A 72089-nucleotide genomic window follows, 5' to 3' on the forward strand; every position below is an offset into this window, starting at 1 on the left:
ACAGATTTTACTATCATTAATATGCCTTTTATCAAATGAGAAAAGAGAGAAGGAGGTAACAACTTGTGGCTGACATATATAAATATGAATATAAAACAGGGGAAATATGCAAAACTATCCCAGACCCTATCACAGTAGTTGTCCTAACCTGAGTAATACACATGAAGACAACTAAATGCAATAGGTCTGAGCCTATTGCATTATTTCTTCTATTATAAAATAATTTTTTGTATATCAAACAATGTTCTGTGAAATACTATCACTAACCAAACCATTCAGTGAGTTCACAAATGGATGATGTTGCCAAAAAATCCATACCAGAATGAGCGTTCTGGTAAGAATGAATCTGATGCACTCTCCTATGATGGAAGCCACCAAGTGGTTGTTATTTCAAGTGTGGGTCTTATATCACAAGGTCAGCACTTGACTCTGCAGTGGGCAGGAGAGGTGCTAGTCAGATCAGCCTTGCTAAGAAATCCATTCTGTTTGAGACCATAAATAGCTTCCCTCCTTGTATATATTGTTTTTCTGTGGCTGCTGTAACAAATCATTACAAACCTGGTGACTTAAAACAAGAAAAATTTGTTCTCTCACAGTCCTGGAGTCCATAAGTCTGAAATAAGAAGTATTGGTCTGGATGCTTTCTGGATGCTCTAGCAGAGAACTCCTTCGTCCCTCCTCTCCCAGCTTCTGATGGCTGCCAACATTCCTGAGCTGCACCACTGCATTGCTGCCTGTCTTTTCACCACCTCCTCCTCCTCTCTGGTTTTATAAAAACGCTTGGAATGGCATGCAGGGCTCACCCAGATAATTCAGAGTTGTCACATTTCAGGACCCTTCACTTAATACATCTGTAAGTCCCTCCTTTCAAATAGGGTGATGTTCACAGGTTTTATTTTTATTATTATTTTTTTAATTTAATTTTATTTTTTTGTTGGTTGTTCACAACATTACAAAGCTCTTGACATATCATATTTCATACATTAGATTCAAGTGGGTTGTGAACTCCCAATTTTTACCCCAAATGCAGATTGCAGAATCACGTCGGTTACACATCCACAATTTTACATAATGCCCTATTAGTAACTGTTGTATTCTGCTACCTTTCCTATCCTCTACTATCCCCCTCCCCTCCCCTCCCATCTTCTCTCTCTACCCCATCTACTGTAAATTCATTTCTCTCCTTGTTTATTTTCTCATTCCCCTCACAACCTCTTATATGTAATTTTGTATAGCAATGAGGGTCTCCCTTCATTTCCATGCAATTTCCCTTTTCTCTCCCTTTCCCTCCCATCTCATGTCTCTGTTTAATGTTAATCTTTTCTTCCTGCTCTTCCTCCCTGTTCACAGGTTTTAGAAATAAGGCCTTGATCTCTTTGGAGCCACCATCCAGTCCACTGCACTGTACCTTGCCTTTTTTTTTTTTTTTAAATGAACCATTAATCAATCATGGTACATTCAGGGAAAGAGACTAATTTCCATAGAATGGATCATCCTGGCCTTTTTGGCAGGGGTGTCTTTGGTGGGAATTTACATGAACACAACAAATGTCACTCAGAACTTTTCAGAATTCTTTGTCGCCACTCTTTAATATTATCCCAACTCTTTGATCATTTGGCCAAATCATTACCAAATCCATAACTTTGTTAGTTTTCCTTCTAGGAAAAGTCAGCCATCAGATGTACTGCCTAAAGTCCTCTCATAGGGACTATTTTTCCTTCCACACATCTTTTGGGGCCACTCTTAAGTGAAGCTGTAAAGCTGCCCCAGTAACTTCCAGCTGGTGTCTGCATATTATATGGAAAAAGTTATAAACCAAGTTAAATTGTTTCCTTTTTCAGTTTCTCATGAGAGGCCCAGCATACATTAGAAGTTGTCCAAGACTTTAAAGACGCTTTGATGGAGGGACTGAAAATAAAGTGCAGATAGTGATCAATACAAACAAGGGGTGGTGAAGAAACTGGCAAGAGTATGCTGCTGTTATCATCCTTAGGGTCAAGGAACCAGGAAAGAAAACTCTTTGTGAGCTCAATGACAATTAGAACCATGAAGTGGCTTCCCAGCTGAGGCTGTGGTTGTTGAGGGAGCGAGCTAGATTTGGCAATGCAACACCAAGGCTGGGAAAGAGCATGGAAACATCCTAACCATTCTGGAAGCTTTTGATCTCTTATTGCTATCTCTTAATGGTTAGATCAATTACAAGCCAGTTAAAGGGAGCTGGTTTAGTCCACTTTCTGTTGCTACAACTAAATAGTACTACTGGTATTTTATAAAGAAAAGATTCTGGAAGTCCAAGAGCATGGGATCGGCATCTACTTGGCATCTGGTGAGGTCAAGATATGGCAGAGGGCATTACAGGGTGAGACAGAGCAAGCCAGGTGGAGAGCTCCTTTGTATAATGAAGCCACTCTTGAGATACTTCACTAATTCACAGATAGATGAATTTGTTCATTAGGGATACCCCGCATACAATTCACCTCTTAAGGTCCCACCTGCAAACACAATTAACACATGACTTTGGGGATTAAGTTTCCAACACATGAATTTTGGGAACACATTCAAACTATAGAAGGAGCCAGGACAATTTTGTCCAGATGGTTCAGCATTTCAGGTCGAAAAACAAGGCAAAATAGGTCAGCGGTGTGCAAACAGTCACCAACATACAACATTCATGAAGTTAAATATGTGAGCTGAGAGTAAAGTGGCAATGCACCAAGAGCAGATGTGACGGTCATCCGAGAGCTGCTCTTGCCATTTACCTGTGTCTTCATAACTCCACCTGAGGAGGGATCACTGTTGTTTATGCCCTAGTTTGTCACACAGGGTCAGGTAACACCCAGGCCGTGATGGGCAGCTCAGTTTACAAGATTATTTTTTATTCTGAGGTCAGATATACAATCTCTAGCATGGCCCACAGACAATCTGGCCCACAGGATCTGTTTCTTAATGGCTATTTGGGGACAATGTCATAACTTTTCTCTAAAACCCTAAAGGATTTCACTGTACTTCTAAATAAAACGTTGTCAGATGCTGCCTACATAATCGCTTTGTGCCAAACACTTCAAGAACCATTCCATCTGATGGATTTTATATCTCAAATAGCAGAATAGCTTGCATTGTGATTCATAGTAGTCACAAATAATTCTCTTACTCTGGACCTAATTCTAAACCAGTAGTTTGATGGGTTACTTGATAAATGAGTCAAAGCAACACCCTCAAATGTGCATATGTTGTTTTGAAAGTCAACAAGATGGTAGCAATCACTGAGTCTGATTAATAATGCTAGGTAGTAAACTCTTTAACAATTTTCTTTCACTAAGGAGGAAATATGTCAACCTACTATAGACCACTGGACTGTCATAAATTTTATTGATGTCATGGCATTGAATTACACCATTTATTTTCCTAACACCTCTTGCACATAATTTCCTTTATTAAGGAATTCATTATACTTGCTACCTTCTGCTCCCATCAAATCACTTTGATGTTATCCATATAGAGGACCAAAGTAATGTCTTAGAGCATTAAGACAAACGAGAATACCATGAACTAGAATCTTACAGAAAACTGTGTGATTGACATGGTTCTAAAGTTAGATGGCAAAGATAGTAAGGATTACACTGAGCATTGAAAACAACTTACTTATCTCTACTTAAAAGGAGAAAAAAACCCATTTAATGGATTTTAGCTAAATATTCAGCTCCAAAATTTTGTTGATTTGCATCAATTAGCTGACTACATGTGGAACAGCTATTGAGCTTGGAGTTACATGGTTAGGTTAATAATGATAATAAATATTATACTCCAAGTCTCTCCAATTTCTGTTCAGGTTAAATGGGAGAGTTACAAGAAAGTATAACAAAATGTCATCATCCCTGAATCTTTTAGGCCTTGAAAGGTGGCATTCACTCAGAAATGTGGCATTACCTTTGGTCATTGGTTTAATGAAGAAGAGACATTTTAGGAGCTTTAACTTTGTCCTTGATATCATAATAGCCCTCATTTAATGAGACCGCGAGGGGGGGGGGCAATGTCAGCCACAGGGTGTCTGATTTACCTATAATTACAGGAACTGGGAAGTGTATATTTGCGGACTCACTGTGTCATTGTAAGCCCCCATTTTGACTGATGACCAAAGTAGTAATTTTGGTGCCTGATAATCATCAGCAGCTGAATCAATGTCTTACTAATGACCCCCACACTGTTTCTCTTTTCTTTTGGTAAAAGTTAGGAAGAAGATTTATATTTATATTTCTTGTAACATCGTTGCAGGAAACTTCCTTAAATGAAATTTTCTTAAGGGAACCTGATGTTTCCTTTACACTGGGTCTATACACTGGATCTCATATGGGAATTTGTTAGGGGCTGTGTCTTTCCATTGTGACAAATCAAGTCAAGCCTGTGTTCACCAGATTCAGAGTTATTTACTTATTACATAGGACTTTCCTAGGTTGCCCATCTATTTCAGACTTAGGTATAATCATAATATGATGCCATCTACCATAGATATCCACAGGCTAAGCCATTCTAATAATCACTGTGGCTCTGCTAAGCATGACTAAAATCATGGCCACATTGTCTCTGACATTTAATTACTGCAGTTATCTTCTCCAATCTGTGATGCTACCATTTCTGCTGAAGTTAGGTACCATTTCAGAGACAACCTCCTTCCTTTCTCTATTAGGAAACAGTCATTACAGAATTTCTCAAAGATGTTGGTCCTTACCAATATATTTCTCAGACATAGTGAGGGAATAGTCAAATGGATAATACACAATAAGTCTCCAGTATTACTAGCTCCATAAACCTTTGATTCCTTCCACATTTTTCCAATTCTGAATCTTTTTTTTCCCAAGTCTGAATTTCTAACATACATCTCATTTTCATATAGGCTATCCTTGAGAGTCCAAGTTTTAATTAAATAACTGACAAACCATTAAAACCATTCTTCACTGTTGAGCTCTGGCCCAAAATTAAGAATTTCTAGTAAGTGCGCCTATGTCAATAATTTTGGTGCACTCCAAAGATGTTTCTTCTTCTTTTTTTTTTTTTTTTTTTTTTTTTAGTACTCTTGAGAATCTATTCCTATGCATTTCTGCAGATGAGAATTAGCCAAATCCTATCATTCTAAAATCTCCTTCCAGGATAGAGTTATGTATTTGTCCATCTCTGGGGCAGGTTATGAGATATTTCTCCTTATAGAAACTGACTGCAATGGCATGTACCTGTAGTCCCAGCAGTATACTCTGGTGACTAAGACAGGACAATCATTTGAACCCAGGAGTTTGGGTCCAGTCTGGGCATCATAGTGAAAACTGGTCCCCAAATAAATAATTTAAAAAAGAAATAATTCTCCATATGGATCCTACGACATTGAAAGAGGAGAAAGCAGGTTTAGGAAAGACCAGAAATTCCTTGGAAGGGAACTACTTTGGTTGAGGTCATTACAGGATCTTAAGCAACACAGGACTAATATCACCTGAAATCGAGGATGTTCAAAGGGATCCATGTTCTCAGAGTCATTGGAATCTACCTGAATATCTCTATTCCAACTCTTTGGGTCCCAATCCTTCCATAGTCAATGCCACACATTCTCAACAAACAACTGGACTGAGGCTGTGAACTAAAGTTTCAGTTTTGAAACCCACAGGTCAAGCTTTAGATCTTAGTTTTAAGACATTTTAGGTCTGCAGCTATGAGATACATGGGGTTTCATAGGGTAGTCACAGAAGCTCCCTTCTCTTAGGGAAGGCCTCTTATAGTCAGTCATAGAAGGACACAAACACCTCCTTGCCCTGAGTCAAGAATTTAAAACATGAACAAATTTTCTTTCTGTAGGCTCTGCAGTGCAATCAGAAGTAGCCTTGCCACTCCAGTCTTTACATTCCTCATTTGCATCATAATAGTGTCACTTGTCTGCCAAAGGCTTGCCTTTCACAGCCATTCCATTCCAGGTGACTATAGGTGATAATTTAGCTATTTGCTTCATAGAAAACAGAATTCCATTTTCCACTGAACATGAAGTTCTGTCCATAAACTCAATTAAGTCAGACAGCCAATCCCATATTATTTTAGGAATCTGTTTTATCAAACTTCAGTGCTAAATGCTGCATTAAGCAAGGTTTAAGGAATGGAATAGTTTGCCACTCAAGGTATTTCAAGCAGTAAAATTTCTAGTTCTCAGGATTAGATGCTTATAAAATTATTGGTCACTTGAAAAAATAAAAGTCAAAAAGTACACTTAGACTTCAAATGCTATTCCCACATGTGGCACAACTGGTATCACTGAATGCATTCACAAAATTGGTGAAATGACAGTAGTACATGCAGTCCAGCTGTTGCCAACATTTTTACCTGTAGGAACATATTTATTGATTGCACTACTACAGAAGACGACAACCACCTATTCTGCCTTCTTCAAATTTTATTTATGATTACCTCATGTTGACAAAAACTGGATTTGCAAGAGAATCACAAGCATGCAAGGAAATCTGAGAAATGTAATTTTTAGTTCTCCAGATTCTAATGCTGAAGGAGAAAAGAGAGAGAAAACATACTAGAAGAATGGTAAGTAATTCTTCACACCTATAAACTTCTAGCACATTAGCTTGAAGATGGTGCTGGATTTTTTAAGTAGTAAACATTCAGGGTAGACCTCTAGAATGTATACTTCAAATCTCAACTAAAATTATGTATTAAAAATGTGTTCTCCAAATTCATCTGACTGCTCTTTTGCCTCACAGGTTCATACACTACTTTGCTTTATGGAAGAAATATTAGATACCACTTTTACTAGGGCTGACCATAATAATTCTAACAAAATGAAGACACTTAAATGTTATTGACTAACATATAGCTTTGAAGAGCAGTCATTTGTTCTTTTGTAACCATGTAATGTCTTTATTAAATTTTTCTGACAAGAATTGAAATTTGAATACATTTGAAATTCAACTATATGTAAAGAGCTGGCACTTTATCATATTCTTATAAAAATGCAAATGTTGCATAGGATTCCCAGGTTAAGGAGATTAGAACATAAACTGTGCTCAAAAGTGAGGCAAGACTGTTGGTAACATAATGTTACCTAGACTCATAATCTACCCACTCGCTCATTGCCACACAGCTTGGTAGTCATTATTCTTGAAAGACTGGTTCTTAAGTTATCCTCCTCACAGGGAGGAGAAACTCAGTTTAAACATAATGGGTGATAAGGAATTTCAACTGGATACTTTCCTTTTCCCAAAATTAAAAAAAAAAAATGTTTTTTGTAAACTTAGAAAAGAAGCACCCCCTTACTTGGCTAACATTGCCAATAACAACAACAACAACAACAACAAAATGGATTCAAGGATACCCGAGACTGACAAAGTACCTGAAATATGCTTATGGACTAACGATATACTTATTATTTATGAGTCATAGCATTGTATTTAAATTGAGAAATAATAATGTTGAGATCCTACCTTTTCAGAAATGTCTTTATTATTTAAACCTTCCAGGGATTTTTTAAATTTAGGATGCCTTTTAATTTGGATACATTCTCTGTGTAGATGTTTAGATATAATGGTACCTTCTGATAGCTGTACCACATAGTGTGCATTTAATCTCAACAGAGATACTAGTTTAAGACACACTCCCAGGGAAAACCTTGCACCTGAGAATGGGGAAAAAAATCAATAACTCCAAAGTGAGTTTCTATTTAAGATCAAATAGGACTCCAAGGAATAAAGGTAAGAAGGAAAATTTGTTCACGTGTGGATGTGTTACCATGCCTTTACATGGTAAAATGAAAAAGACAATAAACAAACCCCCTAAGGTCTACTATTTAAACAGAAAAAAACTTTCCCAAAGGACACAATAAAATCTATATCTGGAAGTTGGAAAGAACACCAAGGGTAACTCAATCACCTCTTGCCCACCTAAAAATTCTGTCACTTCATCATTTGAAGTCAGCTATGGGCCACCTTCTTCAGTCACAAGGTTCTTCTGGTGATATATTCTAGAATCTGAATGATCATCAAATGGAAGTGGTTCTATATATTAATTAATTTTAATTATTTTAATCTCCTTCAGGATTCAAAACATGCTATCAAATACAAAGTTTTTAAAACATGTGCCTTTCTTTTCACAGCTGTGCCTTCCCTCTGCCAACTGATATTCAGAAAGCCAACTTCTAACACTTATATGATTCATAATGTTTTGAAACAAGAAATCTGTTTCTTCTGCTTTTCTTTTCCACAATGACTCTTGCCATTCAGAAGTTATCTGCCTAGAATACCAAAGACAAAGCATGGATTCTACAATGTAGTGCTTAAACAATTGCTTTCCAAGTTCGCTTGCCAAAATTACTTACATGATGAGTAGCAGGTGAGGGATGTCCTTCAGATGGTCTATGGTTATTGCTCAGGTGTAGACAGCTCAGCCTCGTGGTGCCTCTCAACTCTGCAATTCCATTTACCACCCTGTGGGATGCTTTAATCTAACTCACCCAGGTCTAAGCTGAGCATGCCAGCTTATATCTGGTTATCTGTTGTCATCTTTTCCTCAATATGGATAGTGTTGTGAATACAGCTGGCTGGGATTATGGCTATAACAAGGAAAGAGTTGAGACAGTGTGAACAACTCAGTCTGGTGTCGCATCCTAATGAGGATGAGATTCAAAAATTCTGCCCCAGTAGTCACTACACAGTGCCTAAATTGTTGTATTAACAGATAACACACTGAAAAAGCACTTCTACCTCAGGAAGGCAGAGGGCAACTGAGTTGAATATATGAAACAAACCTGTACATTAAGATATTCCTAATAAACTAAACACTACTTGACTTCATATTCTAACATGAACATCATAATGCATAGTAAAATATATGAATGCCTAGAGTGTAGAATGAAGAAAAAAGAATAAATAAACTAATAATGTCAAAATCGAAACCAGTCGTCAGTCAGTATCCATCAGCAAAACAGAGTCAAGATAACACAGAGAAGAGAAAGAAGAGCTGTAGTCACTGATATTATTGGGAAACTTGCTGTTCCAGATCACAGCTATTTCTAGCCTAAAGGTACATATGAAAATATTTAATAAATTCCTGATTTCTGTTTAATAAAATGTTTAGCTAGTAACCAAGTTTTACTGCAAAGGAAATGCAATCTTTATCACTGAATCTTAGATACAAGTCCTAGATATAAGTCTTAGAGATATTATGAAAGGTATTGAAAAAGGCTGTACTTATCGCATTTTAATATCAACTTTGATAAAGAAATTTAAGGGCTGGGGATGTGGCTCAAGCGGTGGGGCGCTCGCCTGGCATGCGTGCGGCCCGGGTTCGATCCTCAGCACCACATACCAACAGGGATGTTGTGTCCGCCGAGAACTAAGAAAAAATAAATAAATATTGAAATTCTCTCTCTCTCTGTCCCCCTCTCTCTCTCACTCTCTCTTTAAAACAAAAAAAAAAAAAAAAAAAAGAAATTTAAGAGTAAGGACTGAATGATGTAAACAGAAGAACACAAGAGCTCTCTATTTATGTAAAAATAATTTAGAAGAAAATACTATTCAAAGCTACTGATATTAAGTAAAAATATGCTGCCATTTTTACTAGAAACTACAATCAAGTTCTAGTTTTATTTCCTATGTAAGACATTAGTAGCAGAAAATAATTAAGAATATTAACCAATATTAATTGATATTAGTCATATAAATAAACATCTAACAGATAATTTAATTATAATAAACTAACAAAAAATCACTTTTCCCATAGCAGTAGTATATTTATTGTGCTGAAATCAGGAGGCAGGGAATGGATAGCTCTGGGGAACCAGTACAGAATGTTCACAAAGATTTACAAATCTCTAGTCATTACACACTGAGGAGCAAAAACAAAGGTGTTGAATCCTCGTAGACCAAACTATGTGTGCTGCATATTTTCTGTAATTTTCATAACTGCATGCCTTTAGGGGAAGGTATATAATTTTAATGCACAATAAATATTTTATAGTTTACAAAATATTCTGAAATCGTTTGTACAAACAGCATACATCCTACACATGCAGTTTTGACATGTTGAAATACTTAGAAATATTCATGCTATATTTGTCACATTTTCTCTTTTCTATAACGATCCCTCTGTGACATCCTCTAACATATTTAACCTATGTAATGAAACATGGTACAAGTTTTCTTTCCCACTTTATTTCTAGTTTTTTTTTTCATTTCTACTGTATGAAATACTTCATTTGTAAACAGCAAATTTAACTCGATAGCTCTGACAACTCTCACTGTTACTCATTTTGTGTTTTAACAATTAATACTTTATAACATCACGCACTGAATTTAACCACTGAATTTAACGATCTTTAGCACCAAGGAGTCAAGGATATTGCACCAAAATGGGTTTACACTTCATATTTTTGTTAATAAATAAGATTTTGCAACTTAGTCACAAGGGAAATATCACTCCAAAATTAAACACATTGAGAGAGAAGGAGAGTTTCACAGAAATGTCGGTGTATGCAATTTGTTAAAAAACAAACAATACTAGTGGATTCAAAAGTTAAAATTAAAATTTACATTAGAGGACTCCTTGATTTGTTAATTAAAATTTATTTAAGTGTTCTTTCCAACAGAAGAGGTAGGTATATTTCCACATATGAAAAATCAGTTAACAGCTACAAATCAAAACAAGGAAAGCCTGATAAAAATCAATATACTCTCAGCTAACAGCACACAAATGAACTATCTTGTGATGTTACTAAGGACACGAGTTGCTTCATGTTTCAATCATACAATAATATTAGTTTTTATAATATGCTTCTGCTAGTAATCGGAGTACTCAAAGGCTGCCTTTTCATTACAAAAATTGTTTCCCACAGTGATTTGTGCTGAGAGTCATGGAGACTTTTGGGTCACTAGACAGGATTTTTCTGTAATTCTTTCTTATTTTCACCAACACCATCATCATCAAGCCTCTAAGATTCTACAGAGATCAGCAGATTTTTTTTTTAATTTAATTACAACCAAAAGGTATATTCTGACTAGAGGTGGAGAGATTTGACCATTCTGGTCGACCAATGAATTCAAATGCACAAATTTAAATGTATCCAGATTTCCAGCTTTGGACAAGAAAATGTAAGGTAACTGATTTTAATCAATTGGTAACTGGTAATTGAGACAAATAAAAATTTTATAAAAACTCTGTGATTGTCTAAAATTCAGACTGAAGGACGAATGAATGTCGGATACAAGAAAATTTCCCTCCTTAGACAAGTGGATGTGAACAGAGGGAGAGTGTCCAAAGTCACATTAGGACTGCTTTGGTCTGGACAACATCAAGGCTAATAAAAAAGGAGGTTTAAAATAAAAACTTCATAAATAAAACATCCGGGTATTGTATTTAACACTTTACTCAGTCTAAAGATTACTAGTACATAAAGTACATTTGCCTTTTCTCCCCACCCCCGACTCTCCTTTGCTTCTGTTTTCCCTGAAATTTTATATGACATTAGATTCTCCTCACTGTCAACAACAGTTAAGGCCCAGTTCAATTTACTCTCCTTTTGCTTTTCCATTTTTCTGATTTTTTCCATTTTCTGTCACTAGCTGCTTTTCTGATTTGTTCACACCATTTGCTGAAATACCATTCATGGTTGTTTTTCCAGCTTTTTGTTTCTTAGGTTCATTGTATGTCCGAACGTAGAAGTTGAGAAAGAGAAATATGAAGCTGATTGCATAGGCAATTAGAGCCCAGTGCATCCATTTGGGGAAGGGGCAGTCAGTGTAAAGAGACAGAGCTGTGTGCCCAATGGTCACATGGAACTGAACCTGAAAAGCAAAAACAGTGAGCGATGTATTTAATCTGAATGGTAAACAACTTTTAACAACAACATCAGAATTTTCTACGTAGCTACTATTGGCCCAAATATTCCACACTTCTCAAAATGTTTAATAGTACTGTAGTTCCATCTCATTCAAATTATAGTTCAAATACCATCTCCTCAGCCTAAGGTCTCTAAATCCTGTTACCCACAGGGTGTGTGTGTGTGTGTGTGTGTGTGTGTGTGTGTGTGTGTTTAGAGAAGAATGGTAACCATCTGAAGCTGTCTTCTGTCTCTGCTGACTTCTTTACTGTCTACCTTTCCATCGGAATATAATTCCAGAAGGTGGGGTTCTGCCTTGTTCAAGGATGATTCCTGAGTTCTTGCCAAAGACTGCAGTGTTTGGATTATTTGAATATTTGTTGAATAATGTTATCTTATAAGAGGAAATCAATGGCCTAAAAGAGTGAAGCTGTAGTATCAGAGGCTCTTTGTTCCCCCCACATTTCAGACTGACTTTTGTCTGCCAAAGCATCAGCAAGCAGGAACGTCTATTTGAAAAATGAACTTATCAAATGGCTCATCATTTATCTCTTACAGAGTAGAAAGAAAAAATTTCTATCTATATGAACACTATTCTTTTTTATTTTTATTTTTTTTTAAGAATGAAGACTTTTTTGAGAGAGAGAGAGAGAGAGTGTGTGTGTGAGAGAGAGAGAGAGAATTTCAATATTTATTTTTCAGTTTTCGGCGGACACAACATCTTTGTTGGTATGTGGTGCTGAGGATCGAACCCGGGCCGCACGCATGCCAGGCGAGCGCGCTACCGCTTGAGCCACATCCCCAGCCCCATGAACACTATTCTTTAAAATCGAATGTTCTGATAAAATTTGGTATTACCTGAAGTAAACATGAAAAGAATTAACTTCATTTTAATAGTTCTTCAAAAGAGAAAAGCCAAAACTTAGATCCTTAAAATAATTTTGATTTCTGGTATATTAATAGGTGAGTGGTTTGTGACGTAAGAGTTAGAAATTCTATGGTATTAACTTTTTATAAGATTAACTTAATTAACTGTTATGAGAACTTCTGGCTTGGAAATACAAATTGAACATTCTAGTTGGAATGGGCTGGTATGGCTTCTTAAGAACAGCATGACCAATACTGTTATGTTAAATATTATTAAAATAATTTATTCCACATAAGCCAGAAATTTGTATCAATCAAACAACCTTTTCTAGTTTCCCATGGCAAAAATCCAAATTTTACAAACTTTTGGTTTCATAATGATTCTTAGAACCTGCACTACAGAAAAAGGGTGTGTAAAAGGGCGTGAACTGAGTCTGGCATTACTCAAGGAGAGCAGGGCCAGGCTCCAGCCAAATAGATAAAATACTTCACATGATTTTGGTCATCTCTTCATTTTCTCAAGACAATTTACAAATTGCTGAGAAAAATGAACTATACAAACTGTATAAACAGCTTACACAAAAACTCGAGGAAGCTTCCTGTAGCGTTTTGGTTACACATGAATTCTTTACACCCAGCATTCCCCAAAGGTTGCGCTTCCTGTTTGGTTAGGTAGCCGTTTAGCAACTTAAAGTAGAGATGGTAATGTTTCCAAAATGTGATTCCACTGATAAAATTATGTACACTCTATGATTAAAGCAAATTATAATAAATTCTAAAGCTTGGAGATTAACTACCACTTTGGTTTGGGTTCTTAGTTTGATTATAGGCCAGTGCGAAGCTCTGGATGATGCTCTATGCGTGTACTCAGATGCTATAAGAAGTCCTACTGGGAAAGTGCTGAAAACTCTTCTGAAGACTAGCATTTGAAATGCCTGTCTCTGTTCTCTAAAGATAGGATTTTAAGAGAATTAAGAGGTGTTCCCTGGTTCTTATTCCATTCCTTGGCTCTGTGTCTTCCTTACAATTTTACATTCAAAGTATAAGAGATTTGTTAACAAGAACTAAAAAGTGGTATAAAAATAAGACAATTTGGAGTTGGGATTGTAGCTCAGTGGTAGAGCTATTGCCTTGCATGTGTGAGGCACTAAGTTAAATCCCCAACACCATGTAGAACTAAAACAAAATAAAAGTATTGTGTCATCTACAACTAAATATATATATATATATATATATATATATATATATATATATATATATATATATTTAAAATATGAAAATTTAAGCAGGACAAGATGAAGTGAGATAATAAATTTTTAAATTAAAAAGTCATTCAAGGGCTGGGATTGTGGCTTAGTGGTACAACGCACGTGCAAGACGCTGAGTTCGATCCTCAGTACCACATAAAAATAAATAAATAAAATAAAGGTATTGTGTCCAACCAGAACTAAAAAAAAAAAAAAAAAAATTAAAAAATAAAAAGTCACTTAAGAGCAAGGTGTGGTGGTGCATGTCTATAACCCCAGCGGCTTGGGAGGCTGAGGCAGGAAGTTTGCAAGTTTAAAGCCAACCTCAGCAACTTACTGAGGCCCTAAGAAACTTAGATCCTGTCTCTACATAAAATATAAAAAAGGATGGGTATGTTGCTCAGTGGTTAGGTGCCTGGGTTCAATCCTCCAAACCAAAAAAATAAAAATAAAAATTACTCAAGGAAAAAAAATACTATAACTTTTCTAGTCATACATGAATTTATGTACATTGTGGTATACTAAGATCTTTAACCATCCATTTCACAGGTATTTTTAAAGAATGTTTCTCTTAGAGGATAAGTGCTAGATGGAGCCTTTGAGGACTCTATAAAATAGGCAAGTAGTAGCCATGGCCAATAAACCTATGAATAGGTAGGTTAGAAACAAGCAGTCTCAATACTACAGCTAGAGGATGAAGTTAATTTTACAATAGCAAATTGCCTAAGATGACTTAGCACTTTACAATGAATAATATTCAAACTCAGTTAAGTATTTCAGCAGAAGAAACTGTAAAAGTATTTAACTCACCAGCTGCAACATGGTTAGGTATCGTTTCCACCAAAGATACTTCTGAATCCACGGGCCAAAGGCGGTTAACCCATAGTATGAGTACATAATCACATGGATGAAGGAATTCATCTGGGCTCCGAAAAACGCTATAGGAAATAAAAGGTAATTCCAAGATACAGAAAATGTTACTAGACAATAAACCATTGAGATAAAAAAATAAATGATTCCACGTTATTTTCTAACATTTAATTTTTGGGGACAGCCAAGGATTAAAAGACAAAGTAATACTAACAAAAAGTCCTTATCTCAAATTAAGGTAGACATTTTTAAAGTTTAGATTTAAGTTTTTATCATATAAAGGAAAATATGTGCTGCTCAGATGCAAAGGACTTTTAAAGAGGTACTCCAGTTAAAACTTACCTCTTTTGAAAGTCCTGACACAACACTATTGCCTTTAGTCCTTTTAATTCTAATATTCTCAGTTAAATAAAAGGTTATGGTACATATAAAAGTTTATGTGGGCTTATAACTGTTCCATTTTGTTGTCTTTAGATGTGCCAATTTACATCTCAACAACAAAATAGTATGTCTTAGGTTTCTATATAATTTTAAACATGACAGCACTACACACATTGAATAAACTGTTTAGTTTATTTAACTCTACAAAGATATTCCAGTTGGTCTAAATCAATGGCATTCTTTCTTTTCAAAATATTAACTATATCAGTGACTTATGGGCTCAGTGCAGTTACTAATTTTCTTTTTAAATAACAAAGCTGGACTTAAACTGTATTATTTTATTAAATGGGCCCCCCCAACAATAAATTATAAGTATGAACTTCTAAGTTGCCAATCTCCATGCGGTCATGGAAAGAGAGCTGCAAGGTGAACTGTACTACAGCGACTTGTACCATGGTCCTCATTAGAGAAATGCTCTCTTTCCAGTTTAAAGATGTGAATTATCTTTACATTCCAGGCATTTGCAAAGACTGGAAACAGATCTCCACCAAACTAAATTCATATCCTCTTTAGCATTAAGGAGGCCATATTAAAATTTCACTTAAATAATAACCAAAAAGGTCATTTAAGGCCTACATTAGAGCAAGAATGAGTGATGGGCTTGTTTTGCAGATGAAATCGTCAGACTAAGAATTCTGTTTTGGTGTCTTTAGGATCAGAACTACTAGAACTGTTCCACATCAAAATATTATTTTCTGAATTCAGGCTTGTTTTAGGCTCATCCCTAGGATAAATCTTTAGGTGTCAAATAGTCACAGATAAGAAACTATAGCTTTACTTTCTTCCATTTAAAAAAAAAATGAACACAGAGATGACTAACGATTCAAGGTAGTGAAATGATATGCCAGATAAAATCACCAGTTCTTGGTACTTTCCACCCAACATATTTATACATCACTTAACACATGAAGATCTACTCCTGAAAATGCTCACCTTGTCCCCCTGCCACCCATTTAATTCCAATCCACCACAAGGTAAACATGGTACAGTGGTGATACACATGAAGGAAAGAAACCTGATTGTTTTTCTTCCTTAGGATAAAAAACACTGTGTCCAAATACTCAACTCCTTTAGATACAAAGTACCACCACAAAGCAGCAGCTATCTGTAAAAAGAAAGGAAAAGCATGTTGTAAACAACAAATGACACTATTGTGTGGGTTTCAATTCAATGCAAATAAACTTCAAATATATTACACCACATGTACAAGGCATGAAATAATTTATACAACTAGGTATCATCACACAGTGTTAAACTGCTGAATATAGAGCTGTAAACATATTCACACTGCTATGCTTTTCAACTTGGTAGAGAAACTGAGATGTTTACTTTGTAAAGACCCTTAGGTATTTTACATAGCATCTGCTACACTCCCAATAAACCTGCAGTAAGTTTATGCACCAATTGGTCTCTGTCAGTGTCTGGCTCTCTCATTTTTTTTTTAATTTTTTATTAGTTGCTCAAAACATTACAATAATCTTGACATATCATACATTTGATTCAAATGGGGTACGTAATCTTAATCTTATTTTTCCACGTGTATAGATTGCAGGATCACATTGGTTGTATAGTCACGTTTATACATAGGGCCATACTAGTGTCTATTGTATTGTGGCTCTCTCATTTTAATATGTACAACAAAGAAAGTATCCAATCATGGCGGCTTCTTATAAGATAGTAAAATCTTAAAAATGATAAAGTGAAGTGAAAAACCAAAACCAAATATTTCCTAGGTTATAAATATAACCCTGCTTGCATGTTTTTTCCTAGGCTCTAATTAAGACACCAGATGGTGTGGAAAGATTACATTATGGGCTGAGATTAAAGATCCGGTAAGAGGTGACCTCTGTATACAAGTTTTAAAACATTTTAGAAAAATTCTATAATGATAACCACAATGACCTTTTTGTAGAACATAACTAAAATTGATAAACTTTTGTGTTAGAGGCTTGACAGATTGATTCATAAATAGGCTTAGAAATTTTAGAATTGTATCTAGTGGATGTCATGGTGTTTGTTGTTTTTTTTTTTTTTTTTTTGCTTTTGTATGTGTATATGTGTGGGTTCTGTTTTAGTTTTTTCCTTTTTCTGGTGCTAAGGATCAAACCTAGGGCCTGGCACATACAAGCACACTGCTTTACCACTGAATTATAACCACGGCCCCAAAATAACAACTTTAAAATGTAGGGAAAGAGGAAAGAGAAAGGTCCATTAAAAATATCTTGTGATTATAGACTGAGAATTTATTGAATTGGCTTGAACATATTGTGGAAAATGATAAAATTGGTTAAAATAGGCTTGACATGCTCTGCTCATAGCAATGCTACATTTACTATTCATGATTATGGTAGTACTTTAAAGTAACTATAATCATTATGACATAGTGAACTTCAGGAGGAAATAATGTCTTATTTTTCCTTGATATGGGTCTCTAAATTTGCCACAAAATAATAAATAATTATTTTCCTTAGTTTATAAACTGCATTAGGTATCTCTGATTACACCAAAGTGAAAAGTAATACTTCTTGGCTACATAACAAGGTATATAAAAATGAGTAAAATATTCATTATACTGTACCCAAACACTAGAGGAGAGCAGTAGGGGAAAGATTCACAATGCAATCTGTGCAAATCTCAGGTTCTTTCTCCCATATTACAATTCTCACAATGGCCATTTTATTTTTAAGAACTGAAGTTAATGCATGTCAGGAGGGCAGGTTCACAATTAAGAGTGGTAATTTTGAAACTCTATCCTAAAAATATTTATAAGTCATGCCACTTAAAGGGTTTTGCCAAGTGTACTTCCAGGAAAAAGCCAGACATTGCCACCTCAATGGTAGCTGTCTACTGAGGACAGCATCTGGTAATGTGGTTATCAGAAGGAATTTTTTCCTGGCCAGGAAATTCTCAGCTACATCACAAGTCTTCTTTTCTTTTAACCACTTATTTACATGCTGACTGTCAGCTTCCCTACCCTCACTAGACTGCCAGCTCCACTAAGGGAGAGACCTCACCTGTCTCCACATGTGGTCCCAGTGCCCCCCACAGAATCTGCATACAGGGGATGCTTAGCATGTATTTTCTGAATGAGTAAAACCACATGACAACCAAAGGGGTGATTTTTTATTAATCCATAAGCCTTTTACTAAGGAAATGAATATATGGACTAAAATGGTAATATATGAACATAAATTGCACATTAAAGCAATTTGGTCTTGAGTCTTCGTGAATATTGAGGTTTATGTTGTCCAAACTCCCATGACAGAAAGCTGCTTTTCTTAAAGGAAGCTACTATAGGTTATATACTATTTCTATATATATTACATATAAGGTAAAACAGAAAACAGATGCTATATACATTTTATGTTATATGTAATTTTTCATATAAGCCACAGTATATAAAACAGTTCATTAAATACTTAATAATTTGTTGTTTCTCCCACTTAAGTTAAATAGTAATTTGATTAATGTAGATTATTGAAAAATAAAATATAACATATTACTAGTGGTTTATTTTTCTACAGATGTAATAAAAAATGAATTCACATCTGTATAAATTGTGTTGTGCTTGTTTTCCTAAATACTATATAGTTCATAAAACATTTTCTTTTCCTCAGACTTTTTAACAAATGAATCAGGCTCTCTTTATGAGTTTCTAATTCTTAATCAAAAATAACTAAAATCTAAAATATCTTTACATAAAATGGTACCTTTTTTCCTTTTTTAATACTGCAGTCTAGTAATCCAATTCTTATTCACTCTCATGCAACCAAATTAAAAAAAAAAAAAAACATACTAGAGGTATGAAAACCAATTTTCAATTATGTGCTTGTAAGTAAAAGCATAGCATTATTGACTTAGCACCCAGTCTAATTTCTCTACCAAGCCACAGTACATTTTTCACTGATGAGGGCCTATGAAACTAAGCCACTTTTATTAATTTTAAGTATTTTTAATGTACTTACCCTGACTTCATTAACGTTATTAGAATAATCCACAGTCTGGCAAATATAGCTATATCCTGCATTATATGATCCCATGAATAACTGGAAAAAATGAAATAATATTTGAAGGAAAGTTTTAGTGGATTCAGCAACAAAAATAAAAAATTTGAGGAACAGATGAACTCTAGATAGGGCAAAGGGGTTGGAGGGAAAGGGAGAGGGCATGGGGTTATTAATGATGGTAGAATGTGATGATCATTATAGTACAGGTATGAAGTACATTATAGTACAGGTATGAAGACACAAATTGGTGTGAATATACTGTGTATACAACCAGAGATATGAACAAGTGTGTTCTATATGTGTAATAAGAATTGTAATACATTCTGCTGTCATATATAAATAAAAAATAAGTTTTAAAAAATACTAAAAAATTTAACTACAAATAAAAAAATTAAAAATCTGATATATAACTTATCAAATTAATTTAAAAGCAACATTTTCTTTAAAAATCTAAATTATATTAAATACTGCAGTTTAAGTTAAAAAAAGAAATGTAACCTGAATGTAGACTGAAACATCAACTCTATCTACTTTGTAATATTAAGAAGTTTTAAAGCCAACACTTGGATCCAAGCGTGGTCCTGTCTTAATGGGTTTCTATCCTGGATCTGTTTGTTTGCAGCTAACAAATTAGGTAAAAGTATCCAAGTAAACCAAATGAAAGTGTTTATGAAGCTGAGACTCTGTAGGCTAAACTGACAATGAAGAAAGATTCTTTTTTTGTAGAAGAATTACTGTTTGTTGTTGTAGCATCACTAGTCAGTTCTCCGGGATAACAGAGTTTCATGAGTCTTTTAGGAAACAAATTCCTTACACTCTTGCAACTTTATAAAAAAACAAACGTGTCAATCAGTTTTCAGGATTTCCTTTCAAAAGTTCATGGAGAATTTGCTGATGCCCACAAATGTACAAAATGATTAGTAGGAACAGTTGTATTCCAGGTAACACATTTCAGTTCTAACCCAAAATACATTATATGATAGGACTGAACTTCAAGTTGGTACTTATATCTATTTTGATCAGTTACAAAACCTGAAACTAATGAATAATAATTTAAGTAAATATTTACTGAGTACCTAACATGTATCAAACACTATGAAAAGGTATCTCACTTAACTCTGATACTAACCCCAAAAGGGAAGTATTTTGTTCATGTTAGAAACAGAGGAGCCAAAAGAAGGGGGTTAAACAACTTCCAGTGTCAGAACTGTTAATAACAAACAGAAAGCTTAGAATTAATTCTCTGGTTCGAAGTTCCATTTTAAACCACTGTCCTGTACTTCATGTTTAATATTTTATTGTCCAACATTTTTCTAAGTGTAAAAAAATTTACTTGTAGAGTAGCTACCTTGAGGTACAAGATTTCAATGATGGCTTTATGCAGTCTCATTTCTTAATTCTCTATAATTCTGAAGAATTATTATAGAATGATCTTAATAAACCTACCTCTCTGAAGATGAAAAGGTTAAGCAAAACCATCCCAAAATTATAGAGAATGAGCACTAAGCGCATCTGAAATGGCTCCCGGTCCTTCATCCACTTTGGACCCAACCACACGAACAGGAGATAAAGAGTGCTTATGCTTAGTGTAGGCCATGGGGACTGCATCAGAGGCCAATCTTCCACACGTTTATCTACAGAGAGAACACATAACAGAATCCACTAAACCATACGTGCTTTACAAAATAAAACTTTTAGGAATTAAAATGTTTCACCTTAATTTCCTAGTTTGACCAAAAAACATGTCCCTGTCTTTTGAGTCCCAGTGAAAATACCTGGTATAAAAACCCAAGAAACAAGACTGATTTCTGCAGTAGCTTTTGAAAATCATTGATTGCTTTATGTTATACATTAAGTTTTATAGAGAACTTGAATAACAAAGTTCATTAAAATACAGGAGAAGAGCCTGAGCTGAAAAGATGATGAAAGACAAAGTTCACGAAGGAGTCTACTACCCAGGGAGTCTTGGCTGTATCACTCACATCAAACCCACTCCAGAGTTCAAAATGAACTGAAGTCTCTGAAAGACAGGAGAGAGAACACACCTCACAAGGAGAAAATGACTTAAAAGGTGGTGTAGTGGCTTCTGTCAAAAGGCCACTATGACCCTTCTGTGATTATTCACTTTTTAAATACTATTTTATCCTTCTATGCTAATTATCCTTCTATGGCCATATGTTCCCATGCCTAAGCCCCCCCATAAAACACAGACTGTCTATCTGCATAGGTCTCTGTTGAATTAGACAAACTCATAATGTCTAAATGCCCTGGTTTGGGTCCCTAGAGCAGGAACTGCTGTGGTGTCTTTTCCACAAACACTAAGGCAAGTACTGCTTTCAAACAGACTGATGCGAACAGCAAAAGTACTACTAATGGTATAATGTGGGTAACAAAGGAAGGGAGATAAATTAATCTGTAAGGAGATATTACTTTCTAACATCATGGATTATTTCTCACCTTTACTACACAGAGGAGTCCTATTGACAAAGAAAGTTCTGAGCAGCAAGTAGGAAAAAAAAATAGAGAAACAGGTTTAAAATTTTTCCAGGAATTAAGGGTAGATAAAAATATTCTACCTTTTTTATATTGGTGCCGCACACTGTATCATCCTCTCATTCATCAGAGAAATAGAGAGAGAACTTCCAAAGAGAAGGATAGAGCATGAGTGAGAAGCTGAAGATCTTACAATAAGAAATGTTAAGGGAGGCCAACAGAAGAGTAGAAAGGTGAGACGTGGCGGGCGGGGAATAGACAGGAAAAGGCACTACCAGTGGGCAGACTGGCTGGGTTCTAACACTGGCCCTGCTACTGAGTGTAGGTAGGACCTTAGGGATGCAATCGCTCTTCCTCTCCTTCATCTACAAACACTGAAGCGGTTAGACTGGTGCTTCTCTAGCTTAAATGAGACAAAGAATCATCTACAAAGAAGAGTTGAAATGCAGGTTCTGATACAGTAGGTCTGGGAGGCAGCACATTTCTAAGAGAGTATATTTTCTGGGAAGCTCTAACTGAGGCTATGCCACTATCCATGGACCACAATTTAAACAGTAACAAACTAGATCTTCCTTTCAGTTCCATTTAACTCTAAAAACAGTAAGTAGGAAGAAAAATGACTTTAAGGTGAGAAAAATTATAGAAAGTAAATTTTCCTTAGTTAGGGATCCATTCTACACTGACAAGGAACCCACACGTGCTTCTGTTCCATTATGGCACTCACCACGTTACCCTGAGACCCTCCTTCAAGCTGTAACCTCTCTAAAGACAGGGGCTGGGACCTTTGTTCTGTGTTGCAAGGCCTATCAAGGAGCCTAAACATTTACTGGATTTAAAAAAATAAAGAATGGATAATTTTTTCACAGTAGTCCTTTAGGTTCTATCCCTCCTGTCAAATCCAGCAGTATATACACTGAATTCTTACAGTTTCTTCAGTGTCCAGCAACCCTTTCCTGTAACACCTCTCTGACCCTCTTCTGTGGCAGCACAACTTGAACCTCAAACACTGCATCCCAGTATTTGGTGAGTATGTCACGCTATATGGCTCAGTGCCCTTTACACCATTGCTTACTCCATGGAGAAAAAGCAATGCCTGGACTGCTTTGCTCATCAACGCAAGCCATTTATTCATTCAGCAACCACTTAACAAATCCGTTTTCAGCCTATAAAATGCTACATGTGACACCATACCCTTCTTCAAGTAGCCCTTCAGTTCACAAGAGTCAGAGAACTCTCAAAAATTCCACCTCCTACAATTACTATGGACATGGGAGTAATTCTCAGCACGAAACCACAAATGTAACAATGCCCATCCAAATATTTGCATGAATTTTCCCCAAGTCTTTACATGTTATTATACAAGTCATACGTGTTTTTCTGTGCTTACTCGAATATTTCCTTTAGTGTTTCTGATGAGATTCACATGTCCTACATGACTGCTATGTATTTTTGGGTTAAAAAGGCAATGCCTGGGCTGGGGTTGTGGCTCAATGGTAGAGTGCATGTCTAAAATGTGTGGGGCATCAGGTTTGATTCCCAGCACCACATGTAAATAAATAAATAAGTATATAAATAAAATAAAGATCCATCAATAATAAAAATATTTTTTTAAAAAAGCAAAAAACAACAACAACAAAAGGACAGTGCCATACAATGACAGGTCCCCTAAGCCTTGAAACAAACAAAAATTATAATCTACTTTCAGAGGACAGAACTGGTACCAGTGAGAATCATACAGTAATAAATTTCAAATCACTGGATCTTTCCTTTCATATGTAGAAGGAATTGTCTTCTTTGGTAGTAGGTTCCCCATCCTAACTGTAAATTAAATTTAAGTAAACAAAAGCCAAATATTACAACATATCAACTTCCAAAATAAAAGACATAATAAAAATAATAAAAATAATGAAAATTACTAAGAAATATTGTCTTTTACTCTTCCAAATCCTTAAGGGTTAACTCTCTCTCAGGAAATAGTTTCCACTGAGAATAATTTGACTGTTTCATAAAAAGCATACGACACACATGTTAAACTGATCTGTTTACAAACATTCATTTGGTCAGCAATCATAATTTTATCTATATTAAAAGGTCACATAATAGTTACACAACTGTATTTGTCAGAAATGGCAAAGTGTCTCCTAAAAGGAGTTAATTTACTCTATGAATATTATAATGTTTATAAAAGATGTGGACAAACTGGTCCACCTGAAATGGGACTTTCCTTCAATGCCCTCCACCAACACATTTCTATTTCTAATCTGATTTGTATCTTAAGATCACAGAGCAGTGAAGTCAGACAGCTCTATCCCTTCAGAGCTAAGTGGTTTGGGGCAAGTTACTTTGTTCTTGGCCTTTTAAAGTTCATTATCCATCATAGGAAGAGACAGATGTGATAACTCAACAGCGATGCAACAGAATGACTATCTGAGGAATGTTTTAAGTACATGGTAGCACAGGAAAGAGGACAAGACAGGCTTCAAGAGCAGATATTTGAACTTTTTCTCAAGAGACATTTGCCACCAGATAGGAAGAAAGGTCTTTTTTTCAGTGGGCAAAATTAGAGAAAATTACACAAGTTCCATCAGTAGAATGACAAGGGATTCTCAAATGGAATATCTGAATACCACAGAGAACAGAATGTATAAAAGCAGCCCAGAAACAAAAAATAAAACATTTATTTTGGAACAGAAGGTATCCACAAGGGAAGTAGCGTCAGTGATCCTTTTGAAGGTCTCACAACCTACAGGTTGTAAGAATTCCAGGAGGCTGGATTTCATCACATGGATCATAGAGAGATATGTGCTTTGTTTTGGCTTTTAAAAGATCATGTAGAGGCAGTGAGAGACTGGAGGGAAAGGGGATGTGTCAAGAGGCAGGGAGACCAATCAGATGTATGGTTCCCAAATGCTTGTCTTTGCTAGATTGCACACATAAAATGTGCATGCTTGTTAAAATATAGGTTCCCAGGCCCCACCCCAGATTAAATGAATCAATATCTCTGCAGGCGGGGCCCAACACCATGATCTACTATGGTGATTGCGATAGGCAGGGCAGATACAGAGACCACTATTATGCAGGAGATGACACAGGGACTGCAGTGGTGATGGACAGGGCAGGCAGGTATGGATATTACAAGGGTCAAATCTAGAGTCTCGCTATTACAGGTGTGACAGGTGAAAGTAAAAGTTTAGGATTACTCTCAGATTTCCGACCTAGCACAGATGGGGAAGTCATGATTCAGGACAAGAGTACAACAGAAGAGAAGCAGATCTTGGAGGAAATGACCAGGTGAATGTTACACATGTCTTGTTTAAGGTACTCCTGGGACACCTAGGAGGAGGTGGTATCATCAGGCTCTGGAGCTGCAAAGGAACTGCCAGGGCAGCACACCTAGAAAGGAGTTATTGGCCACGAAACTGTACCAGAGTTTGAGGTCACAGGTAAAGAGCACACAGAGGGAAAGAATAAAAATGGAAAAGATTAAACATGGGGACCCTTGATGGGGAGAGGGGGTGAAAACGACAGCAAATCAGCCAGAGAGGCAGGAAGAGGGGAAAGGATGTTTCAGAGACCAGGTCAGCAAGAAGCTTCCAAAAGGACAGGGCAGGCAATGGGATCTACAGGGAGGGAATCAACTGTTCTCCACTTTTTCCATTTTAATGAGGGTTGATATGTGAAGATTAAATGAAATAAAGTATGTAGAGTTCCCAGCCCATCATGGACACCCCTCCCTCCCTCCTTCCCTCCTTCTGCACCTTACCTTTTCTCTCCCTCACACTGGGTGCTCAAGTCAGGAATAATGTGAACCTTGCCCCTTCAAGGGCACACCCCCTATATCTCCTGCACCACTTCCTCCTGATCTATAGACTTTTCTAGGTCTTTGAACATGAACTCTCAAATTGGACTACCAGCATTAGAATCTTGACCTATCAGCTGAATAAACCTCAGGAGCGAGTCAATGTGAAGAGCTAAACCAAATTAAACAACTAAATCAGTATTTGAACTTTGAAGAGTTTACACTGAGAAGACAGAACACTTCATAATTTATACACTAAAATGACAAAAAATTTATGACTTGGTCATAAAACACAAAAATTCTCACAAATTGAATTTTTAATTATGTACAATGACTGTTTTTAATACTTCTCTTTAAAAGATAATATAAAATGTTATATTTTAATAAAGAATCAAATACTTGTAATCAAATGGTTTTTAAGTAGTCCTAGTAACTTCTACTTATATACAAGCAACTGTAATTCATACAATAAATTACCTTTGTATATTAAAGCAACTTCCTTAAAAGTGACAAATAGGCCTACTTTTTTGGGAAAAACTGGTATCTTTTCAAGCTTTTGGTAATCTAGGATTTTCACTGTCAAAATGCGCTTTTCTCTCAAAGAAGTCTAATCTAGTAAAATTTACTATCATGGCCCAAAAGAAAAATTCACTAATTTAATTTTAATAAATTTTAAAAAATTAGAATATACAAGAAGAGTTATAATATAGAATTAAAATACTAGAAAAATTAAAAAGAAGGAACACATGTTGCAGTAGGAAATAATCTTACATGATAGCTCAGGAAGTCACTAGGAGCAAAAGCAGCTTGGTACAAGGGCAAGGGACAAGAATTGAATTAAGAACTAGATTCTAGCTCTGCATCTAGTCCTGTGGCTATGAACCTGAACTCTCTGGGCCACCATTTTGTCTTATGTAAATGGGGGTGACCACAGGTTTATCCAAATCACTGCCCTTCTGATTCAGGTAAAATGGTCCACAGTTACTGATCAATATAACATGGTTCTAGGCATTATACAAAGTCCCTGCTAAGTACAATTAAATATTCAATAAAAATACATCACATCTTTTGTTTTTTAAATTAACAACTTCAGCACATTTAAATTTTTTCTTTTTTCCTAATAGCACATAAAACTAGATGGCAAAAGAAACTAAGAATACTCCATTCTCTTGCTAATGAAAGTGTAGTTCTTGTATCAGTAGTTAAATTATCACTTGGAAGCTTCAAATAAATACAGAATTCCAGGCCTCATCCCAGAACTACTCAGCCAGAATCCTTATTTTAATCAGACTGCAAGATAATTTACATATCAAAATCTAAGAAGAACTGCTCTAGCCGATTCAAGAATATGAGCCTACATTATATATCATGTAATCAGATTCTACCTGAATAAATCAGCCACCTTTTTTTCCTAACAGCATTTATATCTGTTTAATCTACCAGTAACAAAAGAAAAAAACAAGTCTAATACTCACTAGGTACTAAGCAGCTTCAGAAGTATATTCGGGCATCAAGAAGTATGTACTATATAGTACTCTCCAAAACTCTCCATTCTTCTTTAATAAGTTAAAGCCAATAGTTATGAATCAACTCCTTTTTTTAAAAAAAATATTTTTTATTCTAATTTGTTATATATGACAGCAGAATGCATTATAATTCATATTACACATATAGAACACAACTTTTCATATCTCTGGTTGTACACAAAGTAGAGTCACACCATTTGTGTCTTCATACATATACTTAGGCTAATGATGTCAACTTCATTCCACCATATTTTTTTACCCCCATGCTTTCTCCCTTTCTCTCTAAATCAACTCCTTTTAAAGGGGTACTATTAAAAGTTCATTTGATTTTACTGATTACACAAAAATAAAGTTGACCCATTAGTAGTAAAATGTCGCATTGTATATCAAAGGTGCCTCACAGGAAAGCTGTCTTTTTCTTAAGGAACCAGTCAATCCCTTTCTCTATGCATTACAAATGTTATGATGGTCAAGGCCACAGTCTTCATTCCCTGTTGTATCTTTATAACAATGCCTGGTATATAAGAGTACTCCTCTTTTTTGTCAAAAAATAAAAAATAAAAATAAATAAATAATAAGAAGAATTTAATGAAAAATACAGACAACTGTTGTAAACAAGAGTCTGAGAAAGATCTTATTTCTATGACAGGGAGTAAACTATATACCACCTAAGACTTCTTCTGGGTTTTGATCTAAAATGTGATGCTAGACATATTCCTCAGGCCAAGGAAGAACATGTATACCAGTGAGTTGAAAAAGACAGAACTAATGAAGAAGCACTTTCAAATACTGGACAAAATAGGACCAGTAACAAGCTGAGACATACTTTAGAAATAAAAGCACTGATTCTGAGTATGGTAGGTCAAGGACAGTCTGACAGCCTTTCTACTTAGCAGGGGAAATTTCTGTTCTAACCTCCACATACTCTGGAAAGAGGATGGAAAAGCACCTAGGTGGATTGGTTAAGGAAAGAATAGCTTTTGTGGAATGCAGAAGTGGATGAGGCAGAAGGTAGGCTAAAAACTGACAAAAGAGGTCAGAGTGGGATGGTCAGAAGGGAGGGAAGGGAAACTTTGATAAGCAAGGGAGAGTCAAGTAGATGCCTGAGGTAGGAGGGAACTCACAGCCTGAGAAGAGTTCAATGTTAAATTCGCTCAACAGAACAAGACTGCAAAGATGTTAGCTGTGTAATAGTCACCCAAGAATAAAAGAATGGAGAAAAGGGTTAAAAGCAGAGGAAATAAGAATTCTGGTTGCAGGAAGGACTGGGGATATAGCTCAGTTGGAAGAGTGCTTGCCTCACATGCACAAGGCCCTGCATTCAATCCCCAGCACCACAAAAAAAAAAAAAAAAAAAAAAAAAAAAGAATTCTGGTTGCAAGCTTGCTTGAACAGAGATCATAAAAAGGCAAAAACAGAGAAAAAATATAAAATGTCCAATAGAAAGTAAAATGGAATTGAAAGATAGCAACAAAGAGGAGAATGAATCTGCGCATGATTCAACCTGAAGGTTGCTTACTATGAGTTTTAACTTGGGAAAGTTAAGTTATTAAGGTGGATAAGATCCATTTTTCAGTCTACTCACCTGGAAAATGGGGCTATTAACAGTACCAACCTCAGAGGATATGATGATTAGACATGGTAACAAATATAAAGTACGGTATAATGTGCATGGCACCTAGAAAGCACCAAAATACTGAGTATTACTCATGAGGAGTAAATAGGTGGGCTGTGCTGCATTATAAACAGGTTAATTGTTTTAGGAAGGAGAAAGTTCATGGTTCTATCCTAGCTCTGTGACTTTCTAGCGGTCTATTTCTTCATCTATGGATGGTTAAATAATACTTAACTTGAAGGGATGCTAGGAAGACTAAATATAAGATGTACAAAATGTATTACTACAGCGACATATAGTCTATAATAGGCCTATCAAAGAAGTTTCACAGATGGCAGTGAGCTTCACCTTGTGCAGAGAGCAACTGAATCATGATTAAAAGGGGACAGGGACATTTGTTAAAGCCAACTCACAGTGGAAAGGGAAACATGAGAATAGGAGAAATACATATCTAGAAAGAAATTTGAAGAATTATGTCTCATATTCTGAAAGCCAAGATGAGAATGGCAGGTAAGCAGTTTCCCTTCCCTGTTTCCACATTTTTGAGGCTTCTCCTGGTAATAATATGGAAGTTCCAAGTCCAAACATGAATTCAGTGCTGTCACCTATCTCAAAGCTTTAAGAAAATTGAAATGCTGTTTCCCTTTATTTAAATAAAAGACTTACGATACCAATTGTATATATGTGTCTGAAGTGGACAGGAAGAGAGAATGAGAGCTTTAGTTAAAATCTCTTGTCTTTAGCAGTTCCATAAGTTGAATATTTATTGGGTGAGATATTGTCAGTCCTGAATTTATTGTCCTTTCACTAATTAATCATATTTTCTAGGTCTTGTTTCATGCTGTGGGAAAATACTTTCAAAATTCACTTTGAATATACTCCCTCCACTCCAGTACTGGAGATTGAACCAAGGGGTGCTCTACCACTGTGCGATACCCCTAGCCCTTTTTATTTTTTTGTTTTTATTTTGAGACAAGGTTTTGCTAAGTTGCTGAGGCTTGCCTTGAATTTGCAATTCTCCTGTATCAGCCTCCCAAGTAGCTGGGATTATAAGCGTACACCGGACATGAATACAATTTTTTATGATTCTACTACTTTATCACATGGAAGTGAATTTTATCTTCTCAAACTAAATATCACTTCTTATATTTTATAATGTATATTCATATACATAGTATAAATTAATTTAAACATCAGTTTTTACCTTTATCTGACCTCCAGCCATCCTGCACTTCTGAGCATTTTAGATGTCCTTTTATCTGTTGGTATAACTTTGTTCATATTTAGTATTCTAAAAGGACTATTAAATAAGGTAGCAACATAAGAAAAAATATACTAAGGTAGCTGTACAGGTCAGAGGCCTAGCTGCTTCCTGTTTGGCTAGTATGAAGGAAAGACAAGAGTACTGGGCTAGAAACCACGCAATCATTTTCAAATATTTAACATCTATCAGTCTCAGGGACACCTAAACATAGGAAACTAACATTATTTCAGGCCTGTCTCCCAGGGCTGCTGTAAAACTGTTAAGCAAAATACAATGCCAAAGCTGTCTTCCTTGTTGTTTGCTATTTTCTAGTCATGTGGGGTTTTTTTTAAGTCAACACCTTGGATTCTCTTTAAAGAGCCATTTTAAGATGAAAAGAAAAAAAAAAAAAACAACTATCTTGCCACTGACCATGAAGAAAGATCATTTATAGAAGTTCTATTATATTAATTGTACAATATGTGGAATTCTTTTTTAATTGTGGTAAATAGCAAAATTTACCATCTTAATCATTTCCTAAGTATACATTCTAGTCGTATTAAGTATATTTAAATGTTGTGCAATCTCAAGAGTTTTTTTGTCTTACAAAATTGAAACTTCATATCCATTAAACAATTCCCCAGTTCAGTTCTCTGTCTCTTCAGCCCTGGCAACCACTATTTTATTCTCTGGTTTCTATGAATTTAACTATCTAAGAAAGCCCATGTAAGTAAAATAACACATTATTTATCTTCTTGTGATCAATTGATTTCACTCAGCGTAATGTCCACAAAATTTATGTACATTGTGGCATATGTCAAAATTTCTTTCCTTTTTTTACATTTCAATAAAGTTTAATTGTTTTTTTCAATTTGCAGATGATGAAAGTAAGTGAGCATCTATCTATATGGATGGTTGGGACAAAATGATTTATCAGATTGACAAAATCAGTTTCTAGCAATTCTGTATTAGGTAACGTTTTTATCCCTTTTTATTTGTTCTAATTAGTTATACATGACAGTAAAATGCATTTTGTTACATCATACATAAATGGAATATAGTTTGTGTGTGTGTGTGTGTGTGTGTGTGTGTATATATATATATATATATATATATATATATATATATCACATTGTTTTACTCTTCATTCATCAAAGGACATTTCAATTTTTCTACCTCTTGAATACTGTGAAATGCTGCTACAAACATGAGTATAAAATATGAAATTCTTCAATATACATCTCTGCCCAAATTTTAATTTGATAAATAAAAATGAAAAGAGAAAAACTTATTCCTTCAAATGCTCCATTTCAAAATCACAAAGGCTTTTATGTGATTACATCCAACAGTGAGTCAGAGATTCCTTCAGGAGATTAATATATTTGTACTGCAATCACAAGACTTACATTCTAATAATAAATCTGTAATCATAAAGTGCCATACTAAGATGTTTTAAGAATGAAAATATTCCATGAAAAAAAATGATAGTGGATTTAAGAAATTGATATATTGATTAATTAAGGAACATACTTATATAAAAATAATTTATTCTGTTTTCTCCTTACTGTAAAAACATATATTTTAAGAAATTTTACAAAAATTTTGAGCCACATTTTCAAACTTAAATTAGAAATAATAAAATATAAAGTGCCTATAGTTGAAAACTTTTGGTAATGATCCATAATAAAATTTAACATTTTGGGGGGGCTGGAGTTGTGGCTCAGCAGTAGAGCACTCCCTAATACATGCAAGGCCCTGGGTTCAATCCTCAGTACCACATAAAAATAAAATAAAGGTATTATGTCCAACTACAACTAAAACATTTTTAAAAATTTACATTTTTATAAAAAAATAAAGTTAAGATTTAGTTTACATTGACAACGTTTGTTTTAGGAAGTATGAAAATTCGATAGAGTGGCTTTAAGGATTATCAGTTCAAATCTCTTATGGTACAGGTAGGAGACCCAAAGAAACATTAGTAACTTGCCCAAGACCACATAATAAGCCAACCTCAGAAGTTGTCTGTCAAATAATAAATGTTGCATGTCAATTGAGACAACTTTATACTTTCCTGTTATTGTTCCTGGTTTTGACAGAACAGTTAACTCTTGGTAATTCAAGCAATATTGAGATGACAGGTATAGTGATGTAGCAACAAGTGCTGTTTCAAAGCAGGTGCAACAATAAGAGAAAGCAAAAAGAACTAAATAAAAATCTGTTATTCTTACTATTTGGGAAGTCTGATAACAGACCGTTGTTGAAAATTATGAATGAAGCTTTTGAATTTCTGATCAAAGCGTTCACCTGAAATCGCTTTGCCTATTTAAAGAACAAAGAAATGACATCTACATCCAGAACTTTAGAGCCAGGCAGGACCTTAGAGATGATCTATTCAACCCTATTAATTTACAGATGAAAAAGTTAAAGATTGGAGAAGCAAAGGGACTTGTCCAAACTTTTACAGCTAATTAGCAGCAGCCCCACCACTAAAGCTTGGGCCATCTAAACCTCAGTCCAGAGTCTTTCCATTGACTACACCATGCTGCCCTCCTCACTTCCACACAAATCACAATGCTTCTGTATAGAAAATGAAGAGAAAGGAATAATCATATCTGATTTTATATGCTTTGTGGTACTAAATGACTTAATGGTTCAACCATTCATTAGATTTAGTCAACATCAATTGAATTTATGACTGACAGCTGATAGCGATCATTAAAAAAAAAAAACAACTTGTTCTTACAGGGGTCTAAAATTTTATTAGCATTTAGCAACCACAAAATATCACCATGCAAAATTATGCTGGATGAAGGGGTATATGTTGGGAAGAAAAATATATAGAAGTGAAGGAGTAAATTATAATGAAGGTGTGTAAAGAGTTCAGAACTAGAGCCACAAGAGGAATGGCACAAGCAAATGAACAAGTAACTTCTAAAATCAATGTGTTCAACAAATAACCAATCAGTGAACGGGCAAATTAACTAAACACACATGTCAAAACAAGAACTACAAATGGCCAACAGACACATAAAAAAATGCTCAACACCCTTAGCAATCAGGAAAAAGCAAATCAAAAGTACACTGAGATTTCATCTCCAGTCAGAAAGGCCACCATCAAGAATACAAATAATAAATGCCAGCAAGGATGTGGGGAAAAAGATAAACTTAGTGCATTGTTCTTGGGGCTTCAAATTAGCACAACCACTATGAAAAGCACTACAGAGATTTCTTAAAAGACTAAGAATGAATTCATCCTATGATTCAGCTTTCCCATTCCTTGATAGTTATCAGAACTAAAATCAGCATACTACAGTGATACATGCACACCAATGTTTATAGCAGGATAACCCACAATAGCCAAGCTATGGAACCAGCCTAAGTGTCCATCAACAGATGAACTGATAAAGAAAATGTGGTATAATACACAATGACATTTTATTCATCTACAAAGAAGAATGAATTATGTCATTCAGTGGAAAATGAATGGAACTGTAGAACATCATGGTAAGTGAAATAAGCCAAACTCAGAAAGTCAAGGTCAAATGTTTTCTCTCAATTGCAGAACCAACAGAGAAATAGAGGATTGAAAAGGAGATGGGGGTGGGGGGGTCTCATGAAAATAGAAGGGAAATCAACAGAGTTAAAAAAGGGGGATTGAAAGAGGAAAGGAAAGGAGGGCGCGGGTAGTGCATGTCCATATATGAACATATCACAATGAATCCCAGGTTTTTTATTTTTTACATAATGCATTTATTAATATAGAGATATATATGTATATATACTTAAGCACAGTAATTGAAATAATAAGAGTAGGCAAATAAGAAGACTAGAACAAATAGATGGGGGAGAGAGGAAGGAAGGGAAAGGAAAGGTACTGGGGAATAAGACTGACCAGATTTTGTTATTTAAGAACAAATGTGGCTCAATGAATCAAACTCTTATGTCTAAAATAATGTGCTAACAACAATAAATAAAGACAATGTGCTCATTCAAGGGAACCAACTATTTCAGGTTACCATGATCAGAGAAATGGTTTTATGAGGCAAGGATGAAGGGTATCTGGAGAGAGGTAAATGGGGGCAAAAATCAGTAAAGGTGAGGGCCATGGTGTAATGAGACACATAAAGGTAGACATGGACACATTTTGCTGAAGGGCCAGTGAATTACCCAAGCTGGTAAGAGCAGCAGAACTATGGGCAGGGGAATGCCAAATGACCCAGTTAAGAAAGTTCATTTGAAAACTGGTTCTGAAAGCCAGGTATTTCTTCCCTTCTGTCTTCTAAAAGCCCAAACCCACATGGTTGTTAAATAATATACTCTAATACATTCTTATTCTGAGGGAAAATAAAACTATAGCACCTTGATTTGTTACAGGCATAATGTCCTCATAGAGATGGAAGAAAGAGGCATGCAGGATGAGAAAAAACATACTATACAACTCTTCTCTGTGTGCTAACATATACCTGATTCAGAATAAAAGTAGCTCAATCAATGAGGGATAACACTTATGTTAACAGTGTAAAATCATTCACAGATGACATTATCATGTGACCTGAGGGAAAATAAAACAAACTGACCAAGCATTTTGTGGCTCATCAGATCACAAAAAGCATTGTCTGAAGTATGCAACACTTCTGAAAATTCTGCCTTCTGAACCCAAAGATTTTAACAGCATAAACTGTCCTGGCACCAGTTAGAATCTTCATTGTTTACCCTCCTAGAATTCCACTGGCAATAGCATATTTTGCTATCTATGCTACTGTTGAAGAGTAGATAAGCACATTAGTCATTCAAGTCTAGGAGTCTGCAATCTCAATTCAGACTGTGGTGAAGGAAGAAAACCAAAGCCACCACCAAAAAACTAAATTGGTATTGTGGCTGGTTATGAGATAAGACCTCACTGAAATCACTGACCAAGGGAAATACCATCTTAGAAGTGGGTAATGTTCCACAAATTTGTTTTTAGTAAGCTGTTTAGAACTTACCTCTCTTTCTCAAGGAATTATTAAAAATGGTAACTGGGTTCCCAGGCGTAGTCAAACAAAGCTTATTTTAGACAATAATACTGTGACAAATAAAGCTAATATAATAAACATGCTACACAATATTTAAAACATGTGCTTCTCAAGGCCTAGTGATCTGGAGGATAAATCTGTTTTTATTCCATCTTATTAGAGTTGAACGTCCCCTCCTACATCAAACCTGGAAAATTCACTGAGCCTTACACACAATCCCAGGTTCCCTAGTTTTAGTCACTGATCCCCTTGTCTTTGATACCCTCTGCCCTAGTTTACACATGCAAACTTCTTCTGATTGTTCCTTTCAATCCAACAGGGGTAAGGAATCTGTGGGATAACTGATAAATATTCTAAAAACAGGGCTGTCTATTGTTTCCACAACTCAAGACTGAGGTGGTGGTGAATAAGAAGCCTAGAGAAGACAATTTTGACCTTCTTCAGGCTCAGCTAGGCCTTACTCTGTCAGATCACATGGCTGTCAGAGTAATGATATCTAGGAAAGGTGAATGATAGTGAACCAGAATGACTGTATGCTTCGACATACAATGACAAGTGTTCCCCACCTCTCTCCAGAACCTAGAACTGTGCCTGCACATAGCAAGCACCTATGTAAAGAATGAATGCTAATATAAACCTGGCTTCCAAGTTTTGTTATCATCTTATGAGAGTCCTCCCTCCTTCTGTACCACTCACCCTTCTCCCTTCTAATCCTTCCAAAGTGAATTCAAGAACTTTTTAAGTATTTGTAAAATGGGAAATATTTAAATTCCTCACTTATTAAAATTTATATATAACTTTCCTTAGTTAGATATACCTTTGAGCCTAGGATACCAGTCCTATCATTTTAATGAACTCATAAAAGTAAAGGAATAGAAAAAAAAATGTCATGAGAATGCCTTCTCCAATACCATCAACTGATACAAAGTTCCATACCAGTCTACACTTTTTTCTACTGTAAACCAACATTAACTTCCTTATCCTAGTATCTAAACATATAATATAGGAAGTGGAAAATTATTTTTATTGTTTTCTAAAACTGTTCTCTCAAAGTTTCAACTCCAATGTATAAAATGTCAATGATTTACTAAAAGTAACATTTTCAGTGTTAACATGTTAACAACCACATGTATTGCTAAATATATGCCTTTGAAATGCCCAGTTTCTATATGTTGCTTTTGATATGCTTTATTAAATAGCAGTATTTGATATAAAAGCTGAAAATGAGATTTTTCCAGAAACTGTTTGCCCTAGGGAAAAAAATCTCTTGGACCATCAAATGTACTCCATAAATCTGTAATTATTCCTGTTATGATAATGCAAAGTAGATAAGTTTATTTGAGCTTTGGTAGAAACCTCAATGGAGAGACATTTAATGAGGTAATAAAAGGGAAAGAAGCACATAACCATGGTCCGGAAGGAGGCGCTCCAGGGCAGGGGCCTGCTCATTTCTTGATCCTCCTGAATAACGTGCATCCTTTCATCACACGCATCACTATTTCTCAAGACCATCTTTCTCTACCGCCCATTTTTATTTCCCTCTTTCCAAACATCTGACTCACCAATTTTTCTTCAACCTCATAAAAGAAGCCTCCTTTTCTATTTTGAAGCCTCCTTACCCATATTTTCATGAAATTTTGCCAAACAGAAATGCCCTTGGTATCAAAACACTGATGGGGTCCCACAAAAGGCACACCAAGAGCAGAGAAAGGAGGGGAGTGGGAGGACAGGGGCTCCAAGGGCTTGACATATGTTCTGCCTAAACCTGAAAAAATGCTCCTTGGTACACAGCAGCAAGGTAGAACAGACTGTAGCCACTAAGCCTCTCTGTTGGTTAAAAAATACCTATACCTACACAAGGTAGCTCATTACAGAAGGCCAGGAAGCAGTCTCATGTTTCGTAAGTAGATAGTTAAGAGCAGTGACAAATATCTTCCCTTTGACCTCCCACTGTGTTCCAGTGGCTACCACTTCTCACTTTTGGTGCACCATATTATATTATTCTACATGCCCTCCAAAGCTCAGTGGCAAGCTTTCAGCAGGTGAGTACACTAAACTTCCTGTTCCACTCATGGTCTCTTTCTTTCCATGAGTACAGAAAGGAATTAACCATCACAGAAAGCTGTATCCTATCTTTGTTCTCAATTTTTATTTCTGAGTCTCAGGAGATGAGAAAGCTCCAGGATAGGAAGGGAATGAGAACTCTTAGGTGTGGTCTGGCTGTAAGGATATCGGAGAAACTCAACAATGTCTAACTCCAAATATGCAAAGCCCAATTGCCTGCCAAGAGCTTGTCTGATATTCAACTGTGTAATGGGAAGCCTTGATGCAATGTTAAAAGAAGCCAAATCACATAGATGAAGGAAAGGGTCTGCCTTCCCAGTTTTGGCAGGTACAACATAAGGTCAATGTGATAATACATTGAAGAAAGACTTCAAGAAGAAAAGCTCCATTAAAACCTGCCTTTTAACCATTTATAGTTGCAACAGCTCACCAAATGGCTCACTTCTCCAGTGAGATCTGAAAAGAAACACTTTAAGAAGTCAGTGCTCTAATACCAAAAGCAACAAAGCGAATGAAGAAACGGTGAAATGGAAAAATGCCTACTATCACAATAGCTTCTGCTAGGAAAGCAGAAATTAACCAAATGACACTTCTGTCAAATAAGCTAACCAGCTAAAGGAAGTTTGCTAAGAAAACCGTGTGTATGTATGTGTCTGGGACAACCTCTAGGTGCTGCTGTGGAGACCCTCTTCCCAAAGACTCATTTCCTTCCCGGTGTTTCGGCCTCCCCCTCCCCCTGACAACACTGCAGTGCGCAAAGCCATTCTAGACAATCACTTCAGATAGATTTGCTACTGAAAAAGCCTCAGAAACACTCTTCAAAGAGTCAAATAATGCTATTTTACTTTTAAGTCTAAGTTATACTATAAATGGATGAGCTAGATAGAAGAGAATATCTGCAAGGGGTTGTCAAAGCAACCAGGAGGGCTGAAGTAGAGAAGAGCTACAGTTGGAGCCCTCCTCCCTCTCCAGCCCTCTCTCCACACGAATATTCCTAAAGGTTAAAACAATGCTGTGTATAGGGCAGAACTGTGAGATGAGCTTGAGAGATTTGGGAGTGTAGGGTGGGGCGGTTCCTGCGAGGAGCTCTTGGACGCACAGGCTCCATCTAATGTCAGCTCCCGCATCCGAGGAGCTGATAGAGATGGTGGAAGCTCTGAAGAAAATCGAGCAAGCGTCTGGGAGGGTTAGGGGGGTGGGGGAGGCCCTAACGTTCGGATCAGATTAACCAATGCACAACCGTAGTGCCCGCGCCTCTGCACCTGCGCTGATCTGGGGCACCCCTAACAGCCACAGGGTAGTGGGGGTTGCAGGAACAGGGACCCGGCTCTGAGATCTGGGCTGGCGGCTCAGAGGGAGGAGCCAAGACAGGCAGCGGCCCGCAAGACCAAACGAAGATGGGGAAGACAGTGCTTTTACCTGCGATGGACCAGGTCCAGCGGTAGAACTCCACGGTGTCGTTGAGCGCCGTGGACACCACGTTCAGGACACTACCTGGCTCCGAGTCCAGAAGCCCCATCGAGGCGATAAGATGGAGCTGGAGGCGGCAGGAGAAAAGCGGAGACCCCGCTAAAGGATTGACCTCGGAGGCTAAGGCCGAGGGGGCGAGCGGCTCTGGGGACCCTTCTAACGGCGGGGCCCAGCTGCGTCTCTCCTCCTCCTCCCGGCGCCGCTGCGGTAGGGACGCGGCGACAGCGGAGTCAACGAGCTGGGCACAGCAGAAGGTGTCGTCAAGGTTCCCAGGAGGAGGAGGAGGAGGAGGAGGAGGAGGAGAAGGAGGAGGAGGTCCCGCCGCGAGCGCTGGTGCTGCACCACTCTGCTGCCTCGCGTCGCCGCAGCTCCAATCTCCTCCGCGGGCGTCACGTGGCCGCGCGCGGGGGCGGGGGGCTGGAGCGCCCCTCCTCCCGCCCTCGCTCTGGGAGTCAATTGCGCAGGGGTGCTGTGGTCGGCGGGTGGCGAGTGTCACGGTCGCGCAGGCGCGCGCAGTCCTTCTGCCTCGCCCGCCCCCCCTTTTCCCTTGCCCTCCAGAGCGAGACACCTGGGTCCTGCTTTCTGTTGCACCCCCCCACCCCTCCTCAGTGTCTCCATCCTCCTCCCCCGCCTACCTCGAGGGCATCAGGCTCCTGCGGAGGAGTATGTCGCCTTTCCACGGGTGACCTCGTATCCTCCCCGGATGCGTCCTGGCAAAGAGGACGGGAAAAAAATGGGTGTTTTGTGAGCAAGACGAGGTAGGCGAGGTACCTGTCGCTCACCTCGATTTCACTTGTGTTATTGTTTCCTTCTCCTCCCCCAGCACATGTTCGTCACCCTGACAAGGGAAATGCATGAATTTTCCCTCTAAATAAGTGAAGGGATATTTGTTTTTCATGCTACAGCGATGGACTATAGGCTTTATGGTCTACTTATTTGCAAATGAACAAACAATTGAATGAATGCTTGCGTGTGCTCCGTAGACTTTTTTATTGTACCTGAAATGATCAAAGTAATAGGATCCTGCTAAATTAGGCCAGTAGCAGTTCAGAGAAGAGGGAGAATGGAGAAGAGACTTAAGGTTAGAGAAGTTTTCTGGGATCTTATGGAATTGAGGTGAATCTTAAGGAAAATTCTTAGGAGACAGGGTAATCCATTCAACAGAGGAAAACAAATTATTATTTTTTAAAACTTGTTAAGAAAGTAGGAGTCAATAAAAGAGGCTACCTCTGAAACATAGCAAAAATACACTACATTACAATTAGTAATTTGATAGTAACTGACATAAAAACATCTTTGAGAATCATGCAACAACCAACTCATCTGCTTGATATTTAAATGTGTCACCTACATTTTGTTTAACCTTTTCTCTACTTCTTGATTTAGGATGTGTCAGTTTAAAGGACACTGAGTCAACTGTGATTTCTTCAGCCTTCTGACATTGTTAAAATAATGTGAATAGTAGCTTTTATCACATTTATTTTATTTATTTCCCAGTTGGCCCGGTTATATATTTTTTATCTTTATTTCATATTAGAAGCATCCTAAAGGATAACAGTTCTTTTAGGTTACCTGATGAGCCCCTAATCCTGTGCTATTAGTATCAAAATATCGATAACGACATATTATAACTTACACTTCTTTCAGAGCATAATGGGGATTAAATGGCAGGAGCTTTAGGGAGATAAGGTAATTAAAAGTAATTGATTTATTGTATAACTCAAGCAACCATAGTCTTCTTTAAATGTTTTATTCTTGAAATTCACCAAATCATCCAAGATATAATTTATTAATTTGTCAAATATATATAGTTTTGTGGATTGACCTTAACCTTAAGTTATGTGACTGATTCTAGTAGCTATAGAAAAATTCTAGTCAAGTTTCTCTCCATTTAGAGAGTAAAGATCGACTCATTTAATTTGATGATTTAACAAAGTACAGGATAGTTTGAACTTTTTGAACAAAATTGATTGCTACTCCTATATTGTAGAACACTGCATGTTTTTTATGGAGAACAGATTCCTATCCTCATGGCCATTCACACAAACAAAACCTCTTCATCTTATTTAATGCGATGTAAAATTGTTAAACCAGTTTTACTTGGCCTCTCTTCTGCAGTAGGGACCAGTCTAAATTCCTTATTCACTAGGGGGCGCCAGTCACATACAACAAAATCATAGACAAGAGATGGTAAATATAGAGAATGGCAGTTCTACCTGTATCTCCTTGTGCACACTCTACCTGAAAACATAGTACTGTTATTTACATTTATGAGCTGTCCAAACATACACCAAGAACCAGGGCCACAGAATTTACCCACTCTGGGGGTTTTATTCAGCAATAAAGAAGAACAAAATTATGTCCTTTGCAGGAAAATAGATAGAACTAGAAACCATAATTTTGAGCAAATTAAATTAGACTCAGAGAGAAAAGTATTTTATATTTATCCTCTTATGTGTAAGCTAGAGGGGGAAAATGGGGGGAGGGGATGCCATGAAATTAGAAGGGTGGCCAGTATCATAGAGGAAGGAGAAAAGGGGGAAGGAGAATGGAAAGGGGAAAGTTGCGTTGGGGAGTAAAATTTATTAAATTGTGTTGTTTATATATGTGCAAATATGCCACAATGAAACCACATATTATGTATAATTGAAGTGCACCAAAAATTAAAAAAAAAATTTAAAGGAAAAAGAGTCCAGCAACTCTAGAGTTCTGTTACCTGGCATGAAGTCTACAATCCGGTATTCAATTCACAAGTAGTTTACAAATACTAATGACAGTCCAGAACCAACACCTGCTGGGTTTTAATGTGCCCCCCCCCAAAGTTCATGTGTTGGAAACTTAATCCCCAGTGCAACAGGTTGGAAGTTGGGGTCTAATGGGAGTTTTTTAGGTCACAAGGGCTCCACCCTCATGAATAGATTAATGCCAATTATAAAAGAACATGAAGCTGTGAGTTTGGCTTCTCATGGGTGTACACTCTTTTACCTATCCACTTTTTATCAGAGGATGATGCAGCAAGAAAGCCCTCACTAGATGTAGCTCCTTGATTCTGGAATTCCTAACCTTCAGAGCTCTAAGAAATAAATCTGTTCTTTATAAATCATCCAATCTTGGGCATTCCTAAGATGCCTAAGCACAAAACAGACTAAGAGAGGAAAATGGGTATTGAGAAGTGGGGCTGTTGCTATAACAAATATTTGAAAATGTGGAAGTAGCTTTGGAACTGGGTAATAAGTAGAGACTTAATGCGTCTCAGAACATAGACTAGAAAAAGCCTGGATTGCCCTGAATTAATTGGTAAAGGCAGGAGTGATGAAGGCTCAGGAGAAAATTGAGTTGAGGGGGTGAGAGGATCCAAATCTTCTTAAGGATTGCTTAAGTCGTCACAACCAAAATGTTATTAGAGATATGGACAGTGAAGTCCATTCTGATTGTGCCTCTGATAGAAATGAGGCACAGAGTATTGGCAACTGGGGTAAAGACCACCCTTTGTTACAAGGTGGCAAAGAACTTGACTGAATTGTGTCCATGTCCAAGGGCTTCACGAAAGGCAGAATTTAAGAGCAAGGAACTAGGATATCTGATAGAAGACATTTCTAAGACAAATAGTGAAAGGGCCAAATACTTTTAAATGCATACAGTAAGATGCAAGGGGAGATATTTGAAAACTTTGCTCTGACTTAAATACTTGTGTCCATACCCAAACCAGCACATGGCTCTTTCTTCCATTTTGTAACCTGCGATTGCTTGCTAGAAGTAGGACTTCTAAAAGGCAAATGTTTCTGGAAGGCTGTAGTACAAGGTCATTTTTACTGGTGATAAACAAGGTCTCTGGAACCAAAAGAAGCACACAACTCTTCTTAAAATTGAAGATGTTTATTCCCAAGATGAAACTGCATTCTTATGAATAGGAGATGTGGTTATGTATACAATGAATGACACAGTGGCACAGTGCCTCCTGGAAGCAAACCATATAAAACTAGAGTAATCTGGAGAAAGGTTAGCTTGTATCCATGAAAACAGTGGCATGATTTGTGCCAAACCACAAAGCAACCTTTGTGCTAAGATCACTGGACACAAAATCTGTGTGATAACTGCACTCTCCAGGATTTAAATTAATGAAAAATAAATAAAAATGAATTTATCTTCTTGGATTTCTTTTAACTGCACATGGATGTTTATAGCATCTTAATTCATAGTCACCCAAAACTGGAAGCAACCAAGATGTCCTGCAGCAGGTGAATGGATGACTATATTGTTGCATATTGTATAATGGAAAATTATTCTGAAATTTAAAAATTGAACTATCAAGCCATGAAAAGACTTGGATGACATTGAAAAGCATAAATTCAGAATTCTGGGTTGGGGTTTTGGCTCAGTGGTAGAGACCTTGCCTAGAATGTATGAGGCACTGGGTTCAATGCTCAGCACCACACAAAGAAGGAAGGAGGGAAGGAGGGAAGGAGGGAAGGAGGGAAAGAGGGAAGGAGGGAAGGAAGGAAGGAAGGAAGGATGGAAGGAAGGAAGGAAGGAAGGAAGGGAGGGTTAGTTATTGTGTCCATCTACAACTAAAAATATTTTTAAAACAAAATAAATACATATTTCTAAGTGAAAGAAACCAATCTGAAAAAGCCACATACTATATGGTTCTAATTATTTGACATTTCTGGAAAGGCAAAACTATAAAGATAATAAAAATATCTATGGCTGTCAGGTTCTCCGGGGGAGAGCAGGTTGAACGTGAAGTAAAGATGATTTTTTAGAATACTGAAACTATTTCATATGATACTGTAATAGTGGATAAATTACATTTGCGCATTCTTCACAATGCATAAAACTTTACAAGCAAAGAGTAAACACTGACATATGTAAATTTTTAAAAATAACTTAGGATGGAGTCCCAAGATAGAATACAGACTGTCACTAAAGAATCTAACTGTATTTCAAAAACATACAAAACCTCACGGAAGGGGGTTGAGGTAAAATTTGCTGACCTAAATGCATTTGAAAATGAGTAATCTCTAAGATTAAGGCACCATGAACTACACATCGGCAATGTACTGTGGTCCACAGGATTATTTCCCTCTGTGGAATGAATCAACAGTTCTGATACTGCTATGTGTGTGCGCTGAAACTGAACATTAAGTAAACAGATGGCAGATGGTAGAAGCCAGTTTCTTACTGTTGGAAGTGTAAGTTCGTAGGTAGGAAAAGAGGAGAGGCTAGAATGGTCCATGTGGTGACAGAGTTGGATATACCAGTATGAACTTATTTTTGGCTTAATGTCGATACTAATGGTTGCGTATAGATGTATTTATAAATATGTATGTTTTCACAGGTTAGTATACTCACATTATTTCCTGCTCTGTGGGTTGAGAGGGCTTAGAAACAGTGGCACTCTTCTAGCAGCAAGCACACCTAGTGCCCAGATTTGGGTTTCTAAGGCCATTTTCCAAAGTAACCAAAGATCCTTAAAAAAAAAAAAAGGATTGGTTCTAGAACAGGGATAGAATATGTGTATGATGAGCCCGTAGCAAGAAAATCCTTGTATGGGCATGGTAGAGGGACACAAGAGCCAACTGAAAGAGATCCCAGTGCCTAAAGCTGTAACATTTTTCAGTAACATGTTAGATAAATACTATTGTATTATAACTAAAGCATAGCCAGTTACAGTGACATACACCTATAATCCCAGCACCATGGGAGGCTAAGGCTGGAGGATTGCAACTTCAAGGTCATCCTCAGCCACTTAGTGAGGCCTGAAACAACTTTAGTGAGACCCTGTCTCAAGATTTTAAAAAAAAATTAAAAAGGCTTGAATGTGGTTTAGTGGTAAAGCATCCCTGGGTTTAATTCTCAGTACCAATAACAACAACAAAATACATACATAAATGTGTGTGTGTGTATACATACATACATATATATTTATCACCAAATTATAAAATAAATAACCATGAGTCTGTACTAAAGTAAATAAATAAATAATCTTTGAAGACAAATCCCAAATATTTTATGTAAATCTCTGCCTTTAAGGAGGAAAAGCATAACACCCAATTCATTAAATGTGTGCCACACATAGTGACTTCTTTCCAAAAAAGTGCATAATAGAAAGAGGAAAAGAAGAATAGCTTCACAATGGATAAACCTCACAAACACTTCCTCAACCAGGTTACCAAGATCAACATTGATGGTGACAAGAAATGTTGATAATATATATCTTTGCTGTAATGCAATGAAAATGGTCTTGCTCCCCCAAACTCTACATGTGAAAAATATCAGACAGGTTCCAATCAAGTGACATTCTATAAAATATCTTACTGGTACTCCTCAAAAGTGTCAAGGTCATCAAAAACAAGGAAAGTCTGACAAACTGTCATAGCTTCAAGAAGAACCTAAAATACATGAAAACTAAAAGAATGTGGTATCCTGGATGGGGTGCTGGAACAAAAAAAAGGAACATTAGGTAAAAACTAAGGAAATCTGCATAAAGTACAGACTCCATATTGGTTCTGTCATTGTGACAAATGTACCATACTAATGGGAAAGATGTTAATAAGGGAACTGAATGTGGGATATGGGAACTCTGTATTATCTTTGCCAATTCTATGTATATCTTAAACTGTTCTAAAAGATGAAGATTTTAAAAATCATAAATAATAATTTTAAAGTAAAAAAAATTATAAGCTCTGAAGTAATTTCAATTTTAGGAATTGAAGATATAAAGTAAGTTTGATAATAGCACCTACAGTTCAGTTTGTTTTAAATCAGGTTTGATGATAATACCTATGGTATTAGCATATTATGCTGCTTTAATGAGGTCATTCATAGTAGTATGAGTATTTAATAATTGTCAGTAACTACTGTTCTTTTAATTATTCAAAACTGAATTAGGCACAATCCTCAAAGAATTGACAATGTAGTAGACATAAGTAAAAAGGTGAGCATAATAGAATGTAGTAATTGATGATAAGCAGCTCTTTATTTAATGTGTGACCTTGCATAATGAGTTAAGCCCACTGTATCAGCCTCCAGCTAATGTAGCAATAATGATGATATTAACCTCAATAACACTGATGACAAGATGAAGACAGAAGCATGAAGAGGTATGATGATATGAAATGAAAGAATCTCCCAATTTTGGGGCTGTCTATGATTTATTAGTAAAGGTATTTGCTAAAGTGTATGTCATGAAAAAAATCTTAACTAATGAATCTGTTCATTCAACAAAGATTCATTGAGTTTATGTGTTTGTTAGACACTGTCTTTGTCTTGAATATTTCCACAGTTTAGGGGGAAAGATAGACATAACAATAGTACAATAATTTCAACACAATGCAATAAGTGCAGTGATTAGCTAAGAGCTTAGACATTACTCTTCACAGTCTAGCCAGTGTATGGAGGAGGAGGAACCATGGAGGTCTTCCCCAAAGAGATGATTGGTATGTACCAACTCAGGACAGATTGGTAGTTCACATGGTGGGCAGGTTAAGAGCAAATCTTACATATGAGAAATACCACGATGTATTACAGAATAAGAAGTAACTGAATGATGTTTAAGCATTGAGTTCAAGACAGGGAGTTTCAGATGAAGGAATTCAAGGACAAAGGCCTTGGGACATCATGTTAAGGAGCTTGGAGTTTTCCTATATGCAATCAGTGTAAAGGGTTATAAACATGAAGTAACCAGATTATATTTTAGATAATTTTCTTGATATGATGTTTGAAAGATGAATTTTAGGGGTCAAAGCTCTTCACAAATAAACCAGTTTTGCAGTAGCATAAGAAAAAAATGATGAGTTTGAGAAGAGTGGCAGCAGATGTTGAAATGGAGAAGAGACAGATTTTATAAGAAAGAAGCAGAATTTGAAGAAGGAGGAATAAGGAGGACTCAACAGGCAGCTCAAATGTGTGTCCAAAATGTCCTTGTTGATTATTCTCCATATATGTTCTGAAAAATGTTTAAATACGTCTGGGGATGGAAGGGATGGAAGCCCTTATATATAGCATTTGCCAACTTCCATGATGCAAATACTCCCTCCATGACTGAGTAAGCCTAATGATCTTTCATCACTGATTGCAGAGTTGGAAGGAGATGCTCACGATCAATCTACATGAGTTAGTGAGAGTATGTTACAGCACAGCACTGATATGACCCCATCCAGTATATTACTCAGTTCTACCAATTACACCTTCAATATGTGTCACATCTCTTGCACTTCTGTAACAAGAATCATCAACTCCTGCCCGGATGAGTCTTTCTGCTCAATCTTGCTTCCCTTCACCAGAGCAATCAGATCAAGCCAATGCCATACTTATATGCTGCAGATGACTTCCCAACATTTTTAGGATAAAATCCTCTCTGTTACCAGCTGGACTGTGCATGCATATGTTGGGTCTTGCCTATTAATACAAAGTCTCTCCCTAGGATATTCTTCAAACACACTTAGCTTTTCCCTCCTTGGGGTCTTTAATTCATCATCCCCTCTTCATGAAATGTCTTGCTCCAAGCTCTTATGGTTTCAGCTCAGGTGTCTACTCAGAAAGGCCTATTAAGAGTGTACTCTGTCATCACTCAGTTTATTTCCTCCATGGTACTTATCATTAGCTAAAAATTATCTAACTGGAATGGAAATCTCCTTGTCTGTAACTCCTCCAGTTCTCCTGTGCCTAGTACCATCCAAGACATCATTGGAGCTCAGCAAACATTTAAAGGATGAAAGAATAAATCATATTTATGGGTAATAACTTGGATGATGGATAGATAGAGATATAATCAACTGAAGCAGAGAATGGAAGAAGACAACTGAGTTTAGAGCTTGCAAAGATTTCATTCTCTTAGGACTATTCAGGTAAAGAGTCTATCATACTAAATTTGTATTCATATCAATTTTCATATACTATATCATATATACTAACATTTTGTCTCTCAGGGATATTTTAATTCAGAGTATCATGATTTTTATGATAGCCAAATATAGTTTTGAGCCAAGAACAAAAGGAGGAAGAGATAGAACTGATAAGTACGGTTATCCTTCAGATTTAACTATTTAATTATATAATTGGAATTTTTTTCATTTTTCCACTGTAAAATTAGTAAGTAGATTTTATATTGTACTGAAAACTTATATCCTTAATAATTTTGAAACCTGTCTTACTAGCTACTTTGGTAAAAACCCTATTTTAACAATTGTGGAAACTTTTGATTATGTCCAAGGAACATTAAATATATTCAAAAGTTGAAATATAAAATTTGAATGAAAGGATTTGCTTTATTCTATATATGTTGCTATCTATATTACTATATTCAAGGAAATTAAAAGGAAGAAAATGATCTAAATGTCTTATAACCTATTATAGATCTAATAGTGATTTTTTTCACTAGAAATACCTTAGTATATATACTGTCTAAGTCAGGTCTCTTTAGTTCCCAGATACAACCCCTACTCCTATCATTACCTATTTCCTACAACTCCAACATTTTCTGAAAATTAGTCAAGAGTGATTTCTCTACCACATAGCTGTCTTTTTATTTTTACAAATAAAATCTTACTTATACAACTTTTACTTTTTGTTTGATGTCAGTGACATCAGTCAATTTCATATCTGAGATCAGTGAGTATTCTTTGGAGGAAAGAAATTGTTTATAGATTGGAAAGTGTTGTCCTGGCCAGGGGACACATAGAATTAAATTTCATTGGTTTGACAATGAAACTGTACCTAAATGATCATGAAAATTTTTCTTAGTTATGAAACCAAAATAGAAAACAAAAGAAATATTATGCCCTTATTTCTTACTGAGAATACTATCTGAATGAGAAACGTAATCAATTCTGTAAGTAATGAGATCCCAGTCACACATTTTTACTACCAAGGATGAATTAGATTCAGCAATATTCTTTTATTATAAGTAAGATTTGGGTCCAGAATAATTAAAAAGATTTCTATATAAGGAATGACATATGAGTTAATGTTTGGCACAAAATTGTGTAAGAATTGATCTCTTAGTAAATTTTGGTGGTGGTGTGCATTTATTTATTCCTTTTTATTTGAATAAGTAAAAGTAAGCCTAAAGGAAGATGTTGTATTTTGGATGTTAATGTGCCCCCAAAGCTCATGCCTTGAAGGCTTGGTCCCCAGCTGATGGTGCTATTGGGAGGTGGTAGAAAATTTGGGAGTTTGGGTCTTGTTGGAGGAAGTAGGTCACTGGAGTTGTGTTCTTGAAGGGTATGATGGGACCTGGCCCTTCTTCTCTCTCTAATTACAATGTGAGCAGCTTTGCTCCACCATACACTTCACAACATGATATTCAACTTTGCCAGAGACCCAAAGCAATGGTGCCAGCACCTATGGGCTGAATCCTCTGAACTGTGAGCCAAAATAAATCTTTCATCCTTTGAAGTTGGTTTTCTTAGATGTTTCACCACAGCAACAGAAAGCTAATAAAAAAGCAACATATTTTGAGCACATTTTATAAGACCCTACTTAGTAGGCTGCTTATTTTACACATAGGATTTTCCTTTAGCATTTTATCTGAAGCAGATCATAGATTTTTATGAAGAGAAACTAGGAAAGTACTGTATTATAATAGAAAGCATATTGGGCCAGGAATCAGGAAGGACCTCAGTTTTGTTTTTATCTCTGGCCCTAATGTATGTAGACATGGGCAAGTTACTAGTCTCAATCACCTTATCTGATAAATGAAGATGATGCATTCCTTGTCTACTTCATGAATTGTTGGATGGGTCAATGAGATAATGGATAGTTAATGCATGGTATTTTTATTACTGAAATAGTTCACTACCAATAAATCCTTAAAAGATATGATTTCTCTTTGTTATCAATTCAATTAAATAACAATATACTATTTTAAATTTACTTAGCACAAAAGGGAAGTAGCTATTTGATAACTATTTCTTTTCATGGGGAAAAACAGTCATCCAGGTATTTTACAATACATTCTCATTTTTTAAAAACTTCCCCCAATACCAAGATAATATAAAGGGATTGTATACATTTGGCCACCACAAATCTAACTTAGATAATTTAGAATTGTCTGTTGTTTTTATGGTTCTTCAAAAAAACAAGTTGAGCTCTATTATCTAATCTTTGATTAGATATTGGATTAACATTTTTTCCCTTACATAGAGTTATCAAGGGGTACACTGGGAAAGAAGAATATAACTTTGGCTTAGAAATTTAGTCAGTCCCTTGACAACAAATGCTTCTCCTTCTTGTTCCTATATCATGTTTTCTATTCAGACATTTTGGAGCAGGTGAGGAAAATGTATAGTTCCTCCAACAAGTAGTCTTTTTAAATTTTTTATTTGTTCTTTTTAATTATACATGACAGTAAAATATATTTGGACACATCATACATACATGGAATATAACTTACCTTTTTTGTGGTTGAACATGATGTGGAGTTATACTGGTCATGTATTCGTATAAGAACGTAGGAAATTATGTCTGATTCATTGTATTATCTTTCCGATTCCCATCCCCCGTCCCTCCGTTCATTCCCCTTTATCTAATCCAGTGAATTTATATTCTTCCCTCCCCCAAGTCCCTGTTTATTTTGAGATAGCATTGACATATCAGAGAGAACATTCAGCCCTTGGTTTTTTGGAATTGGCATATTTCATTTGGCACGATAGTCTCCTGTTCTATCTATTTACTGGCAAATGCCATGATTTCATTTTTCTTTAAGGCTGAGTAATATTCCATGTGTATATGTACCACATTTTCTTTATCCATTCTTCTGTCAAAGAGCACCTAGGTTGGTCCATAGCTTAGCTTTTGTGAATTGACCTGCTATAAACAGTAAAGTGGCTGTTATCCACTATACTATGTTGATTTTAAGTCCTTTGGGTATATACTGAGGAGTGGTATAAGTGGGTCAAATGGTAGTACCATTACAAGTTTTCTGAGGAATCTCTATACTGCTTTCCAGAGTGGTTGCACCAATTTGCAGTCCCACCAGCAATGTATGTGTCTATCTCTTTCCCCATATCTTTGCTAACATTTATCATTACTTGTATTCGTGATAATTGCCATTCTGACTGGAGTGAGGTGGAATCTCAAAGTAGTTTTAATTTGCATTTCTCTTGTTGCTAAAGATGTTGAACATTTTTTTCATATATTTGTTGACCACTCATATTCTTTCTTCAGTGAAGTGTCTGTTTGGTTCCTTTGCCCATTTAATAATTGGGTTATTAGTTTTGGGGGGTTAAGGTTTTTGAGTTCTTTATATATCCTGTAGATTAATGTTCTATCTGAAGTGCAGGTGGTAAAGCTTTTGTCCCATTCTGTGGGCTCTCACTTCACATTATTGATTGTTTCCTTTGCTATAAAGAAGCTTTTTAGTTTGATACCATCATTTATTGATTCTTGATTTTACTTCTTGCACTATAGGAGTCTTGTTGAGGAACACCATCCCTAAGCCAACATGATGGAGAGTTGGGCCTACTTTTTCTTCTAGTAGGTGCAGGGTGTCTGGTCTAATGCCTAGGTCCTTGATCCACATTGAATTGAGTATTGTGCATGTAAAAGCTAGGAGTTTAATTTCATTTTGCTACATATGTATTTCCAGTTTTACCAGCACCATTTGTTGAATAGGCTCTCTTTTCTCCTGTGTATGTTTTGGGTGCCTTTGTCTAGTATGAGAAAACTGTATTTATGTGGGTTTGTCTCTGTGTCTTTTATTCTGTACCATTGGTCTTCATGTCTGTTTTGGTGCCAATACCATGCCGGGTTTTTGTCCTAGAACTCTGTAATATAATTTAAGTTCTGGTATATTGAAATTCTGGCTTCACTTTTCTCACTAAGGATTACTTTGGCTATTCTGGGCCTCTTATTTTTCCAAATGAATTTCATGACTGCTTTTTATATTTATATGAAGAAGGCCATTGGAATTTTTATAGGAATTGCATTAAATCTGTATAGCGCTTTTAGTCATATTGCCATTTTGACAATATCTGAGAACATGGGAGATCTTTCTGTCTTTAGTGTTCTGTGGTTTTCATTGTAGAGGTACTTCACCTCTTTTGTTAGATTGATTCCCAAATATTTTTTTGAGGCTATTGTGAATGGGATAGTTTAATTTCTCTTTGAGTTGATTCATCATTGATGTAGGAATGCAATTTGACTTATGGGTATTAATTTTTGCTGAATTCAATTATGAGTTCTAGAAGGTTTCTGGTGTAGTTTTATGGGGCCTTCTAGATATCAAATCATGCCTCTGGCAAATAGGGCTAGTTTGAGTTCTTCTTTTCCTATTTGTATCCCTTTAATTTCTTCTAACTGTTCTGGCTAGAGTGTTAAGTACTATATTAAATAGAAGTGGTGAGAGGGCATCCTTGTCTTGTTAAAATTTTTAGGGGGAATGCTTTCAATTTTTCTCCATTTAAAATGATGTTGGCTTTAGATTTAGCATATACAGCTTTTACAATGTTGAGATATGTTCCTACTATCCCTAGTTTTTGAGCATGAATGGATGCTATATTTGAATCCTTTTTCTGCATCTGTTGAGATAACCATGTGATTCTTGTATCTTAAGTCTATTGATGTGTGATGAATTATGGTTATTGATTTCCATCTATTGAACCAACCTTGCATCCCTGGGTGAACCCCACTTGCGCTATCTTTTTAATATGTTTTTGTATGTGATTTGACAGTATTTTGTTATATGGATTTTTGCATCCATGTTCATTAGGGTTATTGGTCTGAAGTTTTCTTTCCTTGATGTGTCTTTGGTTTTGGCATCAGATTGATACTAGCTTCATAGAATGAGTTTGGAAGGGTTTCCTCCTTTTCTATTACATGGGAAAATTTGAGGAGGATTGGTGTTAGTTCTTCTTTGAAAGTCTGGTAGAACTCTGTTGAGAATCCATCTGGTCCTGGGCTTTTCTTTGTTGGTCGGCTTTTGACTGTGTCTTCAATTTCATTGCTTGAATTTGATGTGTTTAAATTTCCTATGTCAGGGGCTGGGGTTGTGGCTCAGTGGTAGAGCCACAGCATTCACCTAGCATGTACAAGGCACTGGGTTCGATCCTCAGCACCATATAAATATAAAATAAGGATATTGTGTCCATCTAAAACTTAAGAATAAATATTTTAAATAAATAAATAAATAAATTTTCTATGTCCTCCTGAATCAATTTGAGTAGGTCATATGTTTCTAGAAATTTGTCAATGTCTTCTAGATTTCCTATTTTATTACAGTATAAATTTTCAAAGTATTTTCTGATTATTGTCTGTATTCCAGTAGTGTCAGTTGGGATATTTCCTTTTGCATCACACATTTTAGTAATTTGAGTTTTCTCTCCCTCTTTCTCTTTGTTATCTTGGCTAAGTGTTTATTGACTTTATTTATTTTTTCAAAGAATGACAAGAAATATCTTAAAAGGAAAGCCCAAGAGGGCACAACAATTTTCAGCTCCCAGAAAAATTTGACATGGACAACACCTCCACAAAGGATCTGTCTGCACCATCATTAAGAATAACAACATAAACAGGTATTCACATTTTGGAGGAAATTACTAGGTAAGGAAGGAAAATAGGACTTAGAGGAGGATCAGTTCCTATGCAGTAGTAAGAGTTGTTGAAGGGTAGGGATTGTAGAGATTGTATCCTATTCCTCTTTATATCTGTGGTCCTAAGAACAGTGCCTGCTAATGGTAATGTTCAATATAGAGGACAGATGTTGAATGAATGGGTAGATGGGTGAACACGAGGACACAATAGACTTATGTAGAATCAGAGTTATCTCTGAAAGAATTTTTATCTTATAACTGGATATTTTAACTACTTTGAAAATATTAGGAGATTAGTGTGCACTTTCCAAGTCGTCAGTGTTTGTTAACTGTGCTGTTATATACTCATGGTCTTAGACCTAGCCTATCCATTTATTTCATTCTTTGTATGTTGTTATTCCTCCTGAAGATTCACAGTCCAGCCCATGTAGGCCCTGATTAACAGAAACATACTGACAAATAAATTGCAAGCACATCGGCAGTTCTATTACTCATTATCTGGTGCTCAGTGCTGCACTATAGTGTGGCCTAAAATTCTTAAATATACTCTATCATGGCTAACTCCATTCAGGATCCATTGAAATACTTTTCCAAACAACTTTGTGTCTTTTGAAACAAAAACCACCTGCATCTGTGAAGGCTTATGAACTGTACCACTGCTAAATCTAGAGATGGATAGTGCTTCAGAAGATTAGAGTGGCAAGAGTGCCAAGGTAAAAGAAAAGACAAATTAACAGGTCTAGCTCTTCCTCTCACTGTCATTCCCAGTAGTATGGAATGTTCATTTTCTTGTTTCTCTTTGTGTGTTAATTTATGGGTCTGAAGATCCTCACCAGTTAATGTGATTTTTACATCAGTTGCGCATGACAACTGAGGAATACTTGCCATATTAAATAATTCACATTGCTGTACAATATATTAACTTTAGCCACATGTGGTAATTGGGCATCTCAGTCCAACTGAGAGGTGTGATGGTGTAAAATACACTTTTGTGTATTTATTAATTTTGAAGATAGTATAAAATATTATAAAAGCCTTTATTAATTGTTTGCATGTTGAATACATGTTGAAATGATATTTTAGTCATATTGGAATAACTAAAAGATTAAAATTAACTTTAACAATATTTGAAATGCTTACTTTATAATTTTTCTAATAGGACTAAACATAAAAATTAAAAGTTACACATGTGGCTTTCACTATATTTGTATTGAACATCACTGATTTAGACATAACAATATATGATGCTGATTTTTATATTGATAGCTAATGGACATTCATTGCTAGAATTATGACAAGTTTTATTTTTATGAATAAACCTAATGATTTATTTAAATTTTTAAAAAATGGAATTTGAAAGTTTATTTCAATAATTTTTCATTTTCATTAGAGTTTGTATTTTGATTTTTAATTTTAATAGATAATTTCTAATATTTTAAAAGAAAAAAATCACTCAGGAAACATGCATGTAAAATTATTTTATGTTTTAATTTTTGCTAAAAATGTGTTCAAATTTTGTGCTCTTTGTATATAATTGGGATTGATTTTTTTGATTTATTAGTTCATTACTGCCAAGAGAGTGTAAATTGTGTTAAAATCTTAGAGCAACAAGTGATCTTTTTCTAATGAAAATGAGAACAAATTTATAGAATAAATCAATTTATAAATAACATAATTTATGTACTTTCATGTTTTTATTCATGCAAACATCACTGACTCATTAACAAAACCCACAAGTGTAAAATAATAATTAATAATGTCTTTTATATTTCACCATATATCAGTAATATAAAACCATAGCTTTAAACGTATATTTTAATTTTGTTATTCTGGATGCACTCTTGTTTCAGTAAGAGAGAACATATTTTATTTTATCTTACAGCTTGTTAGTCTGACATTTAAACATTGAAACAAATGGTATGTGGGTCTCTATTTATAATCTCACCCTGGATCTCCACAAATATTAGGTCCTGATCATAAAGGAGACTCAGGATAACCAGAAAGTTCTAAACTAAATAAGATATTCTTCATGGAGTTGCATCACATTTGAAGCTTCCATGGCTTCTGGGGATACTTCAGAGCTGACAATGTTTGCATGGCCTTTCAAGGTCTATGCAAACCAAACCAGAGTCTCTAGCCTGGATCATCTGCATATTTACTCCTGGGCCTCAGTATAAAGGCATGAATCTAGGAAATAAGTGGGCAAGAGAATAAGCCTGACAATGTCTTTGCATGTTTCCCTCCTTCTGCCCTTTCTAGGATGAACTACATAATCTGTTAGGAAATTGCTGGGGCAGATTTAAAGCAAGCCCAAAGCTTCTGCAATATGTGCAATATAACAGCAGTGATGCCAACTGTTGGTAGAAACTGGGTCAAAGGGTGGAGTAGGTAGAAATGATGCTTCTCAAAAGGTACATCTGGCAACTAAACTATGATTATGGAGTAAGTATCTTGGAGAATCCAAAAGAAAATTGTGAGCTGAGTTGTTTATTAGATTGATTCACATATTATTTTAACAGTACATAAAAAAAAAAGAAAACTGCCATAAAATACATCAATCCAGCATGGATAGTACTGTGAATGACATCTGTCTATGGACAAGCTTTATTCATCTCTGGAAATTAACAGCTATTTTCAGTGATAGCATCTGAAGAGCTATGGATGATTTTTCTATCAGAAATAAAAATGGACTGAGAAGCAAAAGTCCAGAACTCTATTCCTCACTATACAGTCCAAAGCAAGTCATTAAACTGGTCTAGGTTTCAGTCTCCCACCTGCAAAACGATGGGGGTGCGGGGAGAACTGTACTGCCTATCTCATAAACCTGTATGAAGATAGAATAAAACCATTTACGTGAAAACACTCTGAACACTGTCAAGTAGTTTGGAAATATAAAATATTGTCATTTTTTGTTTGAATCTGTAGTATTTCTTTCAGAAATTACTATTATCATTTTGCATTGACATGGGTTTATTTGATGTGATTATATAATGTTAAATTTCTTTTTCAAATGACTACAATTCAGATTCTGAATCACCAAAATCAAATATCAAAACAATTAAAGTACTATTCCAGAGAACTTCCTTTTTAAAGAAATCTCATCAGTTTAACTCATTCATAGGGATGCTGTGTTTTTCTTTTGAAATCCTCTTACCCTTCTCTGTGGTTTTTTTTTTTTTTTTTTTTTTTTTTTGCACCATGAATTGAACCCAAGAATGCTTATCCACTGCCACATATCTCTAACCCTTTTTTATGTTTCATTTAGAGACAAACTGAATTACTTAAGGCCTCACTAAGTTGCTGAGGTTGGATTTGAACTGGTGATCCTCCTGCCTCAGCCCCCAAGATGCTGGGATTTGATGCATGCACCACTGACCTGGCCCTTCTCTTTTGCTTTTCAAAAATAATGTTTTATTTCTGTAAGAGAACTGTGATGTCAAAATAAATGTTAGCATTTTACTGGTGCCTGCTTTTCTTCTGTACACCCCCATCCTGCACTCATCTATTATGTTGGTGGGGAAGGAGCCTCTTGGTTTTTAGAAGCATCTGTGGATTCTGACAGGACTAGTCAGGCTGCTGGACACTCCCTGCACAACCTTGCCCTATCAGATAAAGCAGGGAGTGAGCCTCTGACAGGTGCCTCACTCACTATCCTGGGTCTCTGTGGTGCAAGTGGAGCTCTAATCAGACCTGTGTTGTGCAAGAGGCTGTGTGTGGATAACTTCTGTCCTCCACCCTAGAGGAATGACTTCCTGTAGCTGTGTACTCATAGTGAAGTAAATCCATATGCAACTTTAAAATTTAAAAAAAAATATGAAAGCATTAGGACAGTTCTCCTATGATTAAAATCTGCACATTTCAATATATAAAAAGGAAACTTCAGGCTCCAATATGTTAAAATAAAAGAATATAGTTTTTTAATAGCTAAGTGAGGAAAGGCTTTTTGGGCCTTATGTTTTCAAATATCAAGTTAGTTCAGGACGCTCATAGAAGACACAATGAAAGATAATTTTCTTTCTGGGGGCTTTTAGAAGGCCATACCCTCACTCCAGGTACTGATGATTTCAGTGCACTGAATGTAGACAGCAGTAGCAGAGCCCCTGGAGATGTCCTGGCACTTCAACTTAAACCACAGTGAGCAAAGAACTGGTGGCTGAGGCCCTCCCAAATCTTAGTGATCACAAAGTGAAGGAATAGCTTGCATGGGTGGAGTTACTGAATTTCCCAGCAACTTATTAGAATGGGGAGCTGGATTTCAAGTGATTTATAGGTTATAAACAAATATAATTCTTGTACTTTTGAATTTGTGAACTGTTGATCTGCTAATTCTTTGTTTTTTTGAACAGAGTCTTGCTATGTTGACCAGGCTGGCTCTGAACTCCTGGCCTCAAGTGATCCTCCTACTTCTGCCTCCCTCATAGCCACAACTACAGATGCATGCTATAGCACACAACGAAGCCTGCTATTTCTATGTAATGACTTTTAACACACAATTCACTGAGTGAGGTATTAGAATTAATTATTAATTTGTGGTTTGAAGCAGAGAATATTGCTATGCTGATGATCCTAGGACAATTATATCACAAATACTTAACAGTCATTTTTATTGCTTTCCCTTGTCCTTTAACTGTGAATTAAATATATAAATAAATTTTTATTTAGAAAAAGTAACAATCCTATCATCAAAACTTAGCAACTATTTTAATGAGGTATATATTCTTCTAATCTATTATCTTTTAAATTAATGATTAACCTGTGTTCCCAATTCAAGGAGTATCTTAAATTCAGCAGAATTGATGGAAGTCTAAATTTCTTCCTGATCTTAGTAGAATATCCTGTGGGGTGATTGGCTTCTGTGGCCTTTAAGTTTCACTTACTGCCACCTCATGGCCTCTGTTGCCGCCGGTGTCTTTATTGCTAAGGGTGTGGGGAGGCTTTATGTCATTTGAAGCTTGTCACTGCTGAATTCATTTGAAGACTTTCTTGTGCATCAGGATAGCACAGTTTCAGTTTGAGTCTAGACTAAAGCTCCTGCAGGTAGAGGCCTGTCTCAGCATGTCTGGGGAATTTGTGAAACCAGCATGTTTTTCTGAGGCTTGAAGAGCCCATGGGAAAGAGCTTGAGCTTTGTCTCCTGCTTGGGCTACTAGGCATTTTGCATAAATTGTGAGATAATCTGACCCAAGTTGATTAAAGAGTGTGATGGGAGAGAGCTCATCAAGGACAAAAGGAGGGAGGCATAGGCTCCTCAGTAACACCCTCTAGCCATCAGAGGAAAAAAACAGCTTCTGAGTATAACTTTGTGATGGCCACTCCATCTGTTCCCAGCCCAGCCCATATATTCATGTCTGGGTACCAGACAAAGTGAGGGCTGCAAGTAAAAATGGAAAGAGCATTCACAGAGCACTCTAGAAAACATTAAGACACATGTACATGCATCCTGCATTGTTTTCAAGCCCTCAGATCTAAGATTGCAAAGGGGAGAGAGGTGTTAAAAGAATAACTCAGACCAGTTCAACTTAACAAAGTATAATTGAGCAAGGAAAATGTTCTAGAACAGTACAACATTCTGGACCAAATATGGTTCAGAATGCCCCACCCTACCACATGTATAGGTCATATTTACACTCAGAGAAAAGGATATGATGTGGAGAAGCAACATAATTGGCTGCATATAATATTTTCCTCCTCTGGACACAGTATGATCTGTTGGCCTGTGATCAGTTGCTGCTCAGTTGACTGAGACTCAGTTATTTCATTTGTGTGCACATTAAGCAACATTTCAGTTCCTTGCATGTGGAAGCTGCTATGGGGCAAATTTTATCACCCAAATATGGAGACATGTTTAAGTTAAATTTAGTTTAACAGAGGTAACCTCCAATTTACCACAGATCACCAAACTTTGTTACTATGAACCCTTAAGACACACATGAAATGTGGCAAAGTTCTTCATAGACAGTGGAGTGGCAACAGGTTTTGCTAAAGAATGAGATGTTTGGAAGAATCAGACCTGAGGAGCGGTGGTGACCCTTGAGGAGAAGGGGATGTCTACAAGGCAGTGGAAGCATTAGTAAGGGTAACTCCCTAGGGACTCTCCCATATGCCAAATGGGAACATCTCCGGGGCTCAGGGAAGAGAGGAAAAATAAGTCCTGAAACCTGGATAGACTTCACATGACCTTGAACACACCTACAGGTTGGTGAGATCTCAGACAACTTGCAATTTACTAGTGTTTCCTAGGTCCCTCAAAGTTAGATGCAGGAGGGACTGGGATTCTCTCTCAGCGGTAGAGCGCTCACCTAGCACGTTCGAGGCCCTGGGTTAGATCCTCAGCACCACATTAAAAATAAATAAATAAAGATATTTAAAAAATGTGCATTAAAAAAAGTTAGATGCAGACTTATTGAATCTACACATGAACAATGTTGCCATAATTAATTACTATCTGGTCAAAAGGGTCTGATCTTTTTAGTTTTTTACAGTGTTTCTTGCTTTGTAACTTGACTTATTTTTTCCTTAATTTTTACTCACATGTTCATTAAGTACATCCTCCATGTAGTAATGAGCAAATAAAACTTCAGTCAGTTCTTACAGAACTCAGAGCCTGGTGTACAGACATACAAACTAATTCATTCATTCAACAATTTGTATTAGCTACCTACAATATGCTAGATGCCATTTCATGTCTTAGGCATAACAATGAACAAGTAAGCAAGGATCTCATGGTAAGGGGAGACATATAACAAATACATAAATAAATAAGTGAACAAAATAACTACTGATAGATACTATGAAGGGAATAAAGCATGGCAATATGATGAATAACAATAGAAGGAAATTGGAGATTACCTAGGTAAGGTAGTTACGCAAGGCCTCCTTGAAGAGGTGACATTCGAACAGGTTATTAAAAGTGGAAAAAAAACAACCGCTAAAGACTTGGCATTCAGTGTTCCAGGCAGAGATGACAAAAATGAAGGGCCCTTAGGCAGGAAAAATTTCATTGTGTTCAAGGAACTGAGTGGAGGCCAGTGAGCTAGAGCTTAGTGAATAAAGAGAAAGTGGAATGAGATGGGCCTAGAGAATTTAAAAGTGCCTGAGTTATCAGGGCCTTAGAGACTTTGGTAGGGCACATGGCTTCCCATCTAAGTTACTAGGAAGGCAACATATGCTTTAAGCAGGGGCCCATGATGGTCTGAGAAATTACATCATGATCAGATTTTTCCTTCTTGTTTTCCAACCACTCTTTCCTCCCCATTCTCAAAAGAACTCAAAATAGTTGTCTTTGATCTGGTCTTGGGAAAAGGTCAAGTAGCACTACTCAGTGATCTACCACAAAGTTCACTTTACACACAGATGAATGACATCTCTGCATTGACTGCATTGTGTAGTTATATTCACAATTAAATATCTCAACTCCTGCCTACTAAAGTAACATAAGATGGACACTTCTAGTTACACTGGGGCTTTTGTGTCCTCCTTTCTTTGGAGGATTTCCTTACTAAGACTAGCAATCCAGCTATTGCCTCTCCCATGAGGTTCTTGGAGGTCAAACGTATGTTGCACTTTCTTTCACAACAGAATCAACCCTATGTTTATAACTTTACATACCTACAATGTGTGATTTCATAGTCTTAAAAATAGTTATGTAATAGGAAAAATGTCAGAGATGTCCTGCAAACCTAACAGGACCCAGAAAAGAACAGTTTAAGCTATGAAAGAATTATCATACTATTTAGCAGCTGCACGTTCCTGTACAAAATACATCTGAAAAACTGTAAGAACTCCCAGAAATATTGGGGGAATGTGAATTTTTCAAAGAAATGGAAAACTGCATTAGCAGGTAAGATAGAAAGAGTCACAAACAGGCTAAAGTACAAATACCATTTCATCTTCAAAAATGTTTTCTGAATATGTTTGAAATATTTAGGGCTTCACAATGGGCTTGCCTATTTGTGCATATTTCACTTTTGTTCATTCACCAACCACTGAAGAAATATATATGTGTGCATATAATATATATATTGATGTAGTTAGTTACATGTGTAGTTATATACGCAATATTTATATATCCACACACACATATGTATGTATATCTGTTCAGGACTATGTCAGTCACACACACACACACACACACACACACACACACACATATACTTTAATATCAATATAACCACTCGAGATTTTTTTAATAGAACAAAGTTTGAGAACTAACATTACCTGATTTTTATAAAGCTACAGTAATCAAAAGATGATGGTCTTAATATAAAGACAGAACAAAAGAAAAAATACATAAATAAATCCATATGAATCTGGAAGACATATTTAGCAAAGATGCAAAAGCAACGCCATGGGGAAAGAATTTTCAACAAATAGCATTTTTTATATATATATATGTGTATGTGTGTGTGTGTATATATATATGTACACACACATACACACATATATGTGTATTATATACATACATACATATGTATATTAGCATTATATATTATATAATAGCATTATATATATTATAGATATTATATATATATTATAGTGTATGTATGTTATAGTCTGAATATTTGTGTCTCCCTAAAATTCGTATGTTGAAATTAATCGCCAATGTGATGGTGTTAGAGTGGTTTTAGGAGGAGAGGCTTTGGGAAGTGATTGTCATAAGGGTACCATCCTCACAAATGAGATTATTACCCATGAAGGTGTCCCCAGAGATCTGCCTTGCCCCTTCCACCAAGTAAGGACAGAGAGAAGGAACCATCTATGAAGCAGGAAAGGAGTCCTCACCAGACATTGAATCTATCTTAATCTTGGATTTCTCAGTCTCCAGAATGGTGAGAAGTAAACTTCTGTTATTTATAAGTCACCCATTTTATGGTATTTTGTTATAGTAGCCTGAATGGACTAAAATAACAAATTATTTATATATATGTATATATATACATATATATGATATATAATTATAATATAATAATATATGTATAAATACTCCTCTAAATATTCCCTTATTCTGAAATCTACTTTAACATCAATATAACTATTTGAGGCTCTTTTTAATAGAACAAAGTTTGAGAACATTACTTGATTTTTATAAAGCTAGAGTCATCAAAAGATGATGGTCTTAGTATAAAGATGGAAAAGAAGAAAAAGTACATAAATAAATCCATATGAACCTGGAAAACATATTTAGCAAAGATGCAAAAGCAATGCCACTGGGAAAGAATTTTCAACAAACAGCATTAGAGAACTGTATTTTCAAATGCAAAAAAATAAATTTGAATCCTTACATTATACACTATAAAAATCAGTTAAAATATATAATCAACTTAATTGTAATTGAAACTCTCAACCTTATAGAAGAAAAATAGGAGGAAATTTTTGTAAAGTTGGATTAAGCAAAGACTTCTAAGATCCATGAAAGAACCATTCAGACTTAATAAAGACAAAACAAAACAATCAACAACAACAACAACAACAAAACAAACTGCTATTCTTCAAATGATCCTGATAAGAGAATAAAAGCCAGGCACATGCCAGTGGTTCCAGTTATTGGGCAGCCTCAGACAGGAGTTCAGGGCCAAACTGGGGAACTTAGTGAGTCCCTGTCTCAAAATAATAAATTAAGAGAGGGGGGTGGGAATGTAGCTCAGTGACAGAGACCTTGCCTAGAATTGTGAGGTCCTTGGTTCAACCCCCAGTACCAAAAAAACAAACAAACAAAAAAATAAATAAATAGAGAATAAAAGACAACCACAGAATGGAGAAAATATTGTCAAATCACATATCTGAAGTGCTTTGTATCCAGGACATATGAACTATCAAAACTTCACAGTAAAAAAGCAAACAACTCAGTATTTTCAAAGTGCAGAAGTTTTAAAAGATACTTCACCACACACAAAAATGCAGATGAAAAATAAGTACTTGAAAGATACTTAGTATCATTAATCATTAAAATTAATTAAAACAGAGTAAATTAGGATTAATTAAAGCCAAAATGATTTACTATACACATATTAGGATGGCTAAAATTAAAAAGATTTTGGCACACTGAGTATCTGAGAAGATGTAGAGGACTGTAATTCTTATTCAGTGCTGGTGGGTAGATGTTGAATGGTCACAACCACTTTGGAAAACACTGTGTCAATATATACACCTATCATATGATGTAGCCCAGGCATTTTATTCAAGAGAAAACTAAGTACATTACATACAAAGACTTTTACATGAATTTTCTTAGTAGCTTTATTTGTACTAGCCCCAAACTGATAACAGTCCAAGTATGCCTCATCACAGAAATGAATGAACAGATTATGATATAACTATAAAGAGGAATGAAAAATGAAATACAATAAAAGACTATTGATACATGCAATACTATGAAAATCTAAAAATAAATATTCTGAGTTAAAAGGTCACAGAAAAAATGAATACATAGTGTATGATTACTTTATATCAAACTAGAGGAAATGCAAGCTAATGTATACTAAAAGCAGACTGGTGCCTCCTTGGAGGAACAGAGAGGAGAGATGTGCAGCAGGGTGGAAAAACACAAGGGCATAAGGAAACTTTTTTGGGAGCAGCAGATATGTTCACTATTTTATTGTGTTTTAGTTTCATGCCTCTATATTTATGTCAAAACATCAAATTACGTGATTTATGTTTGTAAAGTTTATTGTATTTAGTGCCTGAATAAAACTTTTTAAAATCATGTATATTTTTATATTCACTTTTTTCCTCCAAGAAGCTATTACTGAATTTATATACATTCTTAAGGAGTGAGCAGCATTTAAGCAAAAACCTATGGTTTAGCTCGTCAGTCCTTTACACTCTGCCCTTCTACTCTCCCCACCATGGTGCATGTGCACCTCACAAAACTCTGCACTTTCAGCTGAAAATGCTGGAAAAATCTAAAACTCTGATGGTTTCTGTGGGTGACTCGATCCCTGCCCCTTGCATTTTCAGCTGTAGATTTTGTTGGTGTCACCTCTGAAAGTCTGAGGGAGTTAATCTACAAAATGCGTTTCTGGTCTAGTTCAATTTCTTCACACAGCTGATGATACACAGTCCAGGAAAGTAGTGACACGGCCAAAAATTAAGGCTAGAAACTAAGTATCTGACCTCTGGGCCAGAGATCTTTTTTCAAGATGGAGTCAAGTGTGCAAAGATTGTGTTAACAAGGGGACCTAGCCTAGTGAAGCTTTGCTAAGGAAAAGACAATAAAGCAAAGACATGTTGAATAAATGAATAATCGGTGGGTGCTGGAGAATGAGAAGGATTATCCCTGGTGGAGGGCACAGCATTTGGGAAGGATGCCTGTTGGGGGAAACAGAAATCCAGAAAGGCTAAAGGCTGGTGATCGTGATGGGAAGTGGGTGTACGATATGGCTCAAGAGAGAGACAGGGACCAGATTTTATAGAATCTCATAGACTGAATTAAGGATGGCAGGCTGTATTTGAAAAACAATAAGGAAGCCATCAAAGATTGTAAGAATGTGAGTTAAATTTTTAAAGGATTATTTGAAGGACAGTAAGATTAAATGTAAAACGATAAATTGAGAAAGCACTGTTATATTCCTTGTAAGGAAGAGATTACTATTGCTTCAAGAAAGTGTGACAGAAGAAAAGGAGAAATGTATATGAAATCAAGAAATGTAAGAAAAGTAAATGAACTGAGTATAAACTTATGAACAAAATGGGGAGAGAGGTAGGATTGTAGCTCAGTGGTAGAACACTTGCATAGCATACTTGAGGCTCTGGGTTTGATCCCTAGCACAAAAAGAAAAAGAAAAAGAGAGATATAGAGATAAAAGTTTGGAGGACGACATCAAAATCAGGACGAGAGGGTATTTTGCATTGTTTTTCTGTAATTTGCATGGCTTCATAGCTTTCTGATATATTCTTATACCCTGCACTGTAGTGGCACCTCCTTTCTCCATAGAAAAGTCTACACTGGGCTTCTCCAGAAATCTTCACTATGGCTGATTTTAGAACTGTGAGCAAGAGTCTCTACAATAAAAAGTTCAATGTAGACAAACTTCCTATTTTCCTGTTGCCCTGTTTTACTTGGCCAATGGCCAGGAAGAAATCAACACTCCAGGTGCTGGACACCCCCTTACTAGTTTTTCACAAACATGTATCCAGTGTAGCGGTTTGTAGAAATATGTAAATAAGACCTCTGGCCTTGAGCTGGAGCTTCACAGAGATGTCTACATTTCTAAGAGAAGTTACCAATTGGGCTCCATGGTAACAGCTGACGGGGGGGGGGGGGGGGGGGGGACAGGAGGAGGCGGGAAGGGGAGAAGAAGCTCTCCCCTTCTCAGGTGTTGTCCTTGAAGGGTTAACTTACCCAGAACAGTGAAAGAAAAAAGTTGATTTTATGTGAACTTCTGCGCCCCTCCCGTTGATGCTGGGTATAAAATTCTGAAACTACCTGAACTCAGGGTTCAGGAGATTGAATGATAACAGCAAAAGCTGTGCCCTCTGAACCTGGCTGTAGCCATATACAACTGTTTCCTGCTATCTTCAGTGCCTTGCCTCATCTGTCCCTACAACAGCACTATATCTGCACAGCATATATCCTCTAGCTAATAAAAAGTACTTAGGGATAAGATGCAGTTCAGTGGTAGAGCACTTTCTAAGCATGCACCAAGCCCCAGCATCACAAAAAGGTTTTAAATAAAAAAATATATATTACTTGAGAACTGTCAGCTCACAAACACTAGGCTGATTCCATTTCTCTCCTTAGACGTTTTGTTATAGGCCAAATCATGTACTCCTAAAACTAGGCAATTTACAATGTGAGCATATTTGGAAATAAGACTTTAAGAAAGTGATTAAATGAAGTCATAAGGATGTGGGGGTGGGGTCCTTTCCTTATAAGAAGAGAAAGAAGCATGAGATATTTCTCTTTCTGCCTTTGCACAGACCAAAATAAATAAATAAATAGATCAATTAATTTTAAAAAGTGGGAAGATAGGAGGCACCATATGCAAGATGAAGAAAGAGATCTCACCAGTAACAACTGTTGCAGAGCCTTGAACTTGGATTTCTAGCCGTCAGAATCAGGAGAAAAGAAATGTGTGCTGTTGAACCCATACAGTTAATGGTATTATCTCTACACTGAAGACTTTCTTTTCCTCTCTATTTGGTTCATGTGAAATTTTGATCTCTTAAGGTAACAAAGAAGGGATATCATCTTACCTCTTCACTTTTATATCATGAAGAGCATGCTATATATTATTTTCTCTTTCTCTTCCTTTTGTTGTTAGGTGGTGTGTGTGTTGCTCGGGATCAAACCCAGGGCCTCCTGCATTCTAGCACTGAGCCATATCCTTAACCCTTCTTTTCCTTTTTTAAATTCAGTTCTCTCCAGATCAATGACCTGGAGTCATGTTGAATGTAGTAGAGTACAATGGTGGTACTGTGTGATTAGTACCTGTTTTGATACTAGGGCATATTATTCTAATTAATTCTGATTTCTCCATTCTGAAGTTTTTGGCACAGGAGGGCAAGGCAGAAGGCTCACTCAAGCCTAGGAGTTTGAGACCAGCTTAGGCAACATAGAGGGACACCATCTCCACACAAAGCAAAACAGAACAAAGCAGAAACAATAAACTGGGTTTCTCATAGGTAGTGGCAGGCTTGCTTTTTATCTAGTCTGAAAATTTCTACTTAAACTTTTAAACTTAAATTTCTTCTTAAACTTTTAGAAGAGATCTTTGAGAATAATGATGAAAAGCTGCAGAATCATATTAGTGGTATTGAACGACATGCTCCTCTCTGTTCTAGACAAAAATGTAAGAAAGTTGTGGTTTTTTTTTTTTTTTTTTTTTTGGTCAAAGTTAAGGTATTCTATTCTTATGATCTTTCCATTTATAAATTTAGCAATAATTAAAATAAAAATTTAATATATCCTATATGACCTGTTCTTAACAAATTCATATTGGTATCTAGAGATCTTTGCTTCCAAACAATTCTTTCATTCATTCCAAAATTGGGTGAAAAAAAATCTATCTCAACATCATATAGACCTGAAGCTTCCAAATTTTCTTTTTAAAAAGTAGTGTTTGTTCATTTCTGGGTTTCTTTCATTGCTAGAATTTATCATAACTTTTCAGAGATTACCATCAATGTTTCTGGGATTATATCAGTAATTTTTTTATTCTGTTTAGTTTCTCCAAAATACAGTAGCCAACAAAGTAAGGTTCTCTTCTCTTCTTCTCTCTCTCTCTTTCTCTCTCATTGGAGATGGAACCCAGGGTCACTTAACCATTGAGCCTCATTCTCAACCCTTTTTCGTATTTTACTTAAGACAAGGTCTCACTGAGTTGCTTAAGGCCTGGCTAAGTCTATGAGCCTGGCTTTGAACTCATGGTCCTCCTGCCTTAGACTCCTGAGCCATGGGGATTACAGATGTGCACCACCACATCCGACCTTAAGTGCCTTTCTTATACAATCTGTCCTAAGAAGAGTTTGAAAACATATTTGTCCTTAAGATTGTCAGGTTCAATGCTAGTCTCCATGATGAAGAAAAAAGAAAAACAGAAGCTTAGAATCCTACTTTTTTTCTGCTGTTTGTTAATATAATCTGTTGCCTTGAATAATAGTAACTAAGTCCAGGTAGGGGTCCCAATTTGTCAGTGCTGATTTTCTTGGCCAGACCAATTCCAAGCTGTCATTGTGTTTTGTTTTGTTTAATATTTTCTTTAGTTGTCAATGGACTTTTATTTATGTGCGGACTTTTATTTATGAGAATGGAACCCCACTGGGTAGGCAAGCCTCTACCACTGAGCTACAGTCCCAGCCCCATCATTGCATTTTTTCATAATCTGTGAAGTACTTTGTTAGCCTCCTTGGCGCTTTTTTTTTTTCTCTCTTTTTAGGTCTGGCTCAGTCCATTCTGTGATATCTGGCTTTCCTGATAATACATATTCATATAGGCTCTCACCATTCTACATGCACCAGAATCATACACACTCCTAACATTTTATGCCAGAATAAACCATCAAAACGTGGTACACAACTGATCATATTTGTAGTAAATGAATCTATTATTTATCAAATTTCACCCCTGTAGATGCACAAAGTAAATTCAAGCATAGGAAACAAATTTTAAGATCAGAGCTTGAGGCTTAGTGAACTCATGTAACAATGACTTCAATAACTGAATTAAAAGGGCAGCTGTGCTTACAGAAGACAAAGATTAGCAAAACAGTGATACATTGACAATGGCAAAGTTATAGAGTCCAAATTTATATTTATGTGACAAAAATATGAAAATTCCCATCTTAAAATAGAAGCATAAAATCTGTTGGTGAATTGTTTTATGAAGACTTGACTCTGGAAATAAACTAGTTTATTCACTTCCAGATGAAGGTGGCTTTAATTCAAATAACAAATTTTTGTACAACTACAAAAGCATGTTAAAGGAAACAGAATTCTCAAATACTCCAGAAGTTGTAAATGTTAGATTTAACTAACATTTGTCAAGTGTCAACAATGTAGCAGCACCAATCAAAGCACCACAGATGCTGTGATGAACAAAGTAGATAAAAATTCCTGTACCCATAGAGTTTACATTCTAGTGGTGTGGAGAATTAGATAAATAGATCAGATAGGTAAAACCATAGGACTTCTAGATCATCACAGTTCGATGGAAGTATAACATAAGCCACACAAATACTTTTCAATTTTTCCATTAGCCATATCAAAAAATAAAAAGCCATATTAATTTGCATTAAGATCTCACAAAAGTTACAAACCAAAAAGTAAATTTGAAAGTATGCTTAAAAGTTTTTCAATAACTAGGGTCTGGGGCCGTAGCTTGCCCAGCATATGTGAGGAACTGGGTTTCACCCTTAGCACCATATAAAAGTAAATAAAATAGAGACATGCTGTCTACCTATAACTACAAAAGATTTTTGAAAAGTTTTCCAATAACTATAATAAATATCAGTTTTTAATTAAGATTAATTTAAAAATTGATTTTCTCAATGGCAATAGATAGATTCAAACACTCAATAACCATGGGTACCTTATAATAGCATATTGAACATGCAACTCTAGACCATTATAGGGATTTAGTTCTTTATTCTGAGCTAGACTGGGGAGTACTGGTTTTGAGCACAGAGGACATGATCTGATTTAAGAGTGTTCCCTGAAGGAGAATAAACTGAGGCAAGGCAAGGGCAGAGGCTGGGAGATCAGCCATGAGGCCACTGGAGTAATTTTGGTAAATGATGAAGGTACTTTTTACTAGAGTGGTAGCAGTGGAGGTAGGAAGAATGGTAGCATCCCAGAAAATCTTGTGATAAGACTGTGACTAGTCTGCTTATGAATTGGATGTGGGCTAAGGGATGACACAAAGGTTCTGGGTCTTAAAAATTGGAATAATTAAGTTATTTTTTACAGAGATTTTTGTCAGAAGCAGATTTGAGTAAGAAGAATAGGGCCTCAGTTTTGGACATTTTGAGTTTAGGATGCCTATGAGATATTTAAGAGAGGATGTTAATTAGGCAATGAATATTTGAAGATGTAGTTCAGGAGAGAGAACTCGGCTGGAGATAAAAATTTTGGAGTCAATATCAAGATGGCATTTTAAAGATATAAGACTGGAGATCACCAAATTAGTGACTAAACATAAGTGTGAGAATGAAGTTATTCACCAGCAGAGCAGTATTTTCAGAAAAAAATGCACACTTTGAGATTAGGTCCCAAAGAAAGAAATTAAGAACTGATGGTATAATAAATTCCTTTCAAATACAGCAAGTGTTAGATGCAAAAAAGTAAAGGCAGTGATTCACTAACCATGGTATAGTAAATCATTTTGTTTTGCTGAAGCAAAAATGTATACCCAACAGATATGGAAAAATATGGTTGAGGGATGAAGACAGCTAGATGCAGTGGCCAGTAATTTGGGAGGCTGAAGCAGGAGGACGCCAAGTTCAGTTAAATTGCCTGAACAATTTAACAAATGGATTTTAAAGACGTAGCATTTTTAAAAAAGTAAATAAAAAATAAAAATGTTTATTTTAAAATAAAAATGTTTTTTATTTAAAAATAAAAAGGCCTGGGGATGTAGCTCAGTGGTAGAGCGCCCTTCGGTTCAACTCCTAGTACAGGGTCAGGGGAGTGATGAAGAAAATTCAAGTTGGCTGGGACGGCAGTTAATAAATAACAGCTGCATGATATATTAAGAACTATGTAATGTTTTGAACGACCAACAATAAATAAATAAATAAATAAATAAATAACAGCGGCAGTTAAGTTTCCTACACCTACCCCAAATCAAGGAACCAATCCTACCACAGAGCACTTGTCATGATTCTGGCACAAAAGAGGCATCTCTCCTTTCAAAGATAAAAGAGATAACCGTTGCCCTGAACCTCAAAGCCACTTAGCAGCAGAGCAGTGAGACCGTAAGTGGAACAGTCTAGAAGGCAGGAGAACGGATAAAGTGAATTTAAATAGGGTAGTTATGTCTGGCACGTAAGCTCCAGGCAGAATTTTACCAGAGGGAAGGGTCTTGTCTTGAAGATAGGCAAGCAATCATTTAAGGATAGTGGGAGGGCACAAACGGAAGCTCAAGGATAAAAACGAAAGAGATTCTACAAGACTGTAGGTAGCGCCGTGAAAAATCCTTTGTCCTTACATGCTGTCTATTCGAAGAGAACGGAGGGATGTTGGGGTGAAAGGCAGACCCACCACGCACCGTTTAGATACAGGAGCCGGGACCAGTCGTCCCCGCCCCCGGCCAGCTCCGCCCAGGAGTGGCTACTCCTTGCCAGAAATCCGGTCCGTTTAAGCCAGAAAGTATAGAAAAGGCAGCCGACAGGGCTCCAGGGCACACCTGCCTGGCTAAAGCATTCCGCCACTACAAACGCTGCTCAAGCGGGTCAGCTTAGCAGCAGTTGGGTCCGGGCCAAGGTCCAAATCCCTCCCAGGCGCGGCTAAAGGACGCAGGGTAGAGGCGGGGCGGACGCTCAGGAACCAATCATGTCAGACGCTGCCACGTGAGTAGCCGTGACCAATCCGAGGTTACGGCGGTAGCGGCGGGGAGATTCAAATGTGTTTGCGGGAAGCGATTTGGGTTCCATCTTTTCTTCTCTACAGCTTTGCTTCCAGGAGCGGTAAGTTCTGCCTCGCGGACGCACCAAAAAACGGTGGCGTCCTGGGTGGGAGCTCGTTAGCGGCGCAGGTCGGTGAGAAGTGGGGGCGAGACCGGGGAGGCTCAGAACTGAGTAGACGACGTGCGGCGCGGCTAAAAGAGCTGGAGAAAAGCAGAGGTTTCCCTGAGTCAGACGATCTAGAGGGTGGGGTGATACTGAAGGGTTTGTTGAGGAAGTGAAAAGTGGGTGTAGACCTCGCTGGAAAGAGGCCGAGGCGGGGCACCTACACCGGAGACTTTCCTCAAAATACAGTCCCTCTCGTCCGCTCTCGTTAGGAGATTGTGACAGTATTCTCACAGTTTCAAATCTGACTTCAGAGGTGGGTGATATCTTGCTGCCTACTTTGTCGCCCCTTTTTATCGAGGGCAGGGTGGCAGTACTGTTAGTGACCTGGATGACTGGATTAATATTTAAGATTCACAAAGATGAGATTGACAGGAAGATAGACTTCACTGTGTTGTTCCAACACCATCATGCAGATTAGCAAATGCTCAATACTATAGTAGTAACTTCGATTGATTCTTGTATAGAATGATTAATGTAGCAAATCGTACTGCCAGGTATACACAAGAACAAATCTGCTAAATCCCAGTTATTAATAAAGGGTCGTGATGTTCATATTCTGCTGTGAAAGCACATTAAGTATGAAGATTAATTCAAATAAAGCAAATTTAAATAAAAGAACCATTATTCACATTACCCAAAGCGTTCTTTTTGTTACTGCCACAATCCAAGAAAACACTTGGTCGTATTTTTTTTTTGAAAAAGGATGGAATTTTCAGGTGGCCCAGAGAAAGTCATTCTAAAAAAAGGAAGGCATTCCGTGCATAGAAGAAAAATAGAAAGTTTAAAAGGAGGCATATGATTTTGTGTTGTGCTGTGACTTAAGA

The 72089-nt window shown here is 36.4% G+C and overlaps 1 protein-coding gene across 1 annotated transcript; it reads right to left on the bottom strand.

The window, feature by feature from the left end:
- Positions 1–11172: 11172 nt before the first annotated feature.
- On the bottom strand, positions 11173–38797 carry ELOVL4 (ELOVL fatty acid elongase 4). The gene is made up of 6 exons (XM_081296221.1): positions 38458–38797; positions 20730–20917; positions 19242–19322; positions 16210–16381; positions 14776–14903; positions 11173–11816 (listed from the first exon to the last, which is right to left on the bottom strand). Exons 1-6 carry the CDS (start codon positions 38555–38557, stop codon positions 11541–11543), a joined length of 945 nt encoding a protein of 314 aa, XP_081152347.1. The 5' UTR covers positions 38558–38797; the 3' UTR covers positions 11173–11540.
- Positions 38798–72089: the final 33292 nt, after the last annotated feature.

Source organism: Spermophilus citellus (genome assembly GCF_964194105.1).
Source record: "Spermophilus citellus genome assembly, chromosome: 5".
Classification (NCBI taxonomy): Eukaryota; Metazoa; Chordata; class Mammalia; order Rodentia; family Sciuridae; genus Spermophilus; species Spermophilus citellus.

Excerpts from the sequence above, each read along its gene's own strand:
- ELOVL4 (XM_081296221.1), bottom strand. The coding sequence starts at position 38,557 with ATGGGGCTTCTGGACTCGGAGCCAGGTAGTGTCCTGAACGTGGTGTCC. Across the intron at positions 14,904-16,209 it reads ATGGGTGGCAGGGGGACAAG|CGTTTTTCGGAGCCCAGATG; the intron begins GTGAGCATTTTC and ends TATTTCCTATAG. Across the intron at positions 11,817-14,775 it reads ACCTAACCATGTTGCAGCTG|GTTCAGTTCCATGTGACCAT; the intron begins GTGAGTTAAATA and ends TTTGCTTTTCAG.